At 46.1% G+C, this 72,089-nt stretch overlaps 2 protein-coding genes across 8 annotated transcripts; one reads left to right on the top strand and one right to left on the bottom strand.

The window, feature by feature from the left end:
* Positions 1-14,707: 14,707 nt before the first annotated feature.
* On the top strand, positions 14,708-23,874 carry LOC100383188 (uncharacterized). Of its 7 annotated transcripts, XM_020549884.2 has the most exons (6): positions 14,708-15,217; positions 15,314-17,615; positions 19,041-20,732; positions 21,855-22,101; positions 22,828-22,833; positions 22,912-23,874. In XM_020549884.2, the coding sequence occupies exons 2-6, from the start codon at positions 15,471-15,473 to the stop codon at positions 23,367-23,369; spliced, it is 4,548 nt and encodes a 1,515-aa protein (XP_020405473.1). In that variant the 5' UTR covers positions 14,708-15,217; positions 15,314-15,470; the 3' UTR covers positions 23,370-23,874. The 7 variants fall into 7 exon arrangements, with proteins under 7 accessions (XP_020405473.1, XP_035822038.1, XP_020405471.1 ...); XM_035966145.1 differs by lacking the exon at positions 22,828-22,833 and having other exon boundaries at positions 22,925-23,874; XM_020549882.3 differs by having other exon boundaries at positions 22,828-23,874.
* Positions 23,875-24,278: 404 nt separating this feature from the next.
* LOC103649667 (cyanidin 3-O-rutinoside 5-O-glucosyltransferase-like) lies at positions 24,279-26,062 on the bottom strand. Its single transcript, NM_001346927.1, has one exon. The coding sequence runs from the start codon at positions 25,872-25,874 to the stop codon at positions 24,408-24,410; it is 1,467 nt and encodes a 488-aa protein (NP_001333856.1). The 5' UTR covers positions 25,875-26,062; the 3' UTR covers positions 24,279-24,407.
* Between the last annotated feature and the right edge of the window lie 46,027 nt (positions 26,063-72,089).

Below are 72,089 nucleotides of genomic sequence, written 5' to 3'. Positions count from 1 at the left end.
ATTCATGACCCAGATCTGGGTAAGTGGTGGGCGAAAAATGGCAGGCGACGAAGCTCGAAGCCATCTTAAGCCGGTAAAAAACTTATGTTTGTTGCTTTTACCTTCTCCTTTGAAATTTGTACCTTTCTAACTGTGCTGTTTGATATATACAGGATGACAAAGCTGAAGATTGACAATGCTGAAGTTTGACAAAACTGAAGACGAAGCCTTAGCTGTAGCTTAAAATTGCTTATAATGTGCTTTTCTGCAAAAATTCTTGGAGAAACTCTTGTAATATAGATATGGAGTAACTTATGTAAATTTGTACATACCTTGTAATATATTTTATCTCCTTTAACCGCATCCAGTCTGCTTTGCTGTGGACGAAACTTCTCTTTTGAGCCGAAGGCGAAAAACACCTTCCCTTCTTTTCGTACACAACGAAGCATAGAAAATTTTTCCTTCGAATCTTTTCCTTCCCTCTTTTTTTTCTGAAGCATCTACCTTTTTTGTGTAGCATGATGATGATTCTATATATGTCTAAATGGATGTTTATGAATGCAAATGACATGATGATATGCTATGTGCAAATGAATATTAGAGCACATGCTCAAAAAACCATAAGCACAGCCCTTCGTCCCCTCAAGAATGATAAAAATCTTTTTGCCGTTTACTTTTCGGCTTCACCGTTTACTTTTCGGTGAATCAGCGTTGACTTTTCGCTGTAAGCCTCCCTTAGAAGCTTCTTCGCCTTTTACTTTCGGCGGAATCAGCGTTTATTTTTCGCTGTAAGCTCTGCATTCCCTTAGGAACGACTTTTGAGCTTCTCCCTATTTTCTTTTCTTTCTCTTTGCACTCGAGGGTGCGTTCTCAGCTTTTACATTTACATTTTTTGGGGGATATCGCTCTTATAAATTGAAATAAGGAAAAGAAAAATTACATGTTGTGGCCCCATTAAAAACCTTTCTCCCCCTTTGGAAAGGAAAAGGGTGCCACAAAAAAGGAATATAAAAAATTACATCAAACTAAACATAATATCTCCGAAGCTCATCCGCATTCCACGATCTAGGAATGTCATTGCCGTCCAAGTCCTTCAACCTGTAGGAACCAGGTCTTGACGAAGATACTACCAAAAAGGGGCCTTCCCACTTCAGCTGTAATTTGCCTACTGTTTCAGGGTTAGCTACTCTTCGAAGTACCAAGTGTCCTGGTTCAATGTTCTTCAACTTGACCTTTCTATCACGCCATTTTATTGTTTCAGCTTGATATTTATTGATGTTTTCCACAGCTTGGAGTCTGATCCCTTCAATAGCATCTTTCTCTACGGAGCAATCAGCTTCGTGTTCGCCCCTTGCCGAAGCTACTGTCCTTATTGATCCTGTTTTAGCCTCTTCTGGGGTTATTGCTTCGTCACCAAACAACAGTTTAAAGGGTGTAAAGCCTGTTGATCTTGAGATGGTTGTGTTATGACTCCACACCACTTTGATTAACTCGTCTGGCCACTTTCCCCTTGGCTGATTGAAGATTGACTTCATTATTCCTGTCATTATGATCCCATTGGCTCTTTCAACAAGTCCATTTGATTCTGGGTGCCGGACTGATGCAAAATGGATCTTCGTGCCGATTTGATTACAAAATTCTCTGAAGGCTTCAGAATCAAACTGTGTCCCATTATCCACAGTGATAGCCTTCGGCACTCCGAAGCGACAAACAATGTTTTGCCAGAAAAACTTTTGAATAGTGAACGAAGTTATTGTGGCTAAGGGCTTCGCCTCGATCCATTTGGAAAAATATTCCACTGCCACCACCACGTATCTTAAGTTCCCCTGTGCTGGTGGTAATGGACCTAGCAAATCCAGACCCCACCTTTGCAACGGCCAAGTGGGCTGTATTAACTGAGTTAAAGACGAAGGTTGTTTTTGATCTCTTGCACATTTCTGACAACCTTCGCACTTTTGGACTAAATCCGCTGCATCCGAAGCTGCCTTTGGCCAATAAAATCCTTGGCGAAAAACCTTTCCAAGCAAAGGTCTAGATCCAATGTGAGATCCACACAGACCTGCATGTATATCCTTCATTAATTCTATACCTTCGGATCTGGATAAACACTTGAGCAGTGGGGAACAGACCCCACGCTTATATAGCTCCCCTTCTATTATGACATATGGTCGAGCTCTTGCTTCTATTCTCCTGTTATAAGCTTCGTCGTCTGAAAGAAAATTACCCTGAAGGAAAGAGATAATTTCAGTTCTCCAATCTTCACTATAAACAGGGGATATATTGAGGATTGCTCTTTCAAGAAGCTCGACTGAAGGTGCTTTTATTGTTTCAAAAAATACTTCCGAAGGTATAGGCAGCCCCTGGGCTGCTGACTTAGCCAATAGATCAGCGTATTCATTTTCTCCACGAGGAATATTTTTGACAGAGAAACCTTCGAAGGAAGCCTCAATCCTTCGGACTGTATCTAGATACCTTTCAAGCTTTGGGTCCCGTGCTTTGTAACTTTTGTCAATATGGCCAGAAATAACTTGGGAATCAGTTTTAAGGATGGCCCTTCTGATTCCCATTGCCTTTAATTTTCGAAGACCCAAAAGCAGAGCTTCATACTCGGCAATGTTATTTGTGCAACTAAAATCAAGTTTTGCCGCATAACAAGTTTTAACTTTGGAAGGTGAAACCAACACAGCAGCCGCTCCCGCTCCGAAGGTTCCCCAAGACCCATCGCAAAACACTGTCCATGCTTCGGCGTCTTTATTTGTTTCTTCCTCCTGAGCCCCTGGCGTCCAATCAGCAATGAAGTCTGCTAACGCCTGGGACTGAATCGAAGATCTATGAACATATTCAATGCAAAATTCATTGAGCTCTGCAGCCCATTTTCCAATTCTTCCAGTAGCTTCTCGGTTCCTCATAATATCCTTCAGAGGTTGTGAAGAAGGAATAATTATGTTGTAAGCTTGAAAATAATGCCGAAGCTTCCTGGAGGCCATCAAGACAGCATATAGTACCTTCTCCAACTCTGTGTAATTTTTCTTTGATAAACTAAGAACCTCAGATACAAAATATATTGGGGCCTGTCTCTTAACTTGACCTTCAAGCTTCTCTTGAACAAGTGCTGCACTTACCGCTGAGTGCGAAGCTGCCACATATAATAACAAAGGAGCCCCTGGCGTAGGTGGAGTTAATGTTGTTAGATCTATCAAATACTGTTTCAGCTCTTCAAAAGCCTTCTGCTGGATTGGTCCCCATTGAAAGACTTCGGCTGACTTCAGAACTTCAAAGAATGGTAAGTTTCTCTCTGCTGATCTGGATATGAATCTATTGAGAGATGCCAGCCTTCCTGTCAACCTTTGAGCCCCCTTTTTTGTACTTGGTGGCTCCATTCGAAGTATAGCTTCGATTTTACTTGGGTTGGCCTCAATTCCCTTTGTTGAAACTAAGCAACCAAGGAATTTCCCCTTCTTTACTCCGAAGACACATTTTTCTGGATTCAGCTTTAGACCAGCCTGTCTAAAATTAGCAAAGGTCTCCTGTAAATCAGCAATGTGGTTATCCTGCTTCGTGCTCTTTACAATGATATCATCAACATAAGTGAGTACATTCCTGCCTATCTGAGAATGGAGAACCTTTGCTGTCATTCTGCTGAAGCTTCCTCCAGCATTCTTAAGCCCTTCAGGCATCCGAAGGTAACAGTATGTCCCACTAGGGGTTATGAAACTGGTTTTTGGTTCATCTTCCTTCTTCATCCATATTTGATGATAGCCTGAATAGCAATCCAGCAAACTCATGAGCTCTGATGAAGCTGCTGCATCAACTAAGGAATCTATCCTTGGCAATGGAAACTCGTCCTTCGGACAGGCCTTATTAAGGTCAGTAAAATCGATACACATTCTCCATTTACCATTGGCCTTCTTCACCATAACAGTGTTAGCCAACCATTCTGGATATTTGACCTCTCTAATAACTCCGGCACTGAGGAGTCTTTTCACTTCATTCCGAGCACCTTCGGCCTTGTCATCAGACATCTTCCGAAGCCTCTGCTTCCTGGGTCTGAAGGATGGGTCAACATTGAGCGAGTGCTCAATAACATCCCTGTTAACTCCACAAAGATCATTAGCTGACCAAGCAAAGACATCTTTATTGTTGAACAAAAACCTTATCAAGGTTTTCTCCTGCTCTTCGGACAATTGAGATCCCAATAGCACCTTCTGCTCTGCTATATCCTCACATAAGAGCATGGGTTTCGGCTGATCAGCCGAAGCAGCTTTTTCCCTTCTGAACTTGTATTGCTCACAAGCTTCAGTTCCATCTATATTATGGATTGCTTTTGAGTCTGTCCAATTTCCTTCGGCCCTTCTGGCAGCTTCTTGACTTCCATGAATAGCAATGGGCCCTTGGTCCGAAGGTATCTTCATGCAAAGATAAGCTGGATGCAGAATTGCTTTGAAGGCATTAAGAGTACCACGACCAATGATTGCATTGTAAGGGTATTCCATGTCAACGATATCAAACATAACTTGTTCAGTCCTTGTGTTGTTGATGAATCCGAAGGCCACTGACATTGAGATTTTACCGAGTGCTACAATCTGCCTTCCTCCGAAGTCGCAGAGGGGATGTGTGGCATCAAGAATTTTATCTTCGGGCTCTTGCATCTGTCTGAAGGCCTTGGCAAATATGATATCAGCTGCACTGCCTGTATCAACCAAAACATTGTGGACCAGAAATCCTTTGATAACACAAGAGATAACCATAGCATCATTGTGTGGGTAATCCTTTAGTTGAAGGTCCTCTTGGGAGAAAGTAATAGGAATGTGAGACCATCTTGACTTGACGAAGGGTCCTTGCACCCCGACATGTTGTACCCTTCTCTGTGCTTCCTTCTTCTGTTTCTTGTTGGCTGGTTCTGAACATGAACCACCCGTTATCGAGAGTACCAGCTTCGGAACCGAAGCAGCTCCAGCTTGAATATTGAACGAAGCCATCAGCTCAGAGAAGTGGAAGTGAGTTCACCGGAGGTGGGCGCCAATGTTGGGGACTTGTTCTCAAATGCTATGAATTAAGAACAAGGCAACACAAAATGTTAAATGTTAATGTCCTTCGTCCGCTGAAGCATTATTTCCTCAAGGATATAATGAACTTCAGACGAAGGTTAAAACGACACAATTACGAAGGTTGAACTTTTATAATTAAATTCTCAGAGAGTGTATAAAATAATGTGAGAAATAAAACGTTAAAGACAAGTAAACTATAGGTAAACAACATCATTTTTATATTAAATAAACTTAATGTATTCGAATATAATATTAGATACATTTATACCTCTGCCTTGGCAAGGAATAATTCTCAAGTGATGCGATTGCAATTACAGAAATGCGTGAACAGTAAAGGAATACTGTTCACTATTTATAGGCACAAGACACAGCCTATGAGGAATTACAATCATGCCCCTCATAAAAGATTACAACAATGACTCAAACACTTGTGGACTAAAAGGTCATTTTACTTTTAAGTCGGTTTGCCATTCTGAAGCTTCATGAACAGCAACCTTCGGTCATCACGTGCAGACAGCTTCAGCCGAAGCTATTTCTTCCTGCAGGACCTTCGGCGACGAAGCATGGTCCCAACAAGCCCCAAGAGCATGGTATGAATGCCTAAGAGATTTTCTTATCACTAGTGGCTTCAAAGTCGGTAAAGCCGACCCTACACTCTTTACTAAAACTATTGCAAAAGATTTGTTTGTATGCCAAATTTATGTTGATGATATCATATTTGGGTCTACTAACAAATCTACTTGTGAAGAGTTTAGTAGGATCATGATTCAAAAATTCGAGATGTCTATGATGGGGAGTTGAAGTATTTCCTAGGATTTCAAGTCAAGCAACTCCAAGAGGGCACCTTCATTAGCCAAACCAAGTATATTCAAGACATACTCAACAAGTTTGGAATGAAGGATGCCAAGACCATCAAGACACCCATGGGAACTAATGGGCATCTCGACCTCAACACAGGAGGTAAGTCCGTAGATCAAAAGGTATATCAGTCGATGATAGGATTTTTATTCTATTTATGTGCATCTCGACAGGATATTATGCTTTCTGTATGCAAGGTTCCAAGCCGATCCTAAGGAAGTTCACCTTAGGACCGTAATAAGAATCATGAGATATTTAGTTTATAATCCTAAGTTTGGTCTTTGGGGCCCCAAAGGATCCACTTTTGATTTAATAGGATATTCCGATGCCGATTGGGCAGGGTGTAAAATTGATAGAAAGAGCACATCAGGAACTTGTCAGTTTCTTGGGAGATCCCTGGTGTCTGTCACACCCGGTTTTGGAAGGTAAACCGAATGTGAACCATGTACGTGTCAGGACCAGAAATTCACGTACACGGTGATTACATAAATGACTCATCATAGCACAATGCTTCGAATAACAATAAAGAGTAAGTAATAATATGAAAGATTAGAGTCATTTACATAATATAATCAAAGTACATAGAATAGAAACGTAGCCAACGTAAATTAACCCACCACAGGCAGCTGACTGGGGGAGGTCGCTAGCCTAATCCTCGAACTCGCCGAAGTCCTAGAACTCCCGGAGATTCGCCTCGGCGCCTTCTTCTTTACCTGAGCATAGATTGCACCAAAGGCAACCTGGTGTTTTGTGAAAAGCAAGGGTGAGTACACATCAACGTACACAACAAATGTCTCGTTTGCTGAGGTGGACTAGCTTATGTGGGGTTCAGTTCAAGCAGTTGCTTTTAGTTGGTCAGATATTTATTATTAGTATAAGCCAAGTTATAGTAATAACCAACCCGTGAACCATTTCCTCATCAAGGAAACATCATTATCATCATCGAACCAAAATTATAAATAGAACCATTTTATCTCAGATCATCTGTATCTCTAATCAAAAAGGATCTCAAGGCCGCTCTTAACCGTGAGCACAACTGATATGTCAGTTTCATTCCCTCTGCAGAGGTCGCACACTTTACCCACGAGTCATGATTCCCTTTCTGCCCGGGGAGAGCTAATCCCCATTGACCACTACCTAGGTGGCCTGGCAGGGTATCACTATGTAGCCTTTACAAAGACTCCCCTGGTGCATAGTTGCTCGTTAGGTTTTGCCAGTCGTACAAACGCAGTACACCTCCCCAAGGTGGGTGACTAACAAAACCAAATCGAATGAACCTCTGCACCCCACCTTAGCAGAGCGAGCACTACGCCCCGGCCCCCATTGACGGCCCTCCGGCAAAGCCAACTATACCCCCAGGTTCATCTAATTAATCAGCTAAGGGCGTCCCATTCCACCCTCATGGCTGCACTGTTATCCCGGGTGGTCACTCCACGAACAGGTCCTTACGAAGAGGTACTCATGGAAAATGGCCCGAGTCCCCTAAAATATCACAATATCATCATCGGGATAACATCATCGTATCATAAGTATTCACATCATGTTCATTGTTTAAAGTAAAGCAATAGCATGAAGCTAACCATAATAACCCAAAAGGTAATCAAGGACAAGGTAAATAGAAAGCTAGTCAATCCTTATATTTCAATTAAGTAATGCGGGACAGTGAATTATAAGTAGATAAGACATAATATGTCAGAGGACACTTGCCTTCACCAAATAGATGCTCAGGGCCTTCAACTTTGTAGAACTCGAAGAGCTAGATCACTTGGTCGCCGAAGCTTGATCTTTGATCCCTCGAAGCTCGGAAACAGATCGCAATCTATTCGCGACGCACAGCGAATACAAACAGGCACAAACGAGCAAACATATATATATAAGAACATTACATCATTCAAATAAAAACATAATAAAACATGCAAAACAAAATAGAGAGCGTTACTACGGTCCCGCGAGGAAAATGAAATGTTGAACTCAAAGCGACGGTCGGAAAAATATCGCGTTTACACTAAACAAGTATTAACGCTAACAATTAATTCGACCTTATCAATTATAAATTATATCTACTATTTAGTTTGATTAATCTGCTACACTAACAGCTGTCAAATAAATAAGTAATTTAATTAACACAAGAGATTCTAAGTAGATGAATTTATGACAAGCGAAACGACACGGCAGCGTGCAAACGACGCGCGGACACAGCATGCTGACGACACACGAAACAGTGCGCACGACCAGCGCGAACGATGCGCGAACCGGCACGCGGTGACTTGACACCGAACGACACAACATAAGAGAATTATTAAGTTACGTCGTGCCTATACTAAATAAATATTAATTAAAACATTTGAGTAGATATAATCCTGTTAACAGATATAAATAAAGTGTGGCTAAAATTATAAATTAGTTTAAGTAAACTACTACTTTAATGACTTGGATAAATAAGTAAATAATCAACTAGCTAATTAAAACACGCCTCGCGACAAAATAATGTTACCAACATGTTGGTGACGAGGTTACGAAGTTAAAGCGACCGAAACAAAATAGAAACGGGTTTATGACGCATTATATATGAAATAGCTAATACTTCATGGCCAATAAACAATTTTATTAAAGCGCGAGAATCGCGACTCGCGTGAATGATGACACGTGAACAGCACGCACGAACGTCGTGTGGACACACGTGACACGCGAGGAAAGGGTGGTGACAGCGTACGCCAACAATACAGGTGGGTAGCATGCGGGCAACACGCGACATGCGAATATCACCATATTATAATTAGATGTGCAAAATTATATTTCTAAGTTGATTTTTAGTTAATATAAATTATTTACATAAAACATTTTAGATAAATTGAATTACCAATTAGTCAACGATTAACAAGAACTCATTACTAATTATGAACGATTATAGCGAAATGGTTAACTAATGTGCGCGGATCGCGTGCGCGACATAGCGCGAACGGATGGTGATGACACGCATAGACCGCGCACGCGAAAGGCAACAACGACACGTGCGAACGGCGTGAACAAGCGCACGTGCAGGGGGGTAGACGGGGGTAGACGGGCATCGTCTACGGGTAGACGAACGTCGTCTAAATCTTGACGGCACGCTGCGCACACGTGGATGTGGGTACATCCGCGGCACGAGCACGACGACAAGCGCGGAGCTACGACGATGCGGTTTGAGACCAGGTTTGGCGACTTGCACATGAGTAGAAGCTCGTCGCGCCGGGTTGACTGCGCAGGAGCTGCGCATACGAGTTACGCCGAGCGTGACGACCATGGCGAGGCGCGGCTCCCAACCCGACGATGGAGCTCGCACAACCGACGAGGGCGGGCTGCTCACGTGAGGGGGGTTCCGGCCACACATCAGCCTGCTGCGCGCCACCGCGTCGGGCACCGCATGCCGCGCCGCCATGGACGAGCAACAGGCGCCACGAGCCACCCACGCCGGGGCTGGCCACACACTAGCGCAGCCGTGGGCAAGTAGCAAGTGGCACGAGCCACCCGCGCCGGGGCTGGCCGCGCACTCGCACTGCCGTGGGCGAACTGGTCGTGTTAGCCGACGCGACTGAGCCACGGGCCGCGCTGGCTGCCGCGCGCGCCTGCGTCGGGCTAGCCACGATGAGTTGCCGCGCGCACCCGCACCGGCCTAGCCGCGAGCTCGCGCCGGGCTCACCACGCGCGCCTGCTACACGAAGGACCGACTCGACCGAGGAAGGCGGAGAGAGGGAAGGGGAAGAGGAGAAAGGGAAAGCTCACCCACGTGCGCCGACGATGGCTGACGAGGCTAGCACGACCAGCGACGACACCAGAGGACCACGAGCTCGGCGCAAGGGCGGTAATGGTTGTGGGGCGCGCGAGCGAGTGTGTGAGGGAGTGGGGCGTTAGGGGAGAAGGAAGAAAACTGGGCGCACGCAGTTCTAGCAGATGCCACGTCGGGCGGTTGACGAGGACCTCACGACGTGGGCGCGGGTGGCGGCGTCGTGGATGGAAGATCGTGGGCGCGGTGCGGCGCGAGCGAGCGCGCTGGCGCGGAGCTGGGCGAACGACGTGTGCGCGCGCGAGGGACGCGACACGGGGGAGTGGAGCCGGCGCCCTGGCGGCTGGGCGAGCGGCGGCGGCGGCTGGGCGAGCGCGGTGGGCTGCGCTGGGCACGGTGGCGCGCGCCTGGCTGCACGGGCGGAGCTGCTACGCGCGCGTGCGCTAGGCCATGCGGGGCGCGCGGCTGGGCGGCGCGGGCGCTGGGCCGCGAGAGCGTGAGGTGGACCGGGGAGGGGGCAGCGGGAGGGGGCGCGCAAGGTGGGCTGCTAGCGCGGTGGGCTGGAGTGGCCAGGTGGGCCGCGAGGAGCAGGCCGCGGAGGCTGGGGAGCGCGGCGCGCTGGGTGGGCTACGCGCGCTACTGGGCCGCCGAGAGAGAGAGAGGGGAAAGGGATGGCTGGGTCGCGACTGGGCTAGGGAAGGAGGGGCTGAGGGAGGTTTTCCTTTTATTTATTTTTTTCCTTCCTTTTGTTCTTTTTTTGTAAACATGTTTTTTGTTTTGAATTCAAATTCAAACATGCTTCCTGAGTTTGAATAAATGCGCCATCACAAAGGAAAAACATGCCTCGACATGCTATGCAACAATCAAGGACCTTTTTTAGGGTTTTATTTTACTAGGCTTAAATATATATAAAACAAAATAACTCTTCACTATTTAGGAAAAAGAAAGTAAAAGAGAGGATAACGCTTGAATTTGGTGAGTATTAGAAAAGAAAAAATTTATACACCCAAATTCAGGGTGTTACAGTGTCTTGGGCTTCAAAGAAACAAAACTCAGTAGCTCTTTCCACCACCGAAGCCGAGTATATTGCCGCAGGTCATTGTTGCGCGCAATTGCTTTGGATGAGGCAAACCCTCAGGGACTATGGCTACAAATTGAGCAAAGTCCCTCTCCTATGTGACAATGAAAGTGCAATCCGCATGGCGGATAATCCCGTTGAACACAGCCGCACTAAGCGCATAGACATTCGGTATCACTTTCTGAGGGATCACCAACAAAGGGGGATATCGAGATAACTTATGTTAACACCAAAGAACAATTAGCTGATATCTTCACTAAACCATTAGATGAGAAAACCTTTACCAAACTTAGGAATGAGCTAAACATTCTTGATTCTCGGAACTTTGATTGACACTTTGCACACATAGCTCATTTATATACCTTTGATCATATCTCTTTTATGTCTACGACTAATGTGTTTTCAAGTGTATTTCTATACTAAGTCGTAGATTGAAAGGGAAATGGAGTCTTCGGTGAAGACAAAGCTTCCACTCCACTCTATCGGTATCATTTACCTTTCGCCATCACTCCATATCACTCTATATTTGGTATAAGCTTCACTCTTATTTACTTGTACCAATGGGTGAGAAAGTAAAAAGGGCTCTCAAAAGACTCCGTTTTTGGCGATTAATGCCAAAGGACCGCACCACCACCAATGTCAAAATTTTCAAGAATTTTTCAAATTGGTATCTAAATGTATTTGATCTTTCTTCAATTGGTATTTACAAAAACTAGTAAAACCCTCTTGAAAGCTAAGAGGATAACTTTATTCAGGGGGAGTTTTGTTTAGTCAAAGGAAAAGCATTTGAAACAGGGGGAGAAATTTTCAAATCTTGAAAATGCTTCTCGCAATTTTATTCATACACCTTTGACTATTTGCAAAAAGACTTTGAAAAGATTTTCCAAAAAGAATTTGCAAAACAAAACAAGTGGTGCAAGCGTGGTCCAAAATGTTAAATAAAAGAAAACCAGCCATGCATATCTAATAGAAGTATAAATTGGTTTAACTCCAAGCAACCTTTACACTTACCTTATGCAAACTAGTTCAATTCTGCACTTACATATTTGCTTTGGTTTGTGTTGGCATCAATCACCAAAAAGGGGGAGATTGAAAGGGAAATAGGGTTTAACCTTTTCCTATAAATAATTTTGGTGGTTGAATGCCCAACACAAATAATTGGACTAACTAGTTTGCTCTAAATTATATATTCTACAGGTGCTAAATGTTCGACACAAACCAATAAAAAGATCAAGTTAGGGTTCAAAAAGAAAGGAGCAAAAGAAGCCGAAGAGAACCCTGGTCTGGCGCACCGAACTGTCCGGTGTGCCACCGGACGGTGTCCGGTGCCCATGGCCATACGACTTTAAACTTGACACCTTCGGGTTTCAGAGGAGCCGCTCCACTATAATTCACCGGACTGTCCGGTGCACCAGCAAAGCAACAGCTAGCCAGCGCAACGGTCGACTCCAACGGTCGCCTGCAACGTGAACAGTGAAGAACAGTGAGCGCAGAAGTCAGAGCAGCCGCCAGAGGCGCACCGGACAGTGCACAGTACCTGTCCGGTGCGGCACCGGATTGTCCGGTGCCACCAGACGACAAAGCTCCAACGACCAAAACCGTCAGAACCCTAACGGTTGGGTGACGTGGCTGACGCACCGGACTGTCCAGTGTAAAAAGCTTGCGCACCAACGGTCATCTGCGGTGTCAGATCCAACGGCTAGGCGCACTGGACTGTCCGGTGTGCTGCAGAGAGCAGCAACTTTTTTTTTCCAACAACTAGTTTTGTGTTGGGGGCTATAAATACACTCCCAGCGGACCATTTCAAAGTGTGAGAGCCCAAGCAGCATACCAATGAATAGTATAGACATTTCCAAGTGCTTAATAGAATCACTCGGTGATTAGGGTGGTGCTTTGCGAAGTGCTTAGATTAGTTAGACCGCATTAGCACTTGCTCTAGGTAAATCATAGTTAGTTGAGTGAGTTTAGAAAACCACACGACCCCTCGGCTCTTGTGCGAGCCGTTGTAATTATACCGAGTGGGGTGAGAGTCTTGCGAGACCGTGACAACCGCGTTTGTGTCACGGCTGCCACCGTGTACCGAAGGGAACGAGGCCCGCGACGTTTTCGGCTGGAAGCTCGATAGTGGAGACGGCGGGGAGCGTCCGAGAGGAGCCAGAAGCAGAGCACCACTTGTGCGTGGAGAAGGCCCACAACTCTCTACATATTTACTCGACCGAGGTGCTTGGCCATCGCGTGAGCTTCCCTTTGCGTAGGGGCACCAATGAGGATTAGTCAGGACCTTGCGCGGTTCCGGATATCTCGGTAAAAATACCGGTGTCATCCATGAGAGTTTGCATCTCTATCTTGTTCTTTAGCTTTCACATTTATATTAAGTATTTAAGTTTCAATCTTGTCTTTATACTTATATTGTTTTAGATTGAAACTTAGCCATTGCGGTAGATATAACAACACTTAGACAAAACCTAGTTTGCACATTCTAGTTTGATTAATTGCATAGGTTTTGCTGTAGATATTTATTTGTGGCCTAGTTTAGTGAAAGTTTTAGAAGTCCTAATTCACCCTCTCTTAGGCGTCATCAGTGAGTGCTTGAGTTGCAGGAACGTCGCGTCTGCTGCGTCCGGCTAGTGAAAGGCCTCCTTCAAGAGGGCCATCAGAGGGACAACCACCTCGCCATGGCCCGCTATGAATTTGTTGTAGTAGTCGGTGAGGCCGAGGAAGCCCCGTAGCGCCCGGAGAGATTGTGGTCAAGGCCATGCCTCCACCGCCTCGATCTTGGCTGGATCCATCGTGACGTCGTCCTTGGAAATGATGTGCCCTAAGTAGGACATTGTTTCCTCCCCAAAGAAACACTTGGAGCGCTTCAGGAACAATTTGTTGTCGTGGAGGACCAGGAATACCTGCTTCACATGCTGCAATTGTTCTGCCCATGTCTTACTGAAGATGAGTATGTCATCAAAAATACCAAGACAAACTTCTGAATATAGGATTTAAGGACGCCATTCATTAAGGACTGAAAGGTGGAGGGTGTTTTTGTCAACCCAAAGGGCATGCCGAGGAACTCAAATTTTCCGTGATGTGTATGGAAAGCCATCTTGCTGATGTCGTCCGGATGCATAGGGGGCGGACCCTCATGTTGCATGGGGGCTAGTTTTCGTGACATTTCTCGGTTGGTACTCCGATTGAGCTTCTTCTTAATATAATACCGTGGGACGGTCTTTCCCCTATCGGTTGAGTTTTTTGTATCGTCAATATAATATTAATAATACAGAGATATTTTGTCACACAGATTTTGCATATCATAATGATGTTTGTCGTTCCGTATCTATGTTTTGTACTAATTTTAACTTTGTGGCAATGAACGGGTACACACCTAGTTATATATATATATATATATATATATATATATATATATATATATATATATATATATATATATATATATATATATATATATATATTACTAAATAAGTTCCAGCACACGTTTAGCGTCGTGTAATTCCTTTGTCGCTTCGATCGGCTCGATGTCCTTGACGTCGACAAGGTTGCTGGTTGTACCCTTTTCCTTTAGATTTTTAATTGGTTTTACGTTGTTGGTGTGTATAAATTTAATTTTACCGATGATAATATATATTGACTGTTTTTATTAAATTATTGTATACAAATATTTTATCGAATACTTTTGTGTGATGTTACTAGTTAAAAGTTAAAGAAAAAGAACCAGCCCAACAATATTTGTAAAGTTTGTTTGGCTCACTCACTATCGTAGGGATTACATTTTCCGAAAACTATTTTGTTGACTAAAATTTATTTTTTATACTTTTTAAATTTTAAACTAAAATACACTAAAAACCGGACAGGTTTTCGTTTCCAGTCAGTACCGGGAACAGTAAATTTTACGGTTTTCGGTAAAAACCGGGTGGTAAGTTCGTACCTTGCTCCAAGCCAGCCCAAAACCCCTGGAAGTGGTGAACTCCCATCACTTCCGTCCAATCGTGATCGGACGGTTCGGTTTCTCGCACCTCCCGCACGCCCGCACCCTTCAATTCCCCACTCTCCTCCCTCGCCAGTTAGCGGGAGCGGGACAGTTAGCTGTAACCTACCTTTCCCCGCTCTTCATCGGCAAAAAAGAGGGGGAAAAAAAACGAACCCTGAAGAGGAGAGGGAAAAAACTCGAGAAAAGCAAACCCTAGGTTGCCATGTCATCGACGACATCCTAATTCGCCGCATTGCATCGCCCAGGCAAGGGGCTTTTGGCACAGGTCGGCGCTCCCCTGTCATCGGATTCGATTCCCCTGCTCAATTTGCCGCCGATCCGTGGTTCGGATCTTCTCGCCGCTCGGCGACTGTCGCGCCATTTTTTCTCTCGATCCGTCTGCGAGACACTAAGCGCTTCGCCGACGGTCGACCCTGCTGACGCCACCGGCGCCAGGTGGCTTGTCGCCTACTCTGGTCCGCCAACCGACGCTTGATGCCTCCAGGGCTCCAAAGGTAAAACACTGCCTCCGTCCACAGATCTGCGATGCCTTTTAATGTTTGGATACCGAATGGGTTGTTGTGGTGATTGCGGGCGAACTGATGGTGTAGGATTGCTGATGAGATCGAAACTGTTTCTGTTAATTTATCGTGGATTCAACTGAACCCCCATGCTCCACGCAACCGCCCCTGGTCTGGGTCGAAACTCTACATATGATGGGAGGTGAAATTCTGAGGAATTATGTTAACTTGATTCGTGGGCTCGTGAATGGAACCCAGTGGCAGTGATAAACCCACTGCAACAGATGCTAACGAATCAGTGGTGGGTTTAGATGGTGAGGACACTTTGTCTGAGAGGGAATCTGTTGGAGCAAAAGATGGACCTGCCTTGCCTAATGGGAGTGGAAAGGAGGCTCATGCAAGCAGTCCATCTGCGGCGAATAAGAGGAAGCACAACGACTTGGGTTCTAATCAAATGGAACTCAATGAACCAGGGACGCCAAGTTCCAGCTCAGGTGATTCCACATGGAGCATAAATGGTCTCGATGACTGTCACCAACTCTCATTGTCTAGAAATAAGAACGACGACTCTGAACATTCGGTTACTTCAGCTGGAGTTACAGTGATCAGGCAGCCTCGTGGCGTCTTGAGGTTAAGAAAGCTGGCTCAGAATGTTAGTACTGAGAGTTGGACTGGTGGTCATAATACTTCACAAGCTAATGGAGTTCCTAGGTCTTCCCAACACCCGAGGCGGAACAATAAGAGGGAATCAATTCCGTCCCAGGAGAATAGAGTTAGTGGTGATGAACCTGTCAGCTGCTTGAGGACTGAGAATGGTACTTGTGATCAGGATACCGGCACCAAGTTCTGTTCCAAAACTGAGTTCTTAGCTGAAAAGCAGTCACATCTTTCAGGCGAACCCCCAAAAGCTGTTCATGTTGACAAGGGTGTCTATGATTATGTCAAAGACGATGATGGTGATAGTTTGGAAGAAAATGCTGCCTGGATGCTCTGTTCTTTATCAGATAACAAATGTGCTGGATCACCAAGGAAGGGAACTGATAGGTTGTCAAAGAGATCTTTTTCTCAGAATTCAAACCATTTTAAGAATTCATATGAAAAAATCAAGGATATATGTAGTCCTGCTAGGTTGCTGCGGAAGCGTGATGGCAAAGTTCCGTTCTTGAAGCGTCGTCAGCGTCGGCATTTTTATGAAGTCAGCCCTAGCGATGTGGATCCATTCTGCATTGTTAAAGAGAGGATCAGGGTTTTTTGGCCTCTTGATGAGACTTGGTACTTTGGCATGGTCAAGGAATATAATCCGGTCACAAGGTTACATCATGTCAGGTATGATGGTAAGGATGAAGAATGGATCAACCTTCAAAATGAGAGGATTAAACTTCTGTTTTTACCAGCGGAAGCTCCCAATAAATCTAAATGCACCAACTCAAGGTCAGCGTTTGAGTCGAAGCATGAACAGGGTGACAGAGAAGACATGCATAGAAGCGGAAGCAATACAGAGAGTTTTGAGTCAGGTCCCATCAGCTCATGGTTGGCTCGATCAAACCAAGCAAAATCTGCTGCACTTTGTGACATCAACAAGCAAGATCACAGTCATTCCAATACTGTTCCAGTTTCATTTGACCAAAAACAGTGTCGTGCTTCTGATGCCAAGGAATCTATTGATTCTGCACCATGTAGTTCACTTGCAAATGGGGGTGTAGAGGTTCTCAAGGATAGGACCATACCTGAGGACGGGAGGTTTCACTTTGTTTATTCTAGGAAGCGATTTTGCAGAAAAAAGAATGATTTTCTTAGCATTTCCGAACAGCATTCTAATTGCCAAAGAAGAGCAAGTTCTATGGTTCTTGCTTCTTGTCCTGATATGAAATCTAGTATTGCAACTGGTGCTTCAGTTACATATGTCATACCTGCATTGAGCCTCCCACTGAAACCTGTTTATAAGTTGCTTTGTGAAGCCTGTTGTGTTTCGGTTTCCAATGCTTTCTTTCTTCTTCAATGTGGTACAATGGTTGCCTTATGGCCTGTTGTACATCTGGATATACTTCTTATTGATAGTGCTTTAGGCTTGAAACGTTTCCTTCTTGACACATGCATGAGATCGGCAGTATCACTTTTCTGTTTACTTGCTGGAAGCTTTAAGCAGTGTTCTAGGCAGAGAACTACCAAGGAATCAAGAATACCTTGTACTTCAGTCAGATTTCAGATATCTGGTGGGCATGGTAGAAGCCAAGTAGTGTTTATGTTTTTCAGCTTTGTTGGTGTAGAGAAATGGAAATGGGAACACCTTCAAGGAAAGCTTCAATATCAATGTTCCAAAAGGGAGTTGTCTAAAGATTCCACAAAATGTACAGGTCGAAGAGCTCTTCCTTCAATGGGTCTCTTCTCTAAGGTATCTTCCTACCTTACATATGCAGTTTTAAGCGATCTTTCCACATGACTATTATAATTGTATTCCCTAAATGATTTAAACAGCCTTCCATGCTTTTCACATTATGAGCACCAGCTCATTAACAAATAGGGGCATTAACATTACTCAGTATGCAGTAGCTCCCCCTTATGATGACTTAATTCTATAAGTACTCCTGGACTTCATGTGAGGTTGTCCGTAACCAGTTTTGGGTTATCTGAGGAACCATAGTGATGGATGGTCATTGCTACCTTACCCTGTGTAATTCTATGCATATTGTATTCATTGTTTAAACTGTGCAAAAAACATACCTTTGGCAGATTAGTTATGTTACAATTCATGGAATCAATATTGTCTTCCACAAGGCGTCATGAGGTATTCGCCTAGGTGCGCTTAAGTCCTGGGCAGAGAGTAAGTGGAGGTATAGGTGCGGTGCTGTGCCACCAGATCCAGAGCTATGCTGCCTGAGGGAGGGAGCAGAAGGGAAGGGGATTGGGGTCATGATCCTGCAGGGAGCGTGTGAGGTGACATCAATCTTTGTGGTAGTGCATGGAGATTGCATTGGATTGCACACGCCCTCCACAAGAGGGAGGGAGTGATTTTGTGTTTGCCCCTTCACTTTTCTAACAAACCCTAGAGATTTCTTTACTATCATTCCCTTTTCTGATTTCTTAGGTTCTAGTTCCTATAACTTCTATTTTCTCACAAGTTAGTATTAGATATACTTTTATTTGATATTTCTCTTATAACCTCCTCTGGTACTGTAGGAACAAGAATTACACATGTGCATAGTGGTGTTTAATTCATAGTTAGTCAATCACATATATGCAGAACAAACTGATGTAAACGCCTAGAGAATGCCTAGTTGTGCTTAACCTCTAGGCAAAAGGTCATTGCCTAGAGAGTGCCTAGTGCCTTTTTTTACCTTGAATATTATTGTCCATGTATTTGCATTAATACTCTTAATGTGCATTTTATTCTGTTTAAGGTTGAAGCAGTACATGTTCTTTGTTTCTGAAAGCCATATCCGGGTGAAGAATTTTTTACTTATCTTGCAGGGTGTGATTTAGTACTGTAATTGCTGTTGTTTGTGAGGTCTCTTACTATACTTCTGTTGTAATCGTAACCATCTTGTTATTTCTTGTCAAGTTATTTGTGCCTTAATAACCCTTTTCCCTATAAAACTGCAATGCACAACGCATTATGTTGTGCATATGCCTCATGTGATTCATATGTGAATGTGAATCGTTGTTCAATGGAAATACACATTTTAACTGCTGTTTGTTTATAGATTAAGTTAACATCATCTAACACATTGCTCTAAAAACATTGTGCTAGAACTCTATTTTTTTTTGTAGAAAATCAGCTGACCATCATTTAAGTATTTTCTCATTTTCTGTTAAACAGGGTTTTGATGTTCAAGAGTCTGTCTTTCTTCCAGAGTCTAATTATTCAGATATCAAACCTGCCATTTGTTGTTTGGATGACCGGTGTAAATTCACTCAAAGTTTTCTGGACATGACAACTGCACCTTCAGTACTGCTTTGGCACCATAGAAAAATGTTAATGGAAAGCAATTCGACTAATGGTTCTCAGCAATCCATGTCATGTGCTTTGGATGAGGATCATCAGCAGTTGGTAACAGAACATGCATCTGATACAGTTTGTCATGCTCCACTTCAAGTTTGTTCACTTAATCTTGGTTCATCACCTTATAGTCCATTGGATATGGTCTCTGCTAGTTGTGCAAATCCATCTAGCTCTACTAGTAGGGAACCCAAGATTACTGAAAGGAATATAAGCCCAGAATGTAATGACAACAGTATTGATGATGCAAATATAATTGACATAAAGTTTCGAGATCAAAATGAGCCTTGTATTGGTGCTGATAGGCCATGTTCCTCCAACCTTAGTGTTATTTGCTCTTCACAGAAGTTTGCAGAGGATCGTATTTCCATCAATATTCCTCAAGACAAAGCAATTGATGCAACAAATGATAAACCTCTTGACAAAGATGAAAAAGAAAAGCATCCTATATCTAACTTGGTTCAGGAATTGAATGAACATCCAATTGGTCGTGTTACACCAACTGCCCCCAGAACTACTTCCCATCGGAACCGGTTTACGTCTATATCACGTGCTTTTGGAGATGGTTCAAAGTTACTGCCAGAAGACCACATGTTGACTGGCTTCGCTAGTGGTTCTAAGAAGCCACGAAGTCAAGTTTCATACTCAGGTTCTCCTAGAAGTGAGGAACTTGGCTTAAAAAACAAAGATCATTTCCGCAAGATACAATCTCATGTCAGTGTTAAGACAAGTGATGCAAAAAAACTTCCTGATAGTTCTAGAAGTGGGCATAGCAGTCCAGAGCTATTGACTTGCATTGCAAATGTTCTTGTTACAGTGGGTGATAGAGGTTGGAGGGAGTATGATACCCAGATCACAATGGATTCTGATGTTCACAGTGAACAGAGGATATGCGTGAAACTTGCTGAAGGGACCAAGTATGCTCACAAGGTCTGTCAAGTTTTGCAGCCTGGGGCCACAAACCGCTATACACATGCCATGATGTGGAAGGGTGGGGCTGAGTGGTGCCTGGAATTTCCTGACAGAAGCCAGTGGTTGATTTTCAAGCAAATGCATGATGAGTGCTATAGCCATAACATCAGAGCTGCTTCTGTGAGGAACATTCCAACCCCTGGTGTCCATTTGGTTGGAATCCATGATGATAATGATATGGTATCCTTTGTGCGATCTGAAGATTATCTTGTCCACATCGGAACAGATGTTGAAATTGCTCTTGATGAGGCCCGTGTGTTATATAACATGGACAGTGATGATGAAGAGTGGATATCAAGCCGGCAGAAATTCTTAGTAAGAGACAACAACGCCACACTTGAGTTGGCAGAAGATTTGTTTGAGAGGGTTATGGACAAACTAGAGAAGTTTGCATATAGCCACGACTCTAATGAACTCAGCATTGTTCAGATGAAGGAACTGGAGACTGATGACCTACCTCTGGACATTATTGAAGTGATACATGCATATTGGCAAGCTAAGAGGCAGAAAAAGGGAATGCCACTTATTCGACATTTCCAGGTGAACATATATTTTTGCCTTTTATTTTTGTACTTTTGGCTTCTTGTTTAGCTTTCTATTATTTAGTGGTCATTTGGTTCATACAATAAAGAAAGCAAGTGAGCATTGGATAGTTGTTATCTAGCTCTGTAATTATGTTTCATGTAATGTTTAGTAAGCAGTCTTGGGTCCTTCGTCCCAGTTTAACTAGATATAGATAACTGCAGTTCACTTACATAGTTTTATGTATGCATTTATTTATTTAGCTAGGCTTATAGTACTGAAGTGAGAAGGACAGGACTGGCGCAGGGATAAGGCTTGCCTTATTCCTTCCTCAGACCCCACCCCACTCATGTGAGAGCTGCCAGCATTGAGTCTATCCTTTTTTAGGCATATAGTACTGAAGCATGCTTGAAATTATTTGCAAAAAAATTATACTTTCAGCCTTTTGATACTGCCAGTGCCATTGTAGTGTATTTTTTTTCGTGAACGCGCAGGAGAGCTGCACATCATTAAATTAAGAGAAGAAAACAGCCCAAAATGGACCAAAGTACAATGCCAAAATAGGCAAAACACAAGACCACCAATTCCTGCTGCGCACAGAACTACAGCCTCCTTCTGCGCATGAAAACAGCAGTACGCAAAAGAAGAACAACAGCAAAAAGTGTCAGCAGATCACACACACAACTGCTCTTCACTAATCACCCAAAAGAACCCTTGATCTAAAAACTGCAGTTCACTTACATAGTTTTATGTACGCATTGTAGTGTAGTAAAACACCATAACACTCTTTACATTTACTGCAAATCCATTGTGTCCCAGGGTGTCATTTTGACCAAGTACTTATTGAACTAAATCCTCAGGGAAATCTTTTTGTTGCTTATTCTTTGGCTAAAGATATGAAAGCCTTCTTTTTGAACAGTATCAATGAAGCAATTGTTCGGTCATAGTTGATTATTCTTCTGTCCTTATCAATTATTTTTAGAATCCATGCTAACATAGGTATTTCCTGTCAATTAATTGATTTTTTCCTGAGATTTGATTATGACTTATCTTACCAAAAATACTGCTACGTTTCCATGAAATACTTGCTGAGAGCGGGCACAATCTTGTTCTAACTCTTACATAATTTTCATTTCTCAGTTCGCTATGTGGAAGGTCTACGAGCAACAGTTACATGAATGGGAATCGAAAGTATGCAGAATGCAGGGTTCATCAAATGGGTACCAAGGAAAAAAAATGCCTCCCAAGCCTGCATTGTTTGCCTTCTGTTTGAGGCCTCGTGGACTCGATGTACCATACAAGGGACCAAAGCAGCGTTCTCATAAGAAGCTTATGTCTACAGGCTGCCATAGCTTTTCAAGACAGCATGATGGCTTTTACCGGCAAGGTACTCTCCATTAATGACTACTCCCTTTGGTTTGCAAATACTTGACAGAACAAGGTTTGAGTTTAAATTTTGATTGCAAATAACTTTAAAGTACTACGTTAGAAACTCAAAGATCATATGCATAGATTTTTCTTGAAAAATACTTCTATGAAAAAGCATAGCTTTGTTAGAATGTTCATTTTTTTTTCATAGAAAATATTGGCCAAAGGCTCAAAGCTATGTTTTGAAAACTGCCGTTTCCAAAATGTAAGTATTTGCAAACTTTGAGGGAGTACTGGACTCAGAGCAGCTCCAATAGTTAGCTTCCTAAAACTCGAAAACGGATAGGAGGGAAAAAATAGGGTGCGGGGAGAAACCGCATCAGGGCTTGTTCAGTTAGGGTGGATTGAGGGGGATTGGAGGGGTCCCTCCCTATTCAAAATAGGGAGGGATTGGGGATTTAATCTCCCTCAATCCCCTCCGCCTCCCCTGCAAACGAACAGGGCCAGTGTTCCAATGGGCACCTGGACGGATAGCAAGCGTGGAACACATGTATACAGTATACTTGTGAGTTGAGAAGGGGATTTGTCAAGCGTTTATCTTTTGGGAATTCAGATGCAAAACTGTTGGAGGGCTGTTTTTCCCCATCGCACGAAAAACAAACTAGGGAGTTGTTAAGGAGCTCTTGGAGATGCTCTAATGATTGTTTTGCCTTTTTCTGTTTGCTGATGTATCTCTCTTTTCCAGTATCAGGTAGGAGATACAATGAATGCACTGTGGATGGGCGGATATGCGAATTATATGACATTGGTTCTCTTTATTCCCTAACAGGGTACTCTCCCAGGTTCTCTACAAGAACAGGTTCTCTTCGGGCATTTGAGTCCTCGGAAAGTTCTACACCAAGATTTTTCAGGACAAATATTGTCAAAAGGAGTGCAACCGTTGCTTTCTCTGATGATCACCAGCCGTCGCCTTCCTTCCGCCCTCAGAGAGTTAAACGGAGCGCATCTGACCATTGGAACACTGTCATTCATGACTGGCAGAACTCAAAGCATCTCTTTCCGGGCTCGCCCCCTGTTGATATTGAGGAGCTCAAACTGCGGGATGCTGCAAGCGCAGCACAGCACGCTGCTGCCATGGCGAAGCTCAAGAGGGAAAAGGCTCACTGCCTGATGCAGAAGGCTGACCTTGCCCTCCATAAGGCCACGGTAGCCCTCATGATTGCTGATGCAATCAAATCTTCCAGCAGGAACAAGTCTCGGGATTGCCGAAGGGGATTTGATGAATGAGGAACGCTGACTTTTTTTTGCCTTTTGCCGCGAGCCCTTGGCGTATACACACAACTTGAACTCGATGCTTTTGCTGATGATGGGAGCGTGTTTGCTTATCTAATGATCGAGTCATTAGATAGCATCCCTTCCCCCCTTCTCCCCCCTCCCCCTCCTTTGCGTCTCCTGTACATAGGTTTCTTTTCATCATTCTTTTGTGCTCTTTTACCTCCCGATTAACATATTGCCCGGTGATGAATGGGCCAGGTCACCAGGATGTAGGTTAGCAATCTGGCGTGTTGTCTGAACAGCGGCTAGGGAAGTGGCGCTTTACGGAGGGTTATGGTCCTGTTGTTGCACTGTGATGCCTTTACGACATTGCATATTCTAGAAGGAGCACATGGCATATCGTGGGTCAGTGGGAGCAGTGCCACATGACCCCTCTGGGTCATAAATAATCTATTTCCGATGGCTCATAGGTTGTGTTCGATGACCTAAGCCGTCGGAAATTTTATTGTGGTCAACATATAGTACTCATTGGAATTCTGGAGGAACTTGAACATGAGGTCCAACAACCTCTTAGATATATTTTCGATTCCTTGTGTGTTCTCCAAATATTTTGCATCCAATAAACTTACAAACACTTTCTTAAAAATTTCCATGTTTTCTCGATCCCTGTAGGTGCTGCGACATATGTTTGCCTGGTCCTACGTATCGATGATTGTTCTATGTTCCAAAGAGACCCGGCCTAAACTACCTGGTCTCTTATGGTCGCGTCTAGAGCTGGCCTAGTTCAAACAAAATGTGCTTTTCAAGTGAGACAGTGACTGCTCCCTGGTTCCGTTATTCACGTGATGCCAGCAGTTCACTTCACATGGACTCATAATATTAAGTGAGAATTATATAAATTATCACGTAGACACACACCTGCAGAGAATATCAATATTATCACGTTGACACACATGTTTGCACTTGCACATGCGCTTAGAGCAACAATTAATTAAGTACAGTTGTAGATCGAGTCCCATAACCTATGTCGACCGCACGAGAGCTGACGGCCTAGTTATTCCCGCCGGCGATCTGCTTGGCGACGAACGCCTTGAGGTTCCTCTCCGACGAGCCGCCCTTCGACGCGGCGGCGCGCGCCTTCTCCCTCCACACGGCGGCCTTGGCGCGCACCATGTCGGAGGTAGCGAGGTCGATACACCTCCGCAGCTCGCCGGCCTCCAGCACCCCGTCCTTGTCGCTGACGGCGGCCCTGACGCCGGTCCCGATCCTCTCCACCAGCCACGCGTTGGTGCCCTGGTCCGTCCACTGCGGCACGCACACGACGGGGACGCCGCACGCCGTGCTCTCCAGCGTGGAGTTCCAGCCGCAGTGCGTGACGAAGCAGCCCACGGCCGGGTGCGACAACACCCGCACCTGGTCGCACCACCCCACCACCATGCCGCGCCCGCCGCCGGCCAGCGTCGCGGCGTCGGCGTCGGCGCCCTCGCTTCTGCGGTTGTCCTCCCGCAGCACCCACAGGAACGGGCGGCCGCTCTCGGACATCCCCCGCGCCACCTCCTCGATCTGCCGCCTGCGCATCACCGACAGGCTCCCGAACGAGATGTACACCACGGAGCCCGGCGCCTGTGCGTCCAGCCACTCGAGGTAGCCCTTGCCGTCCTGCGTGAACAGGTCGTTGTTGCCGCCGGCCGCCGCGTCGTCGTCCAGGAAGGAGAGGACGGGGCCGACGGGGACCACGTCCACGCCGTGCTCCCGCAGCGACGCCACCGCCTCGGGCTCCACGGCGTCGAACGTGTTGGCCAGCACGCTGGGGCTGTCCTCGCCGCCGTCCAGCCGCCCGACGAGCTCGCGGAACGCGTCGGCGACGAACGCGTAGGGGTCGTCCTCGGAGGTGGAGACGATGAACGACGGCAGGTCGCGGACGCGGAGCGGCGGGAGGCCCGGGAACCGGACGCCCGCCCACGGGTCGCCGCCCGCCGCGGCGACGGCCGCGTCGACGCCGCCCGTGGCGCGGAAGAAGTGCAGGTAGACGGCGAGCACGGTGGCCGGCTGGATCCAGTAGAGCGCGGCGGGCACGGCGTGGGCGCGCGCCACGTCGGCCACCCACGACAGCAGCAGCGTGTACACGACGAGCGTGGCGGGCCTGCCCGCGCCGCGGAGGCGGGCCAGGACGTCCCCCAGCGTGCGGGACCCCACGACCTTGACCTGGTCCATGTAGCGCGTGGCGTCGTGCACGGCGCCGTCGAAGCCGTCGTCGTAGCCGTCGGAGTAGGGCACGTACCGCACCCCCGCGCCGTCGCGGTGGCCCTCCTCCGCGTCTGCCTCGGCGCCCGGGAACATCTTGCGGAGCGCGGACACGGCCGTGCAGACGGTGACCCGCGCCCCCGTGGCGCGTAGCAGGCGGCGCGCGAGGTGGCGCGCCGGGTTGATGTGGCCCTGCGCCGGGAAGGTCACCACCAGGAAGTGCGGCTCGGGCGCCGCCCGCCTGACGAGCCCCTCCTCTACCATGGCCGGCATTGTGTTGTGCGACGAGAGTCACGGAACAACAACAACCGTACCCCAGGTCCCCAGCAGGCAGCAGCTAACTGGTGGTAGCCTGGTCCTGGTGCTGCTGTTGCACGACAAGGCTGCTGCTGCTGGAAGCTAGCGCTAGCTAGTGAGTGAGGTCGATGGCTGCGGAGACGAGCGAGTGATGATGTGGTCGTGGGGAGAGGTGGGCGCGATGCCGCCTGTTTATGCTGGGGCGAGGACGCCGGTGACGCAAGCGATGAGGAGAGCGCGCGGCCGCTGGTGGTTGTCACAGCTCAGTAGCTCACAACTCAGCAGCAGAGGGAGGCCAGGCCAGGCCAGGGCCGCCAAACGCCAATGGCAATGCAATGCATGTGTGGTGCTATGCTAGCTTGTCTTGTTTTGTTTCCTAGTTAGCCTCCTGCTGCTGCATGGCGCAACTAGCATGCATGTCAGTGGGCAGTGGGCCAGTGGCAGTGTTTGTCTTGGCCTTTGCCTTTTCTGTTCTCTCTCGTGTCGTGTGTGTGTTGCGCTGCCGACTGCCGACCGAGGAGATGAATGCAAATGCAAATGCAATGCATCGAATTGCTGAAGTGCCATTGGGCTCTGACAGTGGCCGCCACCTTCCTCCTTTGGAAATGTTTACCGGATGGAATCCATGCATTTCATTTTTCATATTTGCCACATTCAGGAAAAAGGCTGACTTTTGAAAAGACAAATAGGCGCTTACTACATTTTTTTTATAAGATAGGAGGGGCGAGCCCCTACTGAAAATTTTTATTAAAACTTTAAAATAACAGAGTTAGAAGCAGACAGAAAAGAAGATTACAAAGGATAAAACAACCTAACTACAAAGGGAAAAAGGAAAAGAGACGAAGTCTATTGCCAAAGCTAAAGCCATGCAGGAATTGTCGAATCAAAACGGCCTTTAGCCCTCAGCATGACAAGATGAAGTTCCCTTGCAAACTCATTTTTGCAATGTTGCACAGTCGGGGCTTTATTCTGAAAAAGCCATGCATTACGGGTTTTCTAAATGCTCCAGTTCATGAGAATGACAATTTCCATAGAGAATGGAACATTGAGTTGTTGCATTAGGTTTACTGCAGCGGCCTCAGGATTAGCAATTCTGGGAGACGTCAAACCAATAGAAGTCCAGCAAGCCTTTGCAAAGTTACACTTGAGGAAAAGATGGTAAAGAGTTCCTTCGTTTTGCCAGATGCAGTTCTCACAAGTGTAGGACTCGAGGTTCATATTCTTCCTTTTCAGCATATCTCTTGTATTGAGTCTGTTTTTTAGCCAAAGCCAAAAAAGACCTTATGCTTTGGTTGACACTTGTTTTTCCAAAGCGATCCGAAGATCTGGTGAACCTGGGCCTGACCCATCAAATGCTTATACGTTTTTTTGTAGAGAAAATGTCTGCTCCCCAAATGAGTTTCCAAGTATCATTTGTGTTGTTTACCATGATTTGGCCCCAGGTTGCGTCTAAGTCTAAAAATTGTTCATGAGCTTGAACCGACAGAGGAAGCTGGAAAATTTCAATAAGTTGCTCTTTTTGGAGAGCCTCTTTGATGGACAGTTTGCTATTGCGGGCGAAGGAAAATAACTCAGGGAATTGATTAGCCGGGATGCCCGAATTCCACATATCTTCCCAGAAAAGAATGGTTCTTCCATCTCCAATTTTTGGAGCAGCCAGACCCTTGTAATCTTGGACAAACGTAAGTAAGCTTTTCCACCAAAAGGAGCCAATTTTTGAGCAACCAGGCATCCTGGTTGTCCTGTAATAGTTGCTCCAAACCAAGTTAACCCAGGGAATATCGTGACTGTTGAAGAACTTGTGTAAAAACTTCAGGAGCAAGGCTTTATTGTGAGTCTCTAGTCTTACCACTCCCAGGCCCCCATTTTTTTTGTCTGGGTAATCATGCTCCAGGCAGCTAGCGCAGGTTTCTTTGAATTGACGTCGTTCCCCCTCCAGAGACAGTGTTTCCGATAGGAATCAATCTTCTTAACCGTGGTCACCGGGATTTTCAGCGTACACATCAAAAAAGTCGGGAGAGCTGAAAAAAACCGAGTTAACAAGCTCAAGCCTGCCAGCCTGGGAGAGGAGGGCAGAAGTGCATGAAAGTCGCTTTTGAACCCTCTGAATGAGTGGTAAAAAGTGGCATATTTTAGGTTTTGAAAGACCCAGCGGGACACCCAGATAGGTAAAGGGCATTGAACCTATCTGACAGTTAAGAGTTCCAGCAAGGATCGCCATTTTAGCAGGACTGACGTTGATGGGGTACATACTTGATTTGTTGTAGTTCACCTTCAACCCCGTTGAAAAAGCAAAAGAGTTCAGGACAGCTCTTAGAAAGAATAGCTGTCTAGGGCAAGCTTCCAAAATCAGCAGAGTGTCATCCGCGTATTGGACTATCGGAAAATCTTGACCACAATTCTCTGGCAATGTGTAACACCCGGTTTTAAAGGACAAAGCCGGGTGCATCTCATACATGCGCCAAGAAGACAACATATATAATAACAGAGTGTATAGAGATAAATGTCATAAATCATCAGAGTATTTATTACATAGCGGAAGACTTATTACAAAATAAAAGTGTAAACATAAAACGAACTAAGGATCGTCGGCGCCAATGTCGACCGAGACACGCCACCTAGATCAGATCGAACTCCTCAGTGTTAGGCGGCTCCTCTTCGACCACCTGCTCTTCTCCTGTGGGGGGGTGTGAGACAGCAAGAGTGAGCTCACATACGTTCATAGCTCAACAAGTCGTGGGGAATAATGTGGCATGAACTCACCAAAGGTGGGAGTTCATGTAGTGTAAGGCTAATCAATGGAATAAAGGCTGAGGCTGAGCATTGCTTTTATAAGTTGGTCAAAATTTTATTAGCAATTACTAAGTGTAAGTAAATACCAAACCTTAATAATAATAAAGAAAAGTAATAGTAAAATAATCCCAAATGCGATGCAAATGTCAAATTAAATTTAAGTTCCATATTTAATCATGTGAGTGTCCGAGCCGCTCTTGACCGTGAGCACGGCTAGTATACTAGTTTTACACTCTGCAGAGGTTGCGCATCTTTACCCACAAGTCGTGTATCCCATGTCGCCTGGGTTTGCAAGGCCCTTAGACACTACCGAGGTGAATGGCTAGGGATCCACTACGAGGCCTTTACAAAGTTCCACTAGCTTCCGAAAACCCGCTACAGTTTATAGGAAGATCCAGTACAGGGTTCCTGGCTGACAGCCATCGCAGCAAAATCAACCAGGGACCTCCCCGCACTGACCTCTCCCCTACTGCCCTTGCCCCTTTCGGGTAAGGTAGTCTTCCACTAGCTTTCCTAATTAGTCAGCCAAGGGCGTCCCATTAAACCCTTGTGGTAGCACTGTTTTCCCGGGTGGTTCTCCATGTTCCCATTAACATAATGATCTTATCATGAACATAAAATAATGAACAGATAATAGAAAGTGTAGTCATGAGTCATAAATATCTTTATACCCAAATCCACATAAAGCAATAGCATGTACTACCCAAAAATTTAGTAGTAAAACCAGTGGTGAAACAAGGTATAAAGATAGTCAAAATCTAGGGTATCCTATTGGGTCCCATCCAAAATTAACCTATGCAGATCATTATGAATAATAAGAACATGAATAGGTAAAAGAAGTGATCAAGGGCACAACTTGCCTTCAATGAGCTCCTGCTCAGCTACTTCTACTTGTTGAAGCTCAGGTTCCACAGTGGGTTGCTCGTCTACTCGCATCAACACAATACATACATAGTATAGCCAAAATCAACATCACACCAAACAGATGAATGAAATATACAGTAAAAATATACACATTAAAATGAAACCATAGGAACTGGAATCACTAAATTTTGAGTTATAGAATTCAAGTTATGAATTTCCTAAGATTTAAGGTGATTATAATAGGATTAGATGATAAATTAATTTTCTAACTGTTTTCATGTCAAAACAGAGATACTAAATGATAGATAATATTATTACAAAATTTTAGAAATTGGAATGGTTCAATTTGGAGCTCTCATGGATTTTCTAAGAATTAATTAAGTTCTAGGAATTGTTTTGTATTAAAAATACATTTTCCCAATTCATTTAATCTGATTTACTCTTCTCTGGATGGCGCCTCAATTCCCAGAAAAGCCAGGGGGGTCTCTGCGCAAATTACCTAAGACACAGAGCACTGTTAAATGAGGACGGCGGGTTGGTTTCTGGAAAGCAGAGGGGCTCTTTAGCAAAACGATCGGCTGAAGGGGTACGCTTCATCGTGGGTCGTTTGATCACCAGCCAACGGCCCAGATTAGATAGATATTAGTTATAGTCCCGCTTTCACTTCCAACCATCGGATCTGAGATCCACGATCCACGGCGCACGATGCACCAACCCTCTCTCTTGGCCACACGATCACAGATCTACGGCTTAGATCAAGCAGGCCGAAATCGGCATCGGGGTCCATTCTGCGCCGTTGATTGGGAAATCTACGTAGCGTCTGGTTTCTTCCCTAGCCGACTACCAGGCACGGCGGCGCGCCTAGCCCTACGGTGGTGCCATGGCCGCTGCCCACGAGATCTCCACAAAGCAATCCAAACCTCGACGTGGATGGTGCAACACGATGAGAATGACTAGGCGATCGAGGCTAGGGGTTTCTTACCGGTGATTGAAGCAGCGGCGAGGCAGGCCACACGACATGGCGGATCTACGGCCGAAGCAAACTATGGTGAGCGATTCACCATTGTACAGCTGCCATCCGCACCTGAGCGATCAACGAACGGCTTCAGTGAGTCCCGCTGAGCTATTCCCCCCCAGTTTTGTGGTTTCTTTCCCCCCTTCTCCTACGGTGGCGGCTAGGGACCCCAAAACTCAATTTGAGTTCATTGTATAAGGAGAGGGAAGGAAGGGGGACCTAGTTTATGTGGACGTGGGGAGGCGGCCAGGGTGTAACGGCCTAACTACCACCCGAAGACGCAGACCCAGCCGGGATTCTCGGCAACTCCACCAGTGGAGTCCACACGACATCACGGTCCCAGCAGTAACAACCTTCCATGGAAGACGCTCCAGTGGAAGCGGGTCCACCATTTAGCTGCCGGGTGAGCTTGGTTCGACCCCGCGCCGGGCTCGAGACGGCGCGGATATGCTCCAGGAAGTAAATAGGGGCGTGGATGGTGGCCGAGGTGGGGTTGATGAGCTAGCCGGCTCCGAGGAAATCGCTGCGGACGTTGCGCGCAAGCGATGGTAGGGGAGAACTGGTCGCCGCGGATGACAGAGAGGTCCCACCCGCCAGCCACACAGAAGCAGAAAAGGGGAGAGGAGAGGGAGGCTTACAACCGGGTCCCGCACGGAAGTGGATGAGTGGCAACGTGGGCGCGAGTGAGCGGCAGACGAGTGGGCCCGCCCTGTCGGCGCGCGTGGGATGACCAGCAGGGCCGCGCGATTGAGGATTTGCACACTGGGCCGAAAATGACGCAGTCGGCCCATGTAGCCCTTTTTCCCTTTTTCTTTTTATTTTTTTCTGTTTTCTTTCTCTTTTCTCTTATTTTTGAATCTAAGTTTGAATTTCAAATTGGTGACGAACTTGTACTCAAATTTTCTGAGTATATGATTTGGATAAATCATTGTGGAATAAATTTATCTATTTATAAGTTTTATTTTTTGTATTGCATAGTATTTTTCTTTCTTTCTTTCCAAATTTTAGAATTTCTTTTAGGATTTAATTTCCCATTTGGATATTTAACATTTTTCACATTATTATATGTTATCACAAAATGCACACAGAATAAAATCGAGCATGATGCATAATTTGGTAGTATATGTTTTTATTAATTGTTTTTGGGCATGATGTTCACATAAGATGATGCATAAAGATCAAACTCACATAAAGAGAAATTGTTCCTCTACTGGTATTATTCCTAGCAATTACAAAGTGGGTGTTACAAATCCTACCCCCCTTAAAAATAATCTCGTCCTCGAGATTATAGAAGGTCTAGGGAAAAGATGGGGAAAATCTATGTGAAGCTCTTCTTCTCTTTACCACTTTGCTTCATCTTCTCCATGGTGACTCAATTGCACTTTGCACATCTTTATCACCTTATTCCTTGCAACTCGAGTCAAAGTGTCAATACTCTTAATAGGTTATTCCGTATAAGCCAAATCTCCCTGAACACTGAGTTTCTCCATTGGTAACTATTCCTTAGGGACACGGAGACACTTCTTAAGTTGAGACACATAGAATACATTATGCACCTCAGATAGATTATGAGGTAGCTCGAGTTGATAGGCCTTCTCTCCAACTTGCCTAAAAAAACTCTGAATGGTCCAATAAAGTGAGAGAACAATTTGCCCTTAACTTTAAATCTCCTCATTCCACAAAGTGGTGACACCTTGAGGTACACATGATCTCCTTCCTAAAATTCCAGTGGTCTTCTTCTATTATCAGCATAGCTCTTTTGCCTGGTCTGAGCTACCTTCCAATTCTCTCGAATTATACGAACTTGTTTTTCTGCCTCTTGAATAAGTTCAGGTCCAAAGAACTGTCTTCCTCTAGTCTGGTCCCAATATAGAGGAGCACTGCACTTCCTGCCATATAGAGTCTCAAATGGTAACATCTTCAGACTGGCCTGGTAGCTATTATTATAAGAAAACTCAGCATATGGTAAGCTCTTCTCCCAACTGCCACCATGCTTGAGAGCACAAGCTCTTAACATATCCTCCAGCACTTGATTAGTCCTCTCTGTCTGTCCATCAGTCTGGGGATGGTAGGCTGAACTAAAATTCAACTTTGTATCCAAGCTCTCATGCAACTTCTTCCAAAACCGAGAAGTAAACTGTGATCCTCGATCAGACACGATCTTTTTAGGTACTCCATGTAAACAAACTATCCGAGTCATATACAATTCTGCTAGCTTGGCTCCCGTGTAATTAGTCCTCACCGGTATAAAATGAGCCACTTTTGTCAATCTGTCCACAATTACCCAAATAGAGTCATATCCTGCTGGAGTGCGGGGTAGTCCAACAATAAAATCCATACCAATTTCCTCCCATTTCCACTCGGGTATCTTCAGTGGGTGCAATAATCCGGCTGGCCTCTGGTGTTCAGCTTTAACTCTTTGGCATACATCGCACATAGCCACATGTGCAGCCACATCTCTCTTTAGTCCATACCACCAATACTTTTGCTTCAAATCCTGATACATCTTAGTACTCCCAGGATGGATAGAATAAACTGAATCATGTGCCTCCTTCAATATAGTTTCCCGAAGACTTTCAATGTCGGGAACACAGATCCGATTCTTGAACCAAATCGTGCCTTGTTCATCCTCTGTGAACTCCGGGCCTCTACCCTCTGTTATCAGATCCTTGATCTCCTGGATTTTGGCATCACCAATCTGACCTTTACGAATTTCTTGCTCCAAGGTAGGTTCCAATTTAATAGTCACTCCTTCCGTATGTGTAACAATTCCCAGGTTGAGTCTCTCAAAATCTTTTGCTAATTCATCAGGTAGCTGGGCAACGAAAGCGGAGTGAACATGTTCTTTCCGACTCAAGGCATCTGCAACCAAATTCGCCTTGCCTGGGTGATAATGAATCTCCAAGTCATAATCCTTAATGAGCTCCAACCAACGGCGTTGCCTCAGGTTGAGATCCTTCTGAGTGAATATATACTTCAAACTCTTATGGTCCGTGTATACTTGGCACTTAGTTCCCATAATGTAGTGTCTCCAAATCTTAAGTGCATGCACAACGGCAGCCAACTCTAAGTCATGGGTGGGGTAGTACAATTCATGCTTCCGCAACTGACGAGATGCATAGGCAATCACATGTCCTTCTTGCATAAGCACACATCCAAGTCCTTGGCCACATGCATCACAATAAATGTCAAATCCCTTCTGCAGATCTGGCATAATCAATACTGGTGGCGACATCAACCTCTTCTTCAATAGATCAAAGCTGTCTTGACACTTCTCGTCCCACTTAAATTCTTTTCCTTTCTCCAAAAGCGAGGTCATAGGCTTAGCAATCTTAGAAAATCCTTCAATAAATCTCCGATAATATCCTGCTAATCCCAAGAAACTCCGAATCTCAGTAACTGTAGTGGGTACTCTCCACTCCATTATCTCCTTTACTTTAGCAGGATCCACAGCTATTCCTCCATTAGAAATAATATGACCAAGGAATGGCACCTTGTCAATCCAAAACTCGCACTTGCTGAACTTAGCGTAGAGTTGATTATCTCGTAACTTCTGTAGCACCAACCTTAGATGTTGTTCATGATCACTTTCATTCTTAGAATAGATAAGAATATCGTCGATGAATACCACGACGAATCTGTCCAAATACTCCATAAACACCTTATTCATCAAATTCATGAAATAAGCTGGTGCATTGGTTAGTCCAAATGACATAACTGTGAACTCATATAATCCATATCGGGTTGAGAAAGCCGTCTTAGGAATATCCAATGGTCTAATCCTCATCTGATGGTAACCCGATCGGAGATCAATCTCTGAGAATGCTCTTGCATCCCTTATCCAATTAAATAAATCCTCAATGCGGGGTAATGGATACTTGTTCTTCACAGTGACATCGTTAAGGGACCTATAATCCACGCACATCCTTTGCGATCCATCCTTCTTCTGCACAAATAAAACCGGCGCTCCCCAAGGTGAGGAACTCGGGCGAATGTAACCGGCCTCTTGTAACTCCGTCAACTGCTTCTTCAGTTCCTTCAACTCTTCTACAGACCTCCTGTATGGCCGTTTAGAAATAGGAGTAGTCCTAGGTAAGAGATCAATGACAAACTCAACTTTCTTATATGGTGGCATCCCTGGTAACTCCTCTAGAAAGACATCCAGAAAATCTCTAACCAACCGGATGTTGTCACCAACAAACTTCTCATCTACTAAGAATGCCGCTAGTCTGATGGTGGTAGTTACTGCAACTTCAACTTCAAATCTTTGTCCTTTGGAACTGGTGAGTTCTACAGTTCCCTTAGCACAGTGTATATACTGCCTTTGTCCTTCTTAACCATGACATACCAAGGATCACATCTATAGTGTTCTCTTCTAACACTATAGGGGTAGTTCATCTGAGTTAGAAATACAGGGTAAGAAAGGAAGAATTATAGACAAGGCGAGTAATTATGAGAAATGTTACTGCGGGGGATTTATTAGCTAAGTAGATTAGTGTGTTATCCACTAAAGCTAATACATTACCTTATGGTGGTACATGCTAAGATGCCCGTCTATACTATTTCAATCAATCAAAGAAGCAAATCAGACATTGATCATCAGCACAATCAACCAACATTTTTTTTAATAGAGAAAATAGTTTTAATTTTGTCTTAGGCTTCCCTAACTCTTAAGAATGTCATAGGGGTAGGGATTCCAAGGTGTGAAATCTGTCTTGTCTTGGAGTAGAAAAGGTAAGAATAATCAGAGTGGAACAGTAGAAGGTGAGACAGGATCAAGATAAGTGTAGAAAGAATCAGAGTAAGGTAAGTGTAGAATGAATCAGAATGAGATAAGTAGGTAAGGGTTTGTCCATTCTATCTAGGTTTCGTCCTACAGTCAACATTTCCTCTGATACCACTTCTGTAACACCCGGTTTTAAAGGACAAAGCCGGGTGCATCTCATACATGCGCCAAGAAGACAACATATATAATAACAGAGTGTATAGAGATAAATGTCATAAATCATCAGAGTATTTATTACATAGCGGAAGACTTATTACAAAATAAAAGTGTAAACATAAAACGAACTAAGGATCGTCGGCGCCAATGTCGACCGAGACACGCCACCTAGATCAGATCGAACTCCTCAGTGTTAGGCGGCTCCTCTTCGACCACCTGCTCTTCTCCTGTGGGGGGGGTGTGAGACAGCAAGAGTGAGCTCACATACGTTCATAGCTCAACAAGTCGTGGGGAATAATGTGGCATGAACTCACCAAAGGTGGGAGTTCATGTAGTGTAAGGCTAATCAATGGAATAAAGGCTGAGGCTGAGCATTGCTTTTATAAGTTGGTCAAAATTTTATTAGCAATTACTAAGTGTAAGTAAATACCAAACCTTAATAATAATAAAGAAAAGTAATAGTAAAATAATCCCAAATGCGATGCAAATGTCAAATTAAATTTAAGTTCCATATTTAATCATGTGAGTGTCCGAGCCGCTCTTGACCGTGAGCACGGCTAGTATACTAGTTTTACACTCTGCAGAGGTTGCGCATCTTTACCCACAAGTCGTGTATCCCATGTCGCCTGGGTTTGCAAGGCCCTTAGACACTACCGAGGTGAATGGCTAGGGATCCACTACGAGGCCTTTACAAAGTTCCACTAGCTTCCGAAAACCCGCTACAGTTTATAGGAAGATCCAGTACAGGGTTCCTGGCTGACAGCCATCGCAGCAAAATCAACCAGGGACCTCCCCGCACTGACCTCTCCCCTACTGCCCTTGCCCCTTTCGGGTAAGGTAGTCTTCCACTAGCTTTCCTAATTAGTCAGCCAAGGGCGTCCCATTAAACCCTTGTGGTAGCACTGTTTTCCCGGGTGGTTCTCCATGTTCCCATTAACATAATGATCTTATCATGAACATAAAATAATGAACAGATAATAGAAAGTGTAGTCATGAGTCATAAATATCTTTATACCCAAATCCACATAAAGCAATAGCATGTACTACCCAAAAATTTAGTAGTAAAACCAGTGGTGAAACAAGGTATAAAGATAGTCAAAATCTAGGGTATCCTATTGGGTCCCATCCAAAATTAACCTATGCAGATCATTATGAATAATAAGAACATGAATAGGTAAAAGAAGTGATCAAGGGCACAACTTGCCTTCAATGAGCTCCTGCTCAGCTACTTCTACTTGTTGAAGCTCAGGTTCCACAGTGGGTTGCTCGTCTACTCGCATCAACACAATACATACATAGTATAGCCAAAATCAACATCACACCAAACAGATGAATGAAATATACAGTAAAAATATACACATTAAAATGAAACCATAGGAACTGGAATCACTAAATTTTGAGTTATAGAATTCAAGTTATGAATTTCCTAAGATTTAAGGTGATTATAATAGGATTAGATGATAAATTAATTTTCTAACTGTTTTCATGTCAAAACAGAGATACTAAATGATAGATAATATTATTACAAAATTTTAGAAATTGGAATGGTTCAATTTGGAGCTCTCATGGATTTTCTAAGAATTAATTAAGTTCTAGGAATTGTTTTGTATTAAAAATACATTTTCCCAATTCATTTAATCTGATTTACTCTTCTCTGGATGGCGCCTCAATTCCCAGAAAAGCCAGGGGGGTCTCTGCGCAAATTACCTAAGACACAGAGCACTGTTAAATGAGGACGGTGGGTTGGTTTCTGGAAAGCAGAGGGGCTCTTTAGCAAAACGATCGGCTGAAGGGGTACGCTTCATCGTGGGTCGTTTGATCACCAGCCAACGGCCCAGATTAGATAGATATTAGTTATAGTCCCGCTTTCACTTCCAACCATCGGATCTGAGATCCACGATCCACGGCGCACGATGCACCAACCCTCTCTCTTGGCCACACGATCACAGATCTACGGCTTAGATCAAGCAGGCCGAAATCGGCATCGGGGTCCATTCTGCGCCGTTGATTGGGAAATCTACGTAGCGTCTGGTTTCTTCCCTAGCCGACTACCAGGCACGGCGGCGCGCCTAGCCCTACGGTGGTGCCATGGCCGCTGCCCACGAGATCTCCACAAAGCAATCCAAACCTCGACGTGGATGGTGCAACACGATGAGAATGACTAGGCGATCGAGGCTAGGGGTTTCTTACCGGTGATTGAAGCAGCGGCGAGGCAGGCCACACGACATGGCGGATCTACGGCCGAAGCAAACTATGGTGAGCGATTCACCATTGTACAGCTGCCATCCGCACCTGAGCGATCAACGAACGGCTTCAGTGAGTCCCGCCGAGCTATTCCCCCCCAGTTTTGTGGTTTCTTTCCCCCCTTCTCCTACGGTGGCGGCTAGGGACCCCAAAACTCAATTTGAGTTCATTGTATAAGGAGAGGGAAGGAAGGGGGACCTAGTTTATGTGGACGTGGGGAGGCGGCCAGGGTGTAACGGCCTAACTACCACCCGAAGACGCAGACCCAGCCGGGATTCTCGGCAACTCCACCAGTGGAGTCCACACGACATCACGGTCCCAGCAGTAACAACCTTCCATGGAAGACGCTCCAGTGGAAGCGGGTCCACCATTTAGCTGCCGGGTGAGCTTGGTTCGACCCCGCGCCGGGCTCGAGACGGCGCGGATATGCTCCAGGAAGTAAATAGGGGCGTGGATGGTGGCCGAGGTGGGGTTGATGAGCTAGCCGGCTCCGAGGAAATCGCTGCGGACGTTGCGCGCAAGCGATGGTAGGGGAGAACTGGTCGCCGCGGATGACAGAGAGGTCCCACCCGCCAGCCACACAGAAGCAGAAAAGGGGAGAGGAGAGGGAGGCTTACAACCGGGTCCCGCACGGAAGTGGATGAGTGGCAACGTGGGCGCGAGTGAGCGGCAGACGAGTGGGCCCGCCCTGTCGGCGCGCGTGGGATGACCAGCAGGGCCGCGCGATTGAGGATTTGCACACTGGGCCGAAAATGACGCAGTCGGCCCATGTAGCCCTTTTTCCCTTTTTCTTTTTATTTTTTTCTGTTTTCTTTCTCTTTTCTCTTATTTTTGAATCTAAGTTTGAATTTCAAATTGGTGACGAACTTGTACTCAAATTTTCTGAGTATATGATTTGGATAAATCATTGTGGAATAAATTTATCTATTTATAAGTTTTATTTTTTGTATTGCATAGTATTTTTCTTTCTTTCTTTCCAAATTTTAGAATTTCTTTTAGGATTTAATTTCCCATTTGGATATTTAACATTTTTCACATTATTATATGTTATCACAAAATGCACACAGAATAAAATCGAGCATGATGCATAATTTGGTAGTATATGTTTTTATTAATTGTTTTTGGGCATGATGTTCACATAAGATGATGCATAAAGATCAAACTCACATAAAGAGAAATTGTTCCTCTACTGGTATTATTCCTAGCAATTACAAAGTGGGTGTTACACAATGGTAACTTGAGCAAGTTTTGCCGCCGCACTTTATTTATGATGCTTTGAAGCAGATCTGCCGCGAGAACAAAAAGAAGAGGCGAGAGGGGATCACCCTGCCTGACCCCACGCTTGCAGTGAAAAGTTTTCCCAGGTACACCATTAAGAAGAACTGAAGACGTGCCAGACCGAAGAATGTCCCTAATCCAGTTTATCCATCTGGGGCCGAAGCCATTGTGCAGCAATACCTGAAGAATGAACTCATGCTCTAGAGAATCAAACGCCTTTTCAAAGTCCAATTTGAGCACAATAATCTCTTTTTTTGAAATATGGCAAAGATGAATATATTCGAAAGCCCAGGCCAGGCAGTCTTGAATGTTTCTTCCTTTGATGAAGCCATATTGATTTTTGTGGACAAGGGAAGTCATCACTGTCTGTAACCGGTTAGCCAGCAGCTTAGTAATGATTTTCATACTATTATTCAGAAGAGAGATTGGTCTGAAATCGCCCACTACTCTGGCATTATCCTTCTTCGGAATCAGGACAATATAAGAGCCATTAATGCTTCGAAGGCAAACATCTCCATGGTAAAATTGATCACATAAGTCATAGAAGTCTTGTGAAATAATCGGCCAACATTTTTTGATAAAGTTAGTATTAAACCCATCAGGTCGCGGGGAGGCGCTTACTACATAGATACATTGTATTGGATTAGTTGTTCTTTGTCACATTTTTCACCGTCTCTCCTCGCGCAACAAAGAGAGAAGATTTTGCCCCATGCGTTGCGTTGCATTGGATGGAGTCTGAAGATGCATATCACTAGGATTATAACGTAGGTGAGCCCTAACACAGTTGGTAAATGCCTTCAAAATACGATACTGCGATACCCAGAGATCTACTAGTCGTTTTGATTCGATCCCAACAAATTAAATTAAGTAATACCAATCGATGTCGCGGCCATGCTCTAGAAGGCAGGCGAGCGCGCACAGGGACAACCGGACAAGGAAAAGAACTCCGAACTCCCGCTGCGGGCTGCGGCGGCTGGCCTACCTAGCTAGTCCGCTAGTATAGTTAGCAACAAAACAACAGGGCCGCCGCCCGCCGCCCCGTCCCAATCGTCGGCGAAGGCGACGGAATCCGCCCGACCTCATACATCTCCGTGAGTTGCATATAGATGCTGCTCCGAATATACTATACTACATTGCCGCACGTGTGGCTCCTAGCTAGCTAGCCTAGCCTGCAGACAGCATATGATTGGATCGGGGCAGCCAGGCAGGCCGGCGGACTCGACGGCGGCAAGGGACGTCGTCGCCGTCGCCGTCGTCCGTGACGTGCGCCGTGACGAACACGAACCGCCGAGGCGGTCTAGCTGTTTGGATAATAATTAATAATAATACGTCTCGGCAACGGCACTGCAGATGCCGACCGGCCGGGCAGGGCACGGTGTGTGATTTTTACACTATATCTCATCATCCGATGGTCGCGCTGCGCATGCGTCGTCCTCGTCCAGAATTGTATGTTCTGATTGATGATGACGGAGGGACTGCATGCCATCTCTGCATGATTGGGGCTCCATCGGGATGAACGGATCTCGGTCCCGCGTACGGATTAGGACGGACGAGTCTTTCACTTCCCCTCCGTGGCACCGTGTCCAGCTTATCTATAGTCATCCAAAACAATGTTCTATTTACATTATAAACTGTTCTTGTAAAATTTAAAATATAATATGAGAAATATAATAGATAAGCTGTTGAAGATAGTATAATGGCTAACAATATAAGCTTTAGAGGTTCGCACAAGGGTTGGAGACCCATGCACGTAATCGAATTCCTTTTTAAGTGCGCACGCTAAGATGTCTAAATGGGTCGGCCGGCCCGTCACGATCTGAACCCGTTGAAACACGACCCGTTTAAGCACGACACGATTAGACCTGAATAATTATCTGCACCGGGTCCGGCTACCCAACGAGCTCAATTATCTGAACGAGCTCGGCACGGGATGGGCCCAACCATATCGGGCCGACCCGTTAAGCTCGGCCCGAAAATAAACATCGTGACGGCCTAAGCCCGCTAGCGTATAAACTAAGCTTAAAATTAAATCACCATAAAAAATTGAACATATTTACAAATCATAATTGAAAAATATAACTAAATATAATAACATATATTACAAATAATACACATATCACATGTCACAAATAAATGATATAGCTATTTTTGCAACATTGCCTTATTAAACGGGTCGAATCCGAGCCCGTTTAGAAATGGGCCTTGCGCGGGCTAGCCCACCGGCCCAAAACATTGAACGAGCCTGGCACGGACGGGCCCTAGCCCGCATAGAGCCGAATCGGAACGGGCTCAGATCAAGCCCAAATAACGGGCTTCGTGCCAGGTTCGTGGGGCGCGGGCTTGATGGCCACCTATAGCGCACGCACAATAGTTAATAATCCCTCTGTCTCAAAATATAAGTCATTTCAAGATTTTTGGAGAGTCAAAGTTTTTAAAGTTTGACCAGAAGTATGGCAAGAATCATAAAAGATTTATGACACGAAATAGATATAGTATGAAAATATATTTAATGAGAAATCTAATGGTATACATTTGATATCATAAATGTTATGACTTCATTGTATAAATTTGGTCAAACTTGAAAACACTTTGACTCTCCAAGAATTTTGGAATGACTTATATTTTGGAACGGAGGAATAATGTTTTAGTCAATTTTAGTCGATAAAATCAGACATAGTATTTTAGGGACTTAAGTTTAGTCCCTAAAATTCAGAAAGGTGACTAAAGAAACCAAACAAATCATAAATGAGTCATGTGTGTGCACAGGGCCGTCTCCTATTTTCTTGGGCCGGTGCAAAAATATAAAAATAGGTCTTATGACCTATACTATATAGAAATAAAAACAATCTAAAATGAGTTCTTTCAAATTTGATTTATTATATATCATTGTTCTCTTATATTATCTATTTTAAAGCAAGGTTCTTTAGTTTAATTTGCAAAACATCAAACAATTTTTATCCCTGTGCCATCGGCCCAGTTGTGCTAGGCACTAGACGGGCCTGTATGTGCAGTAAAAAAATACTAGTGCATGCACCTACATGCAATTGTTTGTGTTGAGAAACATGTAGCCCAAGAAGGCCTAGGTGACACATACACCGAAAAGCTTATTTGTTGTCTACGACCCAGTTTAGCACAGCTGATGTTGAAAACGCAGCTTATCTGATTAGCCGGTGAAAACCAGTTTCTGCTTATTGTCTGCTTTTAGTTCACCTTAGAAACAGCTAATGCAGAAGCTCCCTGTTTGACACAGTTTCTGCTTAAATATGTGAAGAAGCTGAAAATAAGCTGTGCCAAACAAGTTCTACAAATAAGGGGAGATATTCCATGATGGAACACCTATCTTTTGTCTATAGAGCATTGGAAAAAAGTTAAGAACTCTCTCAAATATTTGCAGGGAACAAATGGCCTCATGCTTACACACAGAAGTTGTAGTTTCTTTGAGATAGTTTAGTATTCATTTGTTAACTGGGCAGGTTGTGTTGATACATTAAATTCCACTTCTAGATATATCTACATACTTCTTGGAGGGGTGTTTCTTGGAATAATTGCAAATATACGATTATTGTATCGTCGACAATGCACGTCGAGTTTATGGCAATGTATAAGCTAATTGGGCAGGTGGTATGGGTATATCACCAAAGAAATATGTACCTGGTTTTAGTATGTGGATAGCATAGAAAGATCATTGAGAATATAATATGACAATGAGCTAACATTATTTTACTCCTACAACAATAAGTCTATTGGGCCTGCCAACTACATGTTATGTTGTTAAGTAGATGATCCATGACCAAACTATTAAAGTTGAGCGTATCAAAATCCATCAGATGTTAGCATATCCTGCCACAAAAGGTCTTCCATCCAACATGTTTAGAGAGAACGTAGACAACATGGGACTAAAGAAAAGACTGATTCTAGATCGAGGGGCTATCTGAGAGCACCTAGAGGGGGGTGAATAGGTGATCCTGTGAAATTAAACACAAAATAGCCACAAACTTGATTATAAAAGTGTTAGTGCGAGTTAACCAAGTTGCTATGAAGCGAGCTCTTGTGAATAAAACAATCACAGATAAAAGCAACACAAGAGACACGGCTCAATTATCTGAACGAGCTCGACACGGGATGGGCCCAACCATATCGGGCCAGCCCGTTAAGCTCGGCCCGAAAATAAACATTGTGCCGGCCCAAACCCGCCAGCGGATAAACTAAGCTTAAAATTAGATCACCATAAAAAATTGAACACATTTACAAATCATAATTGAAGAATATAACTAAATACAATAACATATATTACAAATAATACACATATCACAAATACATGATAGACCTTAAATAAATAATATAGCTATTTTTGCAACTTTGCCTTGTTAAACGGGTCGAATCCGAGCCCGTTTAGAAACGGGCCGTGCCCGGGCTAGCCCGACTGGCCGAAAACATTGAACGAGCCCAGCACGCCGTCCTTGTCGGGCTGGGCCCGAGCCCGCATAGAGCCGGACTGGACCGGGCTCAGATCAGACCCAAATAGCGGGCTTCGTGGCGGGCTCGCGAGCCGCGGGCTTGACAGCCATCTGTAGCGCACGCACAATAGTTAATATTCCATCCGTCTCAAAATATAAGTCATTCCATGATTTTTGGAGAGTCAAAGTTTTTAAATTTTGACTAAGGTATGGCAAGAATTATAAAAAATTATGACACGAAATAGATATAGTATGAAAATATATTTTTTTGAAGTGAAAGTACTGTAGGAAGATATGAAAATATATTTAATGGGGAATCTAATTGTATACATTTGATATCATAAATGATATTACTTCATTGTATAAATTTGGTCAAACTTGAAAAACTCTCCAAGAATCTTGGAATGACTTATATTTTGGGATTGATGGAGTAATGTTTTTAGTCAATTTTAGTCAATAGAATTAGACAGAGTATTTTAGATACTTAAGTTTAGTCCCTAAAATTCAGAAAGGTGACTAAATAAACCAAACAAATCATAAATGAGTCATGTGTGTGCACATGGTCGTCTCCTAGTTTTTTTTGTGCCGGTGCAAATATATAAAAATATGTCTTAGGACCTATACTATATAGAAATAAAAACAATCTAAAATGAGTCCTTTCAAATTTGGTCTATTATATATCAGTGTTCTCTCATATTATCTATTTTAAAGCAAGGTTCTTCGGTTTAATTTGCAAAACATCAAACAATTTTTGTCCATAATGTGCCATCGGTCCAGTTGTACTGGGGCACTAGACGGGCCTGTGTGTGCAGTACAAAATACTAGTGCATGCGCCTACATTGTTTGTGTTGAGAAACATGTAGCCCAGAAGGCCTAGGTGACCTATATATCGAAAAGCTTAGTTTTTGTCTACGACACTGTTTGGTACAACTGATGCTGTTGAAAAAGCAGCTTATTTGAAAAGCCGGTGAAAAGCAGTTTCTGTTTACTGTTTGCTTTTAGTTCATCCTGAGAAGCAACTGAACTGATAAGCTAATACAGAAGCTCCCTGTTTGACACAGTTTTTGCTTAAATATGTGAAGAAGCTGAAAATAAGCTGTGCCAAACAGGCAAATAAGGGGAGATCTTCCATGCCAGAACACTTGTCTTTTGTCTATAGAGCATTGGAAAGAAGTTAAGAACTCTCTGAAATATTTGCAAGGAACAAATGACCTCATGCTTACATACAGAAGATGTAGTTTCTTTGACATAGTTCGGTATTAATTTGTTGACTGGGTAGGTTGTGTTGATACATTAAATTCCACTTCTAGATATATCTACATACTTCTTGGAAGGGTGTTTCTTGGAATAATTGCAAATATACGGTTATTGTATCGTCGACAATGCACGCTGAGTTTGTGGCAATGTATAAGGTAATTGGGCAGGCGATATGGGTATATCGCCAAAGAAATACATACCTGATTTTAGTATGTGGATAGCATAGAAAGATCATTGAGAATATAATATGGCAATGAGCTAACATTATTTTACTCCTACAACAATAAGTCTATTGGGCCTGCCAACTACATGTTATGTTGTTAAGTAGATGATCCATGACCAAACTATTAAAGTTGAGCGTATAAAACTCCATAAGATGTTAGCATATCCTGCCACAAAAGGTCTTCCATCCAACGTGTTTAGAGAGCACATAGACAACATGTGATTAAAGAAAAGACTAATTCAGGATCGAGGGGCTATCAAACAACCATCTCGCAAGATCGAGAAAATTACCCTACCTTGAGGTAGAGGGGCATGTTATAGTTAATAAGTTTGGTGTCACATGATTTGTATCTGTAATGCATTGGACTTGGATGCGTTAATTTATCAAAAGGTGGAACAAAGAAAGTTAAGGAACAAGAAAGCCGAGAACCAAAAGAGAATATTAGATATGTTCTCAAACTCAATCAAGGAACCGAACCTAGAATGATCTTGCGTCCTCATCAAGGGCACAAACGTCCCGTGGCTATGACCCTAGTCATAGTGTAAGTGCAATCAACCTCTAAGAAAGTTTTGGTGATCGTGTGTCAAAACAAACAAAGACACTAAAAAGTTTGCTCCTAATTTGTGTAGAATAAAATAAAGCACATGTGTGGTTGGAAAGAAATATGAGGAGCTTAAGATACCAAGTGGCTTGTGTGCTCGTATATCACTTACAAGAAGCAAGAGGTTCCACACATGGATAGTTTTAAATTATATATGCTAATGAGTTGTAGGAACCATCGTACAATCAAGAGGGATCCGTAAAAGGTAGTGATTGTTGCAATAAGCTCAAAAATCATTCTCTTTCAGAATCTTTTATAAAAATGAGGTTTGGACTATTTTATGCTTAACTTGATCCCTACATTTCTTTGGCAAGGGAGTTCCCTAAGAAATACCAAGTGAGACAGCCTTCCGAGGCATGTCAGCGAGGCTTGGTGGATCTCACCGGCAAAAGTCGGTTCAACCGGTTTTAGGGTTGATTCAGTCGAGTAGGGCCGGTTGACTCTATTCTTAACTAGGAAATTGATCGAGATGCTCTATGGACGATCCTGGTTGAACCGGGTTCAAAGCCAGTTCAATCGAGTTAGGCTTGGTCGAGCCAGGTGCTCAGTAGAGTACTTGACCGAGATGTTCTCTGGTCGATCTCGGTTCAGTCGAGTTTAATCCCCGTTGAACCAAGGTTTGCGCTGAAAGTCCAAACGGTCCACAACTTTTTTGGGTCCTTTATATACCCCTTGGGCTCTCTCTCTCTTCATTCACTTCTTCCTCTCGCACAAATTTACTACTGACCTACTCACAAACAAGTGCATTGACTCCCCTTCTCACACCCCAAATCACATCCTCTTCAATCGATTGGAGGATCCTTGGTGTGAGGTGAAGTTTGGTGAACTTGTTGTGGATTTCCTCTCTCTACTCTCTCTCTCTCTCTTTAAGCTTACTGCAAACTCCAATCTTGTGCGGATTTGTTGCTCTTGGAACCTTCATGTTCCTTGATGGTGTGAGGTTACTTGGAAGTCTCTAAATTTGTGGACGACCCCAAAAAGTTTGTATTACACGCTCTTTGAGCAAGTTGGGAAAGAGATTGTCTTGACCTTGCTGGTCGATGTGTAGAGGATTAGGGCTGGAAAAGACCCAGCCCTTTGTGGACTCCTTAACGGGGACTCACCTTTGTGGTATGACCGAACCTCGGGATATATCTTATGTTCTTGTTGTGTTATTAAGTGCCTATATCTTCGCAAGCAAGATTTCGTATTATCTTAAGTGTGTGGGGTTTGGGAACTTGCTTCCCTTCATTCCATCACTTATTCACATGGATTTTCTCTACAATTTTTTAAAGGAAAGAACCTCTCATTATACTCCGCGTTGTTCACAATTTATGAGTTTAAATTATAGTTGAGTTGGTTCAAGGTGATTCAAGTGGGTTTTTACCAGTTGAATAGGTTTGTACCAGTGCAACTGATTATTTGACTTGATTTCAAGTTTTTGTAAGAAATTTCAGGTATAGCATATTCAGCCCCCTCTAGGCTACTTTCACATAGACACTATATGTCACACCCGGTTTTGGAAGGCAAACCGAATGCGAACTATGTACGTGCCAGGATCAGAACTCACGTACACAGCGATTACATAAATGAACATCAACACACAATGCTCGAATAATAACATAAAAGAGTACGTATTACATCATAGAGTCATAGACATCCACATAGTCATTGTCTTAACAAGTAAATCAAAGTGCTAAACGAAACGCAGTAAAGATAAGGCCTTCACAGGCAGCTGACTGGGGGTTGCCGCCAACCCACACCTAGAATTCATCGTAGTCTTGGAACTCCTGGAAGTCTCCTTCCACGGCTTCGCCTTCTCCCGAGCAGTGGTTACAATGCGGACAACCTGGTGTTTTGTGGTAAAGCAAGGATGAGTACACATCAACGTACTCAGCAAATGTCCCGTTTGGCTGAGGTGGACTAGCTTTATGTGGGGTTAAGCTCAAGCAGTTGCTTTTAGTTGGTCAGGTATTTATCATTAGTAGAAGCCAGATTTTAGCATTAACCAACCCGTAAACCATTTCCTCATCGAGGAACATCATCATCGTAGTCGAACCAAAACCATAACATAAACCTTGTATCTCGAACCATCCGTATCTCTAATCAAAGAGGATCCCAAGGCTGCTCTTAACCGTGAGCACGGCTGATATACCAGTTTCACTACCCTCTGCAGAGGTTGCACACTTTACCCATGAGTCATGATTCCCCTTCTACCCGGGGAGAGCTAATCCCCATTGACCACTACCTAGGTGGTCCGGCAGGGCATCACTATGTAGCTTTTACAAAGATTCCCTAGAGATCATAGCTGCCCGTTAGGTTTCTCCAGTTTGATAAACACAGTACCCCTCCCCGCAGGAGAGTGACTAACAAAAAGCAAAACGAAAGAACCTCAGCACTCAGCCTCGGCAGAGCAAGCACTGTGCCTGGACCCCATTGACGGCACGACGGCTAAGCAACTACACCTCTAGTTCATCTAATTAATCAGCTAAGGGCATCCCATTTCACCCTCATGGTTGCACTGTTATCCCGGGTGGTCTCTCAACGAACCAGTCCTTACGGAGAGGTACTCAGGAAACAGCCTGAGCCCCCTAGAGTATCACAAGACCATCAACATCATCAGGATAACAGTATCATAAATAGTCACATCATGTTCATTGATTATGTTAAAGCAATGGCAAAGTGCTAACCATAACAACCCAATAGGTCATCAAGGACATAGTAAAGTGTAAAGCTAGTCAATCCTTAGGTTTCAAGTGAGTAATGCGGGGTAGTAAGTTATAAATGAATAGGACATAGTGGGACAGAGGACACTTGCCTTCACCAAACTGCTGATCAGGGACTTCCTCTGCAACTGCCTCGGGAAACACAGACTGCTCGTTGTCTACGCAAAGCAATCATTCACACTATGCACTTGGGAAAGTAACAGACAAAAACAATATACCAAACATATGCAGCAGAGAGGGGTCACAAGTTCATAACAGAAAAGGGATAGGCACTCTAAAGTTCCCTAGGTCTGGGGGTAGAGGATTACACAAAGTGATTCACTATCCACTAATCAGGTCTAAGTTGGTAGTGGGATTAAATAATTATCTGGTTTAAGTTCCTAAACTTAAGTATTTAAGTCCACAAACTTAAGTAGTCCAACTTTTATTAAAGTCTACTCATTTCCAATTATCTTAAATAAGGTTACATTAGACTTAATCCTATCCTAGTGATTAGCTATTAATTATTACATGGAAACAGCAGGGAAACACTGCATAAACAGATAGATAATAATATTATGAACATTTTGCAATTTGAAGCACCTAATTTGGAGTTCATATGACAAAGTTATGAATTTTACAAGTTTAGGGGTTAAAATCATACCCTAAGGACTTATTTTTAATTAAATAAAAGGGCCAGGGACTTACCTGCGAGAAACCAGGGACGGCGGGCGCAATTTCCAGAAAACAGGGGGGCTCTTTAAGAAAATGCGCGGGCGAAGGGGTATCGGGCGCCTACAGCCGTTGGATCTCGGATCTACGGCCAGGATTAGATCCTGCGGGCGGGCGCGCGGGCGCGCGGCGGCGTGAGCGGCTGACAGGCGGGGCCGGCGGGCAGAGCGCGCGGGCGGACTGACAGGCGGGGCCGGGCGGACAGCGCGGGCGCGCGGGCGACTGGCAAGTGGGGCCTAGCGGGCAGAGAGACGGGGTGAGGGGGCAGTGGGCCTGGGCCGCTGGATCGCTGGCGGACGACCAGGATTAGGTCCGGGCGAGTTGAATCAGGGCCGCCCGATCTGGGTTGAACGGCGGAGATCGGATGGGCGGCCTGGGTCTTCCCTACGGCTAGCTGGGGGGCGGCGGCGCTCGTCCCCGCGGCGGAGGGCTCGCCGGAGACGAGGGGCACGGGCGACTGGCGGGGCTCTGGGGCAATCCGAGTGGTCGGGGAGGTCGGGGAGGGCACGGGGACTCCATTTGTGGGGTCTGGGTCGGGGCAGAGGCACTGGAGGGGGGCGGTTCACGGCGGGGCGGCTCGGCGGCGGGGTTACTCTACTCCGGCGAGCAATTACACATGGCAGAGAGCAAAATAAAGGGCGATAGGGGCTGGAGAGGTCTGTTACCTCAAGGCGGGCTCCGGGGACTCCTCGGCGGCGACGAAGACGCGACGGGGACCCGGGTCGACGGTGGCGGCTGCACGGCGGACGACGGGTGAGCGCGGGCAGAGAGAAATAGGGAGGGGGAGAGGGAATTGGGGCGCGTTCCGGGTTGCGGACGCCAGGGCGGAGCTCACCGGAGCTACGGGCGCGGCGGAGCTCCACCGGCGACGAGGAACCGAGCTCGGGACGGCGGAGTTATGGCGGTGGCGCTCTGCGTGCGCGCAGCGAGGGGGAGAGAGGGTCTACTGGGGCGCAAATGGGGGAGGGGGTGAGGGCGAGTGGGGTTCGGGGCTCAAGTGGCCAGGGGCGAGGTGGGGCGAGTTCCACGCGCGACGTGGGCGCGGGGAAGGCGGGCGCGAGCAGCTCGGGCGGCGGTTACGCGAGGAAGACGGGGCTGACAAGCGGGGTCCGCGACGCAGCGAGAGAGGAGAAAGCGGGCGCGCGCGGGGAAGGCGGGCGCCGACAGGTGGGGCCGGGCGAGCAGAGAGAGAGCGAGGCGGGTGCGCGGAAGGCGGCCGCGCCGACAGGCCGGGCCCGCCGCGCAGAGAGAGGAGGGGAGGGAGGCGCGCGCGCGAGAGATGGGCCGGCTGGGCCGAAAGGCCGAGGGGGCGGCTGGGCTGGGCCTCTTTGCCTTTTTCTTTTATTCTGAATTGTTTTTCCCTTTTCTTTTTACCTATTCTATTTGATTCAAATTCAAATGAGCCCCAAAATCCAAATTAGACCTTTTGAGAATTATGCACCAAACAAAAGTGAAATCTAGGGTTCAACATGATGCAACAATTCATACTCCCTTAGGGTTTAACATAATAGACTATAATTACAAGTAAAATAAGCACTTAGCTCCTATAGAAATGAGAGAGAAAAGAATTAGGAAGGATGAGAAAAGGAAGTAACACCTGAATTTGTGAATATGAGCAAAGAAATTTTATACCCCCAAATTCAGGGTGTTACAAACCTATCCCCCTTAAAAGAATCTCGCCCCGAGATTCAAGGTTGGTCAGCAAAGAGTTCAGGGTATTTGGCCTTCAGGTCATCTTCTCGCTCCCAGGTTGCTTCTTCTTCGGAGTGGTGACCCCATCTGACTTTGCACATTCTGATGGTGTTTCTCCGGGTGACTCTGTCTGCAAACTCCAGAATCTGCGTTGGCTTCTCTATGTATGTCAGATCCTCCTGAACTTCCAAACCCTCCACTGGCAACTGTTCTTCTGGTACTCGCAAACACTTCTTCAGTTGCGACACATGGAACACGTTGTGCACTGCTGACAAACTCTCTGGTAGGTCGAGCTGGTAAGCCACTTCTCCACGCTTGGCTTGAATCTGATAAGGTCCGACGTACCGGGGTGCTAGCTTGCCTTTGACTCCGAACCTTCTGACTCCCCTGATAGGTGACACCTTCAGATAGACGTAGTCTCCCACTTCAAAACTCAGTTCTCTTCTCCTTCGGTCTGCATAGCTTCGTTGTCTTGACTGGGCTATCTTCAGATTCTCCCGAACCATTTTGATATTCTCTTCGGCTTCAAGCAAAATGTCGGGACCAAACACCTGTCTCTCTCCAGGCTGGTCCCAATGCAGCGGAGTCCTACAACTCCGTCCATAGAGTGCCTGAAACGGTGACATCTTCAAGCTGGCCTGGTAACTATTGTTGTAGGAGAATTCTGCATACGGTAACTGATAGTCGCCTAGAGGGGGGGTGAATAGGGCGAAACTGAAATTTACAAATTTAAACACAACTACAAGCCGGGTTAGCGTTAGAAATATAATCGAGTCCGAGAGAGGGCGTGAAAACAAATCGCAAGCGAATAATGAAGTGAGACACGCGGATTTGTTTTACCGAGGTTCGGTTCTCTCAAACCTACTCCCCGTTGAGGAGGCCACAAAGGCCGGGTCTCTTTCAACCCTTTCCCTCTCTCAAACGGTCCCTCCGACCGAATGAGCTTTCTCTTCTCAAATCAACCTGGGAGCAAAACCTCCCCGCAAGGACCACCACACAATTGGTGTCTCTTGCCTTGGTTACAAGTGAGTATTGAACACAAGAAAGAATGAAAGAGAGAAAGCAATCCAAGCGCAAGAGCTCAAATGAACACGGCAAATCACTCTCACTAGTCACTAGGGCTTTGTGTGGAATTGGAGAGGATTTGATCTCTTTAGTGTGTCTAGAATTGAATGCTAGAGCTCTTGTAGTAGTTGAGAAGTGGAAAACTTGGATGCAATGAATGGTGGGGTGGTTGGGGTATTTATAGCCCCAACCACCAAACTTGACCGTTGGCTGGAGGCTTCTGCGCGATGGCGCACCGGACAGTCCGGTGCACACCGGACAGTCCGGTGCCCCTGCCACGACATCACTGCCGTTGGATTCCGACCGTTGGAGCTTCTGACTTGTGGGCCCGCCTGGGTGTCCGGTGCACACCGGACATGTACTGTTTGATGTCCGGTGCACCGGTATGGGCGATTCTAACTTCTGCGCGCGCTGCGCGCGCATTTAATGCACCGCAGGGAGCCGTTGGCGCCGCAGGGAGCCGTTGCTCCGCTGGCACACCGGACAGTCCGGTGCACACCGGACAGTCCGGTGAATTATAGCGGAGCGGCTGCCGCGCGAACCCGAGGCTGGCGAGTTCAGGAGGCCGAGCTTCCTTGGAGCACCGGACATGTCCGGTGCACACCGGACAGTCCGGTGAATTATAGCGCGCCGGCTTCCGAGAATTCCCGAAGGCGAAGAGTTTGAGTCTGAGTCCCCTGGTGCACCGGACAGGTACTGTTCACTGTCCGGTGGCGCACCGGACAGTCCGGTGCGCCAGACCAGGGGTGCCCTCGGTTGCCCCTTTGCTCCTTTATTGAATCCAAAACTTGGTCTTTTTTATTGGCTGAGTGTGAACCTTTTACACCTGTATAATCTATACACTTGGGCAAACTAGTTAGTCCAAAGATTTGTGTTGGGCAATTCAACCACCAAAATTATTTAGGAACTAGGTGTAAGCCTAATTCCCTTTCAATCTCCCCCTTTTTGGTGATTGATGCCAACACAAACCAAAGCAAATAGAGAAGTGCATAATTGAACTAGTTTGCATAATGTAAGTAAAAAGGTTGCTTGGAATTAAGCCAATATAACTACTTACAATATATGCAAGGAATGTTTCTTTCTTATATAACATTTTGGACCACGTTTGCACCACATGTTTTGTTTTTGCAAATTCTTTTTGTAAAACCATTTCAAAGATCTTTTGCAAATAGTCAAAGGTAAATGAATAAGAGTTTGCAAAGCATTTTCAAGATTTGAAATTGTCTCCCCTTGTTTCAAATGCTTTTCCTTTGACTAAACAAAACTCCCCCTAAAAGAGATCCACCTCTTAGTGTTCAAGAGGGTTTTGATATACCATTTTTGAAATACTACTTTCTCCCCCTTTTGAACACAATAGGATACCAAATGATAAATACTTTTTGGAAAGCACTAAGTTTTTGAATTAGGTGGTGGTGCGGTCCTTTTGCTTTGGGCTCATTTCTCCCCCTTTTTGGCATGAATCGCCAAAAACGGAATCATAAGAGCCCTCGGAGTAAGTTCCTCCCCTTTGGTCATAAGTAAATGAGTTAAGATTATACCAAAGACGAGGTCCGGTCCTTTTGCTTTTGAGCTTTTACTCTCTCCGCCAAGGATAGAGTCCTTTTCTTTGATGCTCATTTCTCCCCAAGGAAGAGAGAGTTGCTCGGAGTGATGGCGAAGTATGAGTTACGGAGTGGAAGCCTTTTTCTTCGCCGAAGACTCCAATTCCCTTTCAATATACCTATGACTTGGTTTGAAATAGACTTGAAAACACATTAGTCATAGCATATAAAAGAGATATGATCAAAGGTATTCAAATGAGCTATGTGTGCAAGCTTAGCAAAAGAAATTTCTAGAATCAAGAATATTGAGCTCATGCCTAAGTCTGGTAAAAGATTGTTCATCAAGTGGCTTGGTAAAGATATCGGCTAATTGATCTTTAGTATTAATGTAAGAAATCTCGATATCCCCCTTTTGTTGGTGATCCCTAAGAAAATGATACCGAATGGCTATGTGCTTAGTGCGGCTATGCTCGACGGGATTGTCGGCCATTTTAATTGCACTCTCATTATCACATAGCAAAGGGACTTTGGTTAATTTGTAACCGTAGTCCCGCAGGGTTTGCCTCATCCAAAGCAATTGCGCGCAACAATGTCCTGCGGCAATGTACTCGGCTTCGGCGGTGGAAAGAGCGACCGAATTTTGCTTCTTTGAAGCCCAAGACACCAAGGATCTTCCCAAGAACTGGCAAGTCCCCGATGTGCTCTTCCTATTGATTTTGCACCCCGCCCAATCGGCATCCGAATAACCAAGTAAATCAAATGTGGATCCCCGAGGGTACCAAAGCCCAAACTTAGGGGTATAAGCCAAATATCTCAAGATTCGTTTTACGGCCGTAAGGTGGGATTCCTTAGGGTCGGATTGGAATCTTGCACACATGCAAACGGAAAGCATAATGTCCGGTCGAGATGCACATAAATAAAGCAATGAACCAATCATCGACCGGTATACCTTTTGATCCACGGACTTACCTCCCGTGTCGAGGTCGAGATGCCCATTAGTTCCCATGGGTGTCTTGATGGGTTTGGCATCCTTCATCCCAAACTTAGCAAGAATGTCTTGAGTGTACTTCGTTTGGCTAATGAAGGTGCCCTCTTGGAGTTGCTTGACTTGGAATCCTAGAAAATACTTCAACTCCCCCATCATCGACATCTCGAATTTCTGTGTCATGATCCTACTAAACTCTTCACATGTAGACTCGTTAGTAGACCCAAATATAATATCATCAACATAAATTTGGCATACAAACAAGTCATTTTCAAGAGTTTTAGTAAAGAGTGTAGGATCGGCCTTGCCGACTTTGAAGCCATTAGCAATAAGGAAATCTCTAAGGCATTCATACCATGCTCTTGGGGCTTGCTTGAGCCCATAAAGCGCCTTAGAGAGCCTATAGACATGATTAGGATACTCACTGTCTTCAAAGCCGGGAGGTTGCTCAACATAGACCTCTTCCTTGATCGGTCCATTGAGGAAGGCACTTTTCACGTCCATTTGATAGAGCTTAAAGCCATGGTAAGTAGCATAGGCCAATAATATGCGAATTGACTCAAGCCTAGCTACGGGTGCATAGGTTTCACCGAAATCCAAACCTTCGACTTGTGAATACCCTTTGGCTACGAGTCGAGCTTTGTTCCTTGTCACCACACCATGCTCATCTTGCTTGTTGCGGAAGACCCATTTGGTTCCTACAACATTTTGGTTAGGACGTGGAACTAAATGCCAGACCTCATTCCTCGTGAAATTGTTGAGCTCCTCTTGCATCGCCACCACCCAATCCGAATCTTGGAGAGCTTCCTCTACCCTGTGTGGCTCAATAGAGGAAACAAAAGAGTAATGTTCACAAAAATGAGCAACCCGAGATCGAGTAGTCACCCCCTTATGAATGTCGCCGAGGATGGTGTCGACGGGGTGATCTCGTTGGATTGCTTGGTGGACTCTTGGGTGTGGCAGTCTTGGTTCTTCCTCATCCTCCTTTTCTTGATCATTTGTATCTCCCCCTTGATCATTGCTATCATCTTGAGGTGGCTCGTCTTCTTGATTTTGCTCTTCATCATTTTGAGCCTCATCCTCATTTTGAGTTGGTGGAGATGCTTGCATGGAGGAGGATGGTTGATCTTGTGTACTTGGAGGCTCTTCGGATTCCTTAGGACACACATCCCCGATGGACATGTTCCTTAGCGCGATGCATGGAGCCTGTTCTTCACCTATCTCATCAAGATCAACTTGCTCTACTTGAGAGCCGTTAGTTTCATCAAACACAACGTCACATGAGACTTCAACTAGTCCAGTGGACTTGTTAAAGACCCTATATGCCCTTGTGTTTGAGTCATAACCAAGTAAAAAGCCTTCTACAGTCTTAGGAGCAAATTTAGATTTTCTACCTCTTTTAACAAGAATAAAGCATTTGCTACCAAAGACTCTAAAATATGAAATGTTGGGCTTTTTACCGGTTAGGAGTTCATATGATGTCTTCTTGAGGATTCGGTGAAGATACAACCGGTTGATGGCGTAGCAGGCGGTGTTGACTGCCTCCGCCCAAAACCGATCCGAAGTCTTGTACTCATCAAGCATGGTCCTTGCCATGTCCAATAGAGTTCGATTCTTCCTCTCCACTACACCATTTTGTTGAGGTGTGTAGGGAGAAGAGAACTCATGCTTGATGCCCTCCTCCTCAAGGAAGCCTTCTATTTGAGAGTTCTTGAACTCCGTCCCATTGTCGCTTCTTATTTTCTTGATCCTTAAGCCGAACTCATTTTGAGCCCGTCTCAAGAATCCCTTTAAAGTATCTTGGGTTTGAGATTTTTCCTGTAAAAAGAATACCCAAGTGAAGCGAGAATAATCATCCACTATTACAAGACAATACTTACTCCCGCCGATGCTTATGTAAGCAATCGGGCCGAATAGATCCATGTGGAGTAGCTCAAGCGGCCTGTCGGTCGTCATGATGTTCTTGTGTGGATGATGGACTCCAACTTGCTTCCCTGCCTGGCATGCGCTACAAATCCTGTCTTTCTCAAAATGAACGTTTGTTAATCCTAAAATGTGTTCTCCCTTTAGAAGTTTGTGAAGATTCTTCATCCCAACATGGGCTAGTCGACGGTGCCAGAGCCAACCCATGTTAGTCTTAGCAATCAAGCATGTGTCGAGCTCAGCTCTATCAAAATCTACTAAGTATAGCTGACCCTCTAACACACCTTTAAATGCTATTGAATCATCACTTCTTCTAAAGACAGTGACACCAATATCAGTAAAAAGACAGTTGTAGCCCATTTGACATAATTGAGAAACAGAAAGCAAGTTGTAATCTAAAGAATCAACAAGAAAAACATTGGAAATAGTATGGTCAGGTGATATAGCAATTTTACCCAAACCTTTGACCAAACCTTGATTTCCATCCCCGAATGTGATAGCTCGTTGGGAATCTTGGTTTTTCTCATATGAGGAGAACATCCTTTTCTCCCCGGTCATGTGGTTTGTGCACCCGCTGTCGAGTATCCAACTTGAGCCCCCGGATGCATAAACCTACAAAACAAATTTAGTTCTTGACTTTAGGTACCCAAACTGTTTTGGGTCCTTTGGCATTAGAAACAAGAACTTTGGGTACCCAAACACAAGTCTTGGAGCCCTTGTGTTTGCCCCCAACAAATTTGGCAACTACCTTGCCGGATTTGCTTGTAAGCACATAAGAAGCATCAAAAGTTTTAAATGAAATAACATGATCATTTGATGCAATAGGAGTTTTCTTTCTAGGCAACTTGGCACGGGTTGGTTGCCTAGAGCTAGATGTCTCACCCTTATACATAAAAGCATGATTAGGGCCAGAGTGAGACTTCCTAGAATGAATTTTCCTAATTTTGTCCTCGGGATAGCCGGCAGGGTATAAAATGTAACCCTCGTTATCCTGAGGCATGGGAGCCTTGCCCTTTACAAAATTTGACAATCTTTTAGGAGGGGCACTAAGTTTGACATTGTCTCCCCTTTGGTAGCCAATGCCATCCTTAATCCCAGGGCGTCTCCCATTATAAAGCATGCTACGAGCAAATTTAAATTTCTCATTTTCTAAGTTGTGCTCGGCAATTTTAGCATCTAGTTTAGCTATATGATCATTTTGTTGCTTAATTAAAATCATGTGATCATGAATAGCATCAACATTAATGTCTCTACATCTAGTACAAATAGTAACATGCTCAATGGTAGATGTAGAGGGTTTGCAAGAATTAAGTTCAACGATCTTAGCATGAAGTATGTCATTCTTATCTCTAAGATCGGCAATTGTAACTTTGCAAACATCAAAATCTTTAGCCTTAGCAATCAAATTTTCATTCTCTAATCTAAGGCTAGCAAGAGAAATGTTTAATTCTTCAATCCTAGCAAGCAACTCATCATTATTATCTCTAGAATTGGGAATTGAAACATTACAAACATGAGAATCAACCTTAGCATTTAAACTAGCATTTTCATTTCTAAGGTTGTCAATCATCTCACGGCAAGTGCTTAGCTCACTAGATAATTTTTCACATTTCTCAACTTCTAGAGCATAAGCCTTTTTCACCTTAACATGTTTCTTGTTTTCTTTAATTAGACAATCCTCTTGGGAATCCAAAAGGTCATCCTTTTCAAGAATAGCACTAACTAATTCATTTAATTTTTCCTTTTGAGCTATGTTAAGGTTGGCAAAAAGGGAACGCAAGCTATCCTCCTCATCACTAACATTATCATCACTAGAAGATTCATATTTAGTGGAGGAGTTGGATTTAACCTTCTTTCGTTTGCCGTCCTTTGCCATGAGGCACTTGTGGCCGACGTTGGGGAAGATGAGTCCCTTGGTGACGGCGATGTTGGCGGCGTCCTCGTCGTCGGAGGAGTCGCTTGAGCTCTCGTCGGAGTCCCACTCCCGACAAACATGGGCATCGCCACCCTTCTTCTTGTGGTACCTCTTCTTCTCCTTTCTTCTCCCCTTCTTGTCGTCGCCTCGGTCACTGTCACTAGATATAGGACATTTAGCAATAAAATGACCGGGCTTACCACACTTATAGCAAACCTTCTTGGAGCGGGATTTGTAGTCTTTCCCCCTCCTTTGTTTGAGGATTTGGCGGAAGCTCTTGATGACGAGCGCCATTTCCTCATTGTCAAGCTTGGAGGCGTCGATTGGTTGTCTACTTGGTGTAGACTCCTCCTTCTTCTCCTCCGTTGCCTTGAATGCAACGGGTTGGGCTTCGGATGTGGTGGCATCGTCAAGCTCGTTGATCTTCCTCGAGCCTTCGATCATGCACTCAAAACTTACAAAATTCCCGATAACTTCCTCGGGGGTCATTTTGGTATATCTAGGATTGCCACGGATTAATTGAACTTGAGTAGGGTTAAGGAAAATAAGTGATCTTAGAATAACCTTAACCACCTCGTGGTCATCCCACTTTACGCTCCCGAGGTTGCGCGCTTGGTTCACCAAGGTCTTGAGCCGATTGTACATGTGTTGTGGCTCCTCCCCTTTGCGAAGCCGGAACCGACCGAGCTCCCCCTCAATCGTTTCCCGCTTGGTGATCTTGGTGAGCTCATCACCTTCATGCGCGGTCTTGAGTAAATCCCAAATCTCCTTTGCGTTCTTCAACCCTTGAACTTTGTTATACTCCTCTCTACTTAAAGAGGCTAGGAGTATTGTTGTTGCTTGAGAGTTGAAGTGCTCGATTTGGGCCACCTCATCCTCATCATAGTCCTCATCCCCTACGGATGGTACCTGCGCGCCAAACTCAACAACATCCCATATGCTTTTGTGGAGCGAGGTTAGATGAAATCGCATTAAATCGCTCCACCTAGCGTAATCTTCACCATCAAAAGTTGGTGGTTTGCCTAATGGGACGGAAAGTAAAGGTGTGTGTTTGGAAATGCGAGGGTAGCGTAGGGGGATCTTACTATACTTCTTGCGCTCTTGGCGCTTAGAAGTGACGGAGGGCGCATCGGAGTCGGAGGTAGAAGTTGATGAAGTGTCGGTCTCGTAATAGACCACCTTCCTCATCCTCTTATGCTTGTCGCCTTTCCGATGCGGCTTGTGGGAAGAAGATTTTTCCTTCTTCTCTTGGTGGTGAGAAGAGGAAGCCTTTTTCTCCTTCCGTTTGGAGGAGTCCTTCTTCTTCTCCTTCCTCTTGGTGCGGGACTCTTCCGATGAAGTGCCCCCATGGCTTGTAGTGGGCTTTTCGCCGGTCTCCATCTCCTTCTTGGCGTGATCTCCCGACATCACTTCGAGCGGTTAGGCTCTAATGAAGCACCGGGCTCTGATACCAATTGATAGTCGCCTAGAGGGGGGGTGAATAGGGCGAAACTGAAATTTACAAATTTAAACACAACTACAAGCCGGGTTAGCGTTAGAAATATAATCGAGTCCGAGAGAGGGCGTGAAAACAAATCGCAAGCGAATAATGAAGTGAGACACGCGGATTTGTTTTACCGAGGTTCGGTTCTCTCAAACCTACTCCCCGTTGAGGAGGCCACAAAGGCCGGGTCTCTTTCAACCCTTTCCCTCTCTCAAACGGTCCCTCCGACCGAATGAGCTTTCTCTTCTCAAATCAACCTGGGAGCAAAACCTCCCCGCAAGGACCACCACACAATTGGTGTCTCTTGCCTTGGTTACAAGTGAGTATTGAACACAAGAAAGAATGAAAGAGAGAAAGCAATCCAAGCGCAAGAGCTCAAATGAACACGGCAAATCACTCTCACTAGTCACTAGGGCTTTGTGTGGAATTGGAGAGGATTTGATCTCTTTAGTGTGTCTAGAATTGAATGCTAGAGCTCTTGTAGTAGTTGAGAAGTGGAAAACTTGGATGCAATGAATGGTGGGGTGGTTGGGGTATTTATAGCCCCAACCACCAAACTTGACCGTTGGCTGGAGGCTTCTGCGCGATGGCGCACCGGACAGTCCGGTGCACACCGGACAGTCCGGTGCCCCTGCCACGACATCACTGCCGTTGGATTCCGACCGTTGGAGCTTCTGACTTGTGGGCCCGCCTGGGTGTCCGGTGCACACCGGACATGTACTGTTTGATGTCCGGTGCACCGGTATGGGTGATTCTAACTTCTGCGCGCGCTGCGCGCGCATTTAATGCACCGCAGGGAGCCGTTGGCGCCGCAGGGAGCCGTTGCTCCGCTGGCACACCGGACAGTCCGGTGCACACCGGACAGTCCGGTGAATTATAGCGGAGCGGCTGCCGCGCGAACCCGAGGCTGGCGAGTTCAGGAGGCCGAGCTTCCTTGGAGCACCGGACATGTCCGGTGCACACCGGACAGTCCGGTGAATTATAGCGCGCCGGCTTCCGAGAATTCCCGAAGGCGAAGAGTTTGAGTCTGAGTCCCCTGGTGCACCGGACAGGTACTGTTCACTGTCCGGTGGCGCACCGGACAGTCCGGTGCGCCAGACCAGGGGTGCCCTCGGTTGCCCCTTTGCTCCTTTATTGAATCCAAAACTTGGTCTTTTTTATTGGCTGAGTGTGAACCTTTTACACCTGTATAATCTATACACTTGGGCAAACTAGTTAGTCCAAAGATTTGTGTTGGGCAATTCAACCACCAAAATTATTTAGGAACTAGGTGTAAGCCTAATTCCCTTTCAGTAACCTTTTGTCCCATCCTGACTTGTCTTGCAACGCACAGGCTCTCAACATATCTTCTAAGATCTGGTTAGTTCTTTCAGTCTGACCGTCTGTCTGCGGGTGATAAGTTGAGCTGAAGTTCAAATGGGTGCCCAAAGCTTCTTGTAGCTGCTGCCAAAAATGAGATGTGAACTGCGTTCCTCGATCTGACACTATCTTCTTCGGCACACCATGAAGGCAGACTATTCGTGACATGTATAACTCAGCTAACGTTGCTCCGGTGTATGTCGTCTTCACAGGTATGAAGTGGGCCACCTTTGTTAAGCGGTCCACAACCACCCAGATGGAATCGTAGCCGGCCCGGGTACGAGGTAGGCCAACTATAAAATCCATCCCGATTTCATCCCACTTCCACTGAGGAATCCGCAATGGCTGCAACAATCCGGCAGGCCTCTTATGCTCTGCTTTGGTTCTCTGACAGCTATCACAGATGGCGACATATTCTGCGATCTCCCTTTTCATACCATACCACCAAAACCTCCTTTTTAAATCCTGGTACATCTTCTCACTCCCTGGGTGTATGGAGTAGGCTGTCTCATGAGCTTCCTTGAGGATCAATTCCCGAATAGGTTTGAGGTCGGGAACACACAATCGGTCCTTGAACCAGATTACTCCTTCTTCATCCTCTCGAAAGTCTTTGCCTCTTCCTTCTAGGATCAGCTGCCGGATCTTGTTGATGTTTTCATCATCCTTCTGCCCTTCTTTGATCTCCCGCTCCAGGGTGGGCTCTAATTCCACTGTCACTCCTTGCGTACTATTCAGGAAACCGAGGCTCAGTCTGTCAAACTCCTTGGCTAACTCATACGGCATTGGGTGCGAGGCCAACATATTGACTTGACTTTTCCTGCTCAGAGCATCTGCAACAACATTGGCTTTGCCTGGATGGTAATGTATCTCCAACTCATAGTCTTTGATCAATTCCAACCATCTTCGCTGCCTCATGTTTAACTCTGACTGGGTGAATATGTACTTCAGACTTTTATGATCTGTGTAGATGTCGCACTTCTGCCCCTACAGGTAATGTCTCCAGGTCTTCAAAGCATGAACCACTGCTGCCAGTTCCAGGTCATGTGTGGGGTAATTCTTCTCATGGATCTTCAGCTGTCGAGACGAGTACGCTACAACTCTCCCTTCTTGCATCAGCACACATCCCAATCCGGTGTACGAAGCGTCGCAATACACTGAGAATGACTTGTGAACATCAGGCAGGACTAACACAGGGGCTGTAGTCAATCTATTCTTCAGTTCTTCAAATGCTTCCTGACACTTTTGGGTCCACTTAAACTCAACCTTCTTCGCTAGCAACGCTGTCATTGGTCTAGCAATCTTTGAAAAGCCTTCAATGAAACGCCTATAGTATCCGGCCATTCCAATGAAGCTCTTGATCCCACGAACATCCTTTGGTGCTTTCCAGTTCAGGATATCTGCCACTTTCTTCGGATCCACTGCCAACCCATCTTGATTTATGATGTGACCCAGAAATAAGACTTCATGAATCCAGAACTCGCATTTGCCCAGCTTGGCATACAACTGATGCTCTCGAAGTCTTTGCAATACCATCTTCAAATGCTCTACATGATCTTCCTCACTTTGAGAGTATATGAGAATGTCATCGATGAACACTACCACAAACTTGTCTAGATAGTCCATGAACACGCTGTTCATCAGGTACATAAAGAAGGCTGGCGCATTTGTCAAACCAAAGGACATAACTGTGAACTCATATAACCCGTACTTGGTGATGAATGTTGTCTTCGGTATGTCCGAGGGTCGGATTCTGAGTTGATGGTAGCCTGACCTCAGATCTATCTTCGAGAATACGCTGGCACCTCTGAGCTGGTCAAACAGATCTTCTATCCTTGGCAGGGGGTACTTGTTCTTGACAGTGACTTCATTCAGGGCTCTGTAGTCTATGCACATCCTTTTGGTACCATCTTTCTTCTCTACAAACAACACTGGAGCGGCCCAAGGCAAGGTGCTTGGCCTGATGTAACCCTTCTCTAACATCTCGTCTATCTGCTTCTTGAGTTCCACCAGTTCTGGTCCAGACACTCGATAGGCTCTTTTGGAAATGGGGGCGGTACCAGGGATAAGCTCTATGGCAAATTCAACCTTTCTCTCGGGTGGCATGCTCGTTAGCTCCTCGGGAAACACATCCGGAAAGTCTGACACGACCTTGATAGCCTCGAGCGGGTTGGGCTCTTTACTATCCACTGAAATCTGGTGACACACTCCCTCTTCTGATTTAGGCATCCATAGCTCGGCCACTACCTCTTCTCCTGACGGGGACTTCAATGTTACGGTCCTCTTGTCACAACTAACATTTGCTTCATACTTCATTAACCAATTCATCCCTAGAATAACATCTATCCCGGGGGTGTCTATTACTATTAAGTCACTGCGGAATCCTATCCCCCTTATTTCCACCATTATATTTGAGCATATTTTATCTGTTTGCACCTTGCCACCAACCGAATTAATCCTCATGGGTGGCATCATTGCCTCTACTGAGATGCTATGCAATTCTACCCAGGTTGCAGTGACAAAAGAATGAGTTGCACCAGTATCAAATAGCACTTTTGCGGGATGAGATTCGACTGAGAACATACCTACTGCCACATCTGGTGCATCCTGGATCGCTTCGGCCTCCAAGTGGTTCACCTTTCCGCGGTTGTATGCTTGGTTACGATTGCCTGCTGCCGGCTGCAGTACACCTTGCTTTGCTGAAGCATTGGGGTTGGTCTGCTGCTGAGCCATCTTCTTTGGGCACTGCATCGCCCAGTGGCCTTGTTCTCCACAGTGGAAACATCCTCTGCCTCCTCCTTGTGCTGGGGCTGCTTGATTGCTCTGATTCGCTGCTGGGGCAGGAAGGCGAGGTGCCTGGTTGTTCTGCTTCTGATACTGATTACCTCCCTGCTGGCTGTGCTGACGATACTGCTGCTGCTGCTGCGGGTACTGTCTCTGAAACTGCTGCTGATGCGGACGCTGATTCTGATTCTGATATCCCTATGGGTGACCAGGTCTGCCTTGCTGAGATGAACTGCCTGAGAAACGTGGACGGCTGATGCCTCCGGGCTGGGGTCCACTCATCTTGCGCTTCCGATCTTCCATATCCTTACGCTTCTTCTCAGTCATGACTGCCCTATCGATCAGGTGCTGGAAGGTGGGGAAGGTGTGATTCATCAGTTGGTAATGCAGGGGATCCACCAAACCTCTCATGAACCTGTACTGCCTCTTGGCATCAGTGTTGACATCCTCGGGTGCATAACGAGACAGCTGCAGAAACTTGTCTCTGTACTCACTAACAGACATGGGTCCCTGCTTCAGAGCCAGAAACTCCTCCTTCTTCACGATCATCAGTCCCTCTGGCACATGGTACCGACGGAAACTCTCGCTGAATTCCTCCCAAGTGATGGCTTCGGGGTCAGCATGGGTGGCGAGGTAGGACTCCCACCAGGACTGGGCTGCTCCCCTCAGCTGGCGGGGACCATACAGAACCTTCTCCCTGTCGTCGCATTGGGCGGTGCGCAGTTCCCTTTCCACTGCGCGCAGCCAGTCTTCTGCATCCATGGGGTCAGCAGAATGGGCGAAGGTAGGAGGGTGCCCTCTCATGAACTCACCACGCTTATCCCGTGGCATCTGGGGCATCTGCACTTGCAATTGGGGTTGGGGCTGCTGTTGAGCCTGCTGCATGGCTGCTAGAGTCTGCCCGATGGCCTGCACTGCCTGGGTCTGCATCAAGAACATCTGCTCCACTGACATCGGGGGTGGTGGGGGAGGCTGCCTCTGATTTTCCTCCTGCTGGTCATGCTGCTCCAGCTGAGCACGCCTGTTGCATCGGCGCCTGTTGTCAGACATCTGTGGGAGACATTCACACATCAGCATTGATCTTACAACCCTTCAGCATAAGAAAAGAGAATACAGAATTCTTCATGACACTGAGTGAACAAAGAGCTTCACTGATCCTCATTCATGATTCAACACAGCTTCTCAGATAAGAAAGGAAAGTAAGAGTAAATGGCTTCCCCACTAAACAACTGACTTCATGAATATTACTAGCTAAGCCAAACTGCAGGGGAAACCCACAGGTTGGCTACAGTCATTACAAAGATTCAAATCCAGCACAAGTTCACCATAACAAGCATGAAAGCGACTGATAAGCAAACTAAACTAAATGGAAGCAACTGATAAGCAAACTAAACTGACTACCTAAGACTGAGACATCTGACTTAAGAATTATTACAAACTCCGACGCTAGCGATCTAAGGATCCAGATCTATCCTGGTCTTACAGACAGGGGAACCATAAGTGTGGTGACCACGTGGCCGTGAGCGGTATGGGTGCTGAGTCCCAACAGGAGCAGGGGAACCACCCTCCTGGTGATGGCGCTCTGCCAGCTCAGCACGCAACTCCGCAATCTCCGTTCGAGCCCTGCTTAGCTCGTCCAGAGAGTGGTCCAGCTCAGTGTTAAGCACTGCGACTAGGTTGACTGTGCTGCTCAACCTAGGGTTAGCCTCACCAACAGGTGAAACAACCACACTCTCTGTGCTGCCAGTAGGGCGGCGGGGGTAGTACCGAAGGTTGAGACCGTCGGCCACGCCACCGAACAAAGAACAGTACTGAGAGAGTGCACGTCGTGCTGCATCCTGCATAGCCGCCTCTGCAGTGTCCCTCTCGGAGATGGAATAGTGCTCCGAAACGGCCTCCGCACCCCGGAGGTCATCCTCCGGACGGCGAACTAGGCAGGTAGCCTCCCAGCGGTCCGGGTACCTCCCGCGACTGTGCTGGTAGACCACACAACGATACTCGATCGACCAGGTGTGCTGGTCGAAAGCCTGGCGCAACAAGGTGTCGAGTGCGTCGTGGAAGTGGCAACCGCGAGCGGCGTCATGGGTGATGGGTCGGGCGACCCATCCTTCCGCCTCCTGCGGCTCAGAGGACTCCGTGCTGTGGTCTGAGTCGTCGTCATCGGGGTCTCCTCCAACAGCTCCTCCAACAGCTCCTCCAACAGCCGGGACGTCCCGCGGTGGAACAAGGGGCGCCTCCAGCTGGGCAACAGAGGAACGGGGCCTCACGGTCTCCACCTCCTGCTGGGGTGAGGAGGAAGAGCCCTGCTGCTCTCCGTGCTGGCGCCGGCGTTCCTGCTCCTCACGCAGGCGGTGGTGCAGCCTCTCCAGGTGACTCGACTGTCCGGACACGGTGCGGTGCAGAGGACGCTCCGCAAGTCGAGACGGCAGGAAAGGAATCACCGACTTACGTGCAGTGTGTCTAAGACGAGCCATCTACAAAAGACACCGTAAGCATAAGAGTAAGAGCAGAACTAATATGACAAGTGAATAAACCAAAGATAGAATAAGATAAAAATTTTTAACAAGGTATAGTATAGATAGATAGTAAAACATAGGGTTGGTCGAGGTGACCGTCTTTTGAAGTAACAACAGAGGTCAAGGTGAGAGGGAAAGGTCAACAGTCCTTAGTACGACCAGTGCTACTCTAGGTCAGCGGTCCTACAGTCAGCACGGCTTTGATACCACTTATGTCACACCCGGTTTTGGAAGGCAAACCGAATGCGAACTATGTACGTGCCAGGATCAGAACTCACGTACACAGCGATTACATAAATGAACATCAACACACAATGCTCGAATAATAACATAAAAGAGTACGTATTACATCATAGAGTCATAGACATCCACATAGTCATTGTCTTAACAAGTAAATCAAAGTGCTAAACGAAACGCAGTAAAGATAAGGCCTTCACAGGCAGCTGACTGGGGGTTGCCGCCAACCCACACCTAGAATTCATCGTAGTCTTGGAACTCCTGGAAGTCTCCTTCCACGGCTTCGCCTTCTCCCGAGCAGTGGTTACAATGCGGACAACCTGGTGTTTTGTGGTAAAGCAAGGATGAGTACACATCAACGTACTCAGCAAATGTCCCGTTTGGCTGAGGTGGACTAGCTTTATGTGGGGTTAAGCTCAAGCAGTTGCTTTTAGTTGGTCAGGTATTTATCATTAGTAGAAGCCAGATTTTAGCATTAACCAACCCGTAAACCATTTCCTCATCGAGGAACATCATCATCGTAGTCGAACCAAAACCATAACATAAACCTTGTATCTCGAACCATCCGTATCTCTAATCAAAGAGGATCCCAAGGCTGCTCTTAACCGTGAGCACGACTGATATACCAGTTTCACTACCCTCTGCAGAGGTTGCACACTTTACCCATGAGTCATGATTCCCCTTCTACCCGGGGAGAGCTAATCCCCATTGACCACTACCTAGGTGGTCCGGCAGGGCATCACTACGTAGCTTTTACAAAGATTCCCTAGAGATCATAGCTGCCCGTTAGGTTTCTCCAGTTTGATAAACACAGTACCCCTCCCCGCAGGAGAGTGACTAACAAAAAGCAAAACGAAAGAACCTCGGCACTCAGCCTCGGCAGAGCAAGCACTGTGCCTGGACCCCATTGACGGCACGACGGCTAAGCAACTACACCTCTAGTTCATCTAATTAATCAGCTAAGGGCATCCCATTTCACCCTCATGGTTGCACTGTTATCCCGGGTGGTCTCTCAACGAACCAGTCCTTACGGAGAGGTACTCAGGAAACAGCCTGAGCCCCCTAGAGTATCACAAGACCATCAACATCATCAGGATAACAGTATCATAAATAGTCACATCATGTTCATTGATTATGTTAAAGCAATGGCAAAGTGCTAACCATAACAACCCAATAGGTCATCAAGGACATAGTAAAGTGTAAAGCTAGTCAATCCTTAGGTTTCAAGTGAGTAATGCGGGGTAGTAAGTTATAAATGAATAGGACATAGTGGGACAGAGGACACTTGCCTTCACCAAACTGCTGATCAGGGACTTCCTCTGCAACTGCCTCGGGAAACACAGACTGCTCGTTGTCTACGCAAAGCAATCATTCACACTATGCACTTGGGAAAGTAACAGACAAAAACAATATACCAAACATATGCAGCAGAGAGGGGTCACAAGTTCATAACAGAAAAGGGATAGGCACTCTAAAGTTCCCTAGGTCTGGGGGTAGAGGATTACACAAAGTGATTCACTATCCACTAATCAGGTCTAAGTTGGTAGTGGGATTAAATAATTATCTGGTTTAAGTTCCTAAACTTAAGTATTTAAGTCCACAAACTTAAGTAGTCCAACTTTTATTAAAGTCTACTCATTTCCAATTATCTTAAATAAGGTTACATTAGACTTAATCCTATCCTAGTGATTAGCTATTAATTATTACATGGAAACAGCAGGGAAACACTGCATAAACAGATAGATAATAATATTATGAACATTTTGTAATTTGAAGCACCTAATTTGGAGTTCATATGACAAAGTTATGAATTTTACAAGTTTAGGGGTTAAAATCATACCCTAAGGACTTATTTTTAATTAAATAAAAGGGCCAGGGACTTACCTGCGAGAAACCAGGGACGGCGGGCGCAATTTCCAGAAAACAGGGGGGCTCTTTAAGAAAATGCGCGGGCGAAGGGGTATCGGGCGCCTACAGCCGTTGGATCTCGGATCTACGGCCAGGATTAGATCCTGCGGGCGGGCGCGCGGGCGCGCGGCGGCGTGAGCGGCTGACAGGCGGGGCCGGCGGGCAGAGCGCGCGGGCGGACTGACAGGCGGGGCCGGGCGGACAGCGCGGGCGCGCGGGCGACTGGCAAGTGGGGCCTAGCGGGCAGAGAGACGGGGTGAGGGGGCAGTGGGCCTGGGCCGCTGGATCGCTGGCGGACGGCCAGGATTAGGTCCGGGCGAGTTGAATCAGGGCCGCCCGATCTGGGTTGAACGGCGGAGATCGGATGGGCGGCCTGGGTCTTCCCTACGGCTAGCTGGGGGGCGGCGGCGCTCGTCCCCGCGGCGGAGGGCTCGCCGGAGACGAGGGGCACGGGCAACTGGCGGGGCTCTGGGGCAATCCGAGTGGTCGGGGAGGTCGGGGAGGGCACGGGGACTCCATTTGTGGGGTCTGGGTCGGGGCAGAGGCACCGGAGGGGGGCGGTTCACGGCGGGGCGGCTCGGCGGCGGGGTTACTCTACTCCGGCGAGCAATTACACATGGCAGAGAGCAAAATAAAGGGCGATAGGGGCTGGAGAGGTCCGTTACCTCAAGGCGGGCTCCGGGGACTCCTCGGCGGCGACGAAGACGCGACGGGGACCCGGGTCGACGGTGGCGGCTGCACGGCAGACGACGGGTGAGCGCGGGCAGAGAGAAATAGGGAGGGGGAGAGGGAATTGGGGCGCGTTCCGGGTTGCGGACGCCAGGGCGGAGCTCACCGGAGCTACGGGCGCGGCGGAGCTCCACCGGCGACGAGGAACCGAGCTCGGGACGGCGGAGTTATGGCGGTGGCGCTCTGCGTGCGCGCAGCGAGGGGGAGAGAGGGTCTACTGGGGCGCAAATGGGGGAGGGGGTGAGGGCGAGTGGGGTTCGGGGCTCAAGTGGCCAGGGGCGAGGTGGGGCGAGTTCCACGCGCGACGTGGGCGCGGGGAAGGCGGGCGCGAGCAGCTCGGGCGGCGGTTACGCGAGGAAGACGGGGCTGACAAGCGGGGTCCGCGACGCAGCGAGAGAGGAGAAAGCGGGCGCGCGCGGGGAAGGCGGGCGCCGACAGGTGGGGCCGGGCGAGCAGAGAGAGAGCGAGGCGGGTGCGCGGAAGGCGGCCGCGCCGACAGGCCGGGCCCGCCGCGCAGAGAGAGGAGGGGAGGGAGGCGCGCGCGCGAGAGATGGGCCGGCTGGGCCGAAAGGCCGAGGGGGCGGCTGGGCTGGGCCTCTTTGCCTTTTTCTTTTATTCTGAATTGTTTTTCCCTTTTCTTTTTACCTATTCTATTTGATTCAAATTCAAATGAGCCCCAAAATCCAAATTAGACCTTTTGAGAATTATGCACCAAACAAAAGTGAAATCTAGGGTTCAACATGATGCAACAATTCATACTCCCTTAGGGTTTAACATAATAGACTATAATTACAAGTAAAATAAGCACTTAGCTCCTATAGAAATGAGAGAGAAAAGAATTAGGAAGGATGAGAAAAGGAAGTAACACCTGAATTTGTGAATATGAGCAAAGAAATTTTATACCCCCAAATTCAGGGTGTTACACTATATTAACTAGAGACAAGGGTTGGCATGAAAGTCAACAATTTCACGCTTATGGTAACCCTAACTGCCACACATACAGGATCCGATCATCTCCTATCAGTGTCTCGGTGCCCGGAAATCATCCAACCTCCCATGACGCCTGTAGACACTAATGGTTATATGCCACCGGCCACCGACGCTCCTCCCCAAGGTCCCAAGAAACGCGCAAGAAGGAGAAATAAGTCAGGATAGAGGGGCTCATCTTCTACAACCATCTATGACCCAATCGGCTACTACAATGACTCTTCACCTCTGCCCCCAATGGCATGGTTTCTCGTATACTCTCTCCTTCCTCCTCTCCTTCACTTATTTTTTTTTGAACGAACGGCACGAGATTGTGCACGTTTCTATTAATAAAGAAGAGAGTGAAGCAGTGCCCAAGAGACACCGCAGGAAGGGGACATAGAGGTTACGTAATTACAGCATAGGTAAAAGCGCAAGAAGGTGCTTAGCACCTGCGACACCCCACAGCCTTGCCTCTGCCTTAATTGCTGCTAGCAGATCTGCCACTGACCTCTCTTGCCTTTGGAAGGTGCGGTTGTTCCTTTCCAGCCAAATGTGCCAGACCACCAGTAGGAGCAGGGAGCGCGTTCCCTTTTTGGGCACAGCGAATGAGCCGACCATAAACCACCACTGCTTGATGGAAGTAGAGTCCGGCCAGGTAGCTGGAGCTAAAGGGCCAATGGAGAGCCAAGATGCTAGGGCGTCCCAAATTCTCCTCGAGTAGCGGCAACCAGCAATAATGTGATGAGCTGTCTCAGGGTGCCGCTTGCAAAGCGGACAAGAAGGACTGTGCGGCCATCCACGAGCTGCGAGCCTATCAGAGGTCCAAACCCGGTTGCGGATGATAAGCCAAGCGAATAGTTTGCATTTCGATGGCCCCCATGGCTTCCAAATAAGGGCTTTGAGATTGGAACAAGTGTGACCCATGAATTGAATCCGGTAAGCAGAGGCTGCAGAATATTCACCGGAGGCGTTGTAGATCCAATCGATGCGATCCTCTGTGTTCTGCACCAAGGAGACCGAATGGGCGAAGGACCAGAGCTCCACAAATTGTTTTAGATGATCCGCCGTGTGGATCGCGTGAAGATCAATGCGGTTGACCCACGTGCTGTCAGTCAAGGCCTCCCGAACAGAGAGCCTGCAGTCAGAGGAGGCAGCGAAGATGTCAGGCGCAATGTCCTTGGGTCGTCGACCGTTGACCCAGGCGCAATGCCAGAAGGAGGTCTTGGCGCCGTCGCCAATTGCGATTCTCGTGGCTGCTGCAAAGAGTAGTTTATCAGTGTCGTTGCAAGGGGTCTGTAACCCTGCCCAAGGGGCCTCTGGGACCTCCCACTCCCGCCACAGCTAGCGGAGCCGCAGCGCCCTTGCAAAGCGATGGATGTCAAGTACGCCGAGCCCCCCAAGATCCAACGGCCTCGCCACCGTCGGCCAGTTAACCTTGCACTTGCCACCAGTGAGGTTCTCATTCCCTGCCCAGAGGAAACGCTTCCTAAATTTGTCAATTTTTTCGAGCACCACCTTAGGTACATTAATGGTCGTAAGAGTGTGAACAGGTTGTGCAGACAACACGGATTTGACCAAAACGAGTCTTCCTGCAAAAGTGAAATTGCGACCTTGCCAGCATGTTAACTTGCTGCTAACCTTATCGAGAAGATACTGGAAGTCAACTTTTTTGAGCCTCTCAACCGACAAAGGAATCCCAAGGTATTTAATAGGGAATTGCGATCTTGAAGCAGGGAAGCCAGCAAGAATTTCGTCGAGATTGAGGCCAGCACATTTAATCGGAACGACTGAGGATTTCTGAATATTGGTACGCAAACCAGTCGCTTCCCCGAATTGATGTAGCAAGGTTGCGAAGGAATCCAGCTCTCTCTTTTCAGGTTTGACAAAGATGATGGCATCATCCGCATACATAGCGATCCGGAGACGTGTTCTAGCCTTGGCAACTCTAGACAGAATGCCAGCCTCGGTGGCCAAGTGGAGGAGGCGCTGCAGGGGATC

This window comes from Zea mays, chromosome 3, assembly GCF_902167145.1.
Source record: "Zea mays cultivar B73 chromosome 3, Zm-B73-REFERENCE-NAM-5.0, whole genome shotgun sequence".
NCBI classification, from domain to species: domain Eukaryota; kingdom Viridiplantae; phylum Streptophyta; class Magnoliopsida; order Poales; family Poaceae; genus Zea; species Zea mays.
The sequence above is the reverse complement of the archived record's forward strand: the minus strand, read 5'-3'. Positions and strand labels throughout refer to the sequence as shown.

Bases quoted from the DNA above. Each gene is read 5' to 3' on its own strand.
- LOC100383188 (XM_020549882.3), top strand. From the start codon at position 15,471: ATGGAACCCAGTGGCAGTGATAAACCCACTGCAACAGATGCTAACGAA. The intron at 17,616-19,040 runs GTATCTTCCTAC...TCTGTTAAACAG, and splicing joins CAATGGGTCTCTTCTCTAAG to GGTTTTGATGTTCAAGAGTC. The intron at 20,733-21,854 runs GTGAACATATAT...TTCATTTCTCAG, and splicing joins CACTTATTCGACATTTCCAG to TTCGCTATGTGGAAGGTCTA.
- LOC103649667 (NM_001346927.1), bottom strand. From the start codon at position 25,874: ATGCCGGCCATGGTAGAGGAGGGGCTCGTCAGGCGGGCGGCGCCCGAG.